At 38.5% G+C, this 72089-nt stretch overlaps 1 protein-coding gene and 2 long non-coding RNA genes across 4 annotated transcripts in view; 2 read left to right on the top strand and 1 right to left on the bottom strand.

Annotated features, from left to right (window-relative positions):
• Positions 1-34089: 34089 nt before the first annotated feature.
• LOC132640268 (uncharacterized) lies at positions 34090-36531 on the top strand. The gene is made up of 3 exons (XR_009582199.1): positions 34090-34381; positions 35244-35297; positions 36267-36531. It is a non-coding gene; the product is annotated as an uncharacterized LOC132640268 (long non-coding RNA).
• Positions 36532-41114: 4583 nt separating this feature from the next.
• On the top strand, positions 41115-43757 carry LOC132640218 (uncharacterized). Its single transcript, XR_009582184.1, has 3 exons — positions 41115-41395; positions 42258-42311; positions 43280-43757. It is a non-coding gene; the product is annotated as an uncharacterized LOC132640218 (long non-coding RNA).
• A 26327-nt stretch (positions 43758-70084) lies between these two features.
• The window catches only part of LOC132635976 (vesicle-associated protein 1-2-like), a 12368-nt gene continuing 10363 nt past the window's right edge, over positions 70085-72089 (bottom strand). Inside the window, exons 8-9 of one of the 2 annotated variants that reach the window (XR_009580879.1) lie at positions 71762-72089; positions 70407-70542 (exon numbers count right to left, since the gene is read on the bottom strand). The exon at positions 71762-72089 is cut by the window's right edge and continues 245 nt beyond it. Coding sequence is in view for 1 of the 2 variants with exons in the window: in XM_060352598.1 (XP_060208581.1) it covers positions 70396-70542 (147 nt within the window). In the remaining variant the exon portion in view is untranslated. Of the gene's footprint in view, positions 70543-71761 lie in introns of both variants that reach the window. The other variant, XM_060352598.1, reaches the window with a different exon arrangement.

The raw sequence follows: 72089 nt of genomic DNA, 5'->3' as shown, positions 1-72089 counted from the left end.
CAAGAAATATTTGCATTTTGAGGAGGAATTTTAGAGACAAAAAGCTGGCATCCAGTGGCAATCAGAAGGTGACAGAAACACTAGATACTTTCATAGCTTGGTGAAGGGCAGAAGAAAAAGATTACATTTGTCAAGAATTCAAAATGCAGAGGGAGAATGGAAAGAAGATGATGATCAAATTGCAGTAGCAGCAATTGACTTTTACCAGAGTCGATTTACACAAGAAGAGACATCTCAAGACTGTAGATTGTTAGATATTATTGCTCCTAAAGTGACACAGGAGCAGAATTCCATTCTATGTGCTATGCCAATCATGAAAGAAGCGAAAAATGTTGTTTTTGCATTATCAGCTGATAGTGCTTGTGGACCTGATGGATTTTTTGGTATCTTTTATTAGAAGTGTTGGAATATAGTAGGAGCGGATGTGTATAATGTAGTGAAATCTTTCTATGAGGGTCATACTCTTCCCAAATATGTCACTCATACAAACTTGGTTTTACTACCAAAGAAATCTTTCATTAACACTTTTTCTTATTTAAGGCCAATCAGTCTCAGTAACTTCATCAACAAGGTGATTTCTAGAGTGATTCATGATAATCTAGAATTAGTTTACCTTCCTTAATCTCTACTAATCAATCTGAATTCTTAAAAGGAAGAAACATCATTGAGAATGTGTTACTTACTCAAGAGTTGGTAGCTGATATTAAAAAGAAAGGAAAACCAGCTAATGTGATCATTAAACTGGATATGGCAAAGGCATATGATAGAGTTTCTTGGAGATTTCTTATTTAGGTCATGAGGAGAATGGGATTTGCAGATATGCATATAGATATGATTTGGAGGTTGATAGCAAATAATTGGTATTCCATACTTATTAATGGCTAGTCACATGGTTTTTTTCATTTTGTAAGAGGAGTTAAGCAGTGATCCCCTATTTCCATCTTTATTCATTTTGACAGTTGAGGTCCTGTTATTTCTCTTAACACATTGTTTGATAATAGCATGTTTGGAGGGTATGGGATGCCAAAGTGGAGTGCAAAGTTGAACCTTCTTTCTTATGCTGATGATACCATAATTTTTGCTTCTGCTGAAAAAGAATCTTTATAAATGATCATGGGGGTTTTGCATGATTATGAGAAGGGATCAGGGCAGAAAATTAATACAGACAAGAGTGCATTTTATATGCATGCAAAAGTGGCTACTGAGTTGATTCAGGATGTGCATCAGATATCTGGTTTTAATAGTGGTGAATTTCCTTTTGGGAAGTCCTATCTTTCATGCAAACAAACAAAAGTTATTTTATAAGGATATGTTGAAGAAAGTCAGAGAAAAATTACAAGCTTGAAAAGAAAAATTACTGTGATTTGGTCGAAAAGTAGCTTTGATCACTAGGGTATTATAAAGTATTCCTATATACAAGTTATCAACAATGGTTCCACCTAAATGTGTCATCAAAGAGCTGCACAAGTTATTGAACAGATTTTTTTAGCAAACAAAGGAGGATGGAAGAAGTAAACACTGGTCAGAATGGGAGAAGATGTGCTTTCCAAAGAAAGAAGGTGGAGTTTACTTCAGATCTTTGTTTGACATCTCCAAAGCTTTATTTGCTAAACTTTGGTAGGGGTTTAGAACAAGTAACACATGGTGGGCAAGTTTCATGTGGAATAAGTATTGCAAGAGATTTAGACCTACTGTGGTTCAATGGAAGGTTGGAGGATCACAAACTTGGAAAATGATGTTACAAGCAAGAGATGAAATGGAGCATAAAATTTGGTAGGAACCACAGAGTGGTTCTTCTTCTGTCTGGTTTGATAATTGGACTAAACTAGGGGCTTTGAGTGATTACTTACCATCTCAATATAAGTAAGATGAATATGTTGATGAAGTTGAAGAATTGATGATTAAAGGTCAATGGAATTATACTAAGCTGCAGGATTTATTTCCAAATGACATGGTTGAGCACATCAGACAGGAGTTAGGTCATATTGTGAGATCAGACGGTAAAGACAAATCCTGGTGGATGGAAACAAGTTCTAGGAAATTTACTGTTAAAAGTGCATGGGATCTTCTCAGACAAAGAGCAACAATTTCTCCTCATCATGAGAAACTCTGGATAAAAGAAGTGTCCTACAAGGTGTCATTTTTCTTATGGAGAATATGGTTTCAGAAATTGCCAATACATGATATGTTAAAGAGACTGAGGATATCAATAGTGTCAAGATGCTGCTGTTGACATATTCAGAAGAAACAATGGATCATTTATTCATATCAGGTCCTTTGGCTAGCAAGATATGGAAATACTTTGCAGCTGCAGTAGGTATCATAACTCCTTTGGTACAGATAAATCAGACTATCATGGTTTGGTAGAATGCTCATTGTGTTACAAGATTGAAACCATTATACCAAGAAGCTCCAAGATTAATCATGTGGCAGATATGGAAGAGCAGAATACACTGAGGCATGGTGGATCTATCTCATATAATAAGGTGATCATGAGATAACAAGGAGTTTATACTTCTTAGCTCAGAAGAGATATCTAATGACAGAATTTCCCAAAAATCTGGCCAAGTATGATTCAGTTCATGGAAAGTCATAAGGTGTCATTGGTGTGTAAGCAAGTCTGATGGAGGAAGCCAAGCATAGGATACAAATGAAATACAAATGGAGCATCAAGAGGGAATCCATGTCCTAGTTCAGCAGCTTTATGTATTAGAAATCATAACGGAGGTCTGATATATGCTAAAGCTAAGAGATTGACAAACACCACAAACCTGGTGGCAGAAGCAGTTGCTATAGAGGAAGGATTAGAATATTGTTTTGATCAGCAGCTCTTGCCAGTAATCTTGGAAACTGATTCATTAACAATGAAGAAAGTCTTGGATGGGATATGAGAGGTTCCTTGGAACAAATCATTGGTAGTTCATAGGATCCAACACATGAATAAAGACCAAGCAGTTCAAGTGGAGCATGTTTTGAGAGAAGGGAACTGCTTGGCAAATTATTTTATTAACTTAATTTTTGATTTTGCAGGTACATAAGTTATTCTATACAGATATTTTCATGAAGTTCCAAATCAAGGTAAAATATTCACTAATCTAGACAAAGCACAAGCTCCAAATCTCAGAATAAGATCAGTTACAAGATAATACATTTTTCTGGGAAGGGATCAAACTGATCAAAGACTCATCTTTAGTGTGTGGTATCAATCTTTGGATCCATTACACTAAAGGTGTTTTTATGATTGGTTTGGGGATGCAGTACAGATTAGTTTGGTTTTGGTGCATTCATGCATGCAGTGTCTATTGTAAACAGCACACCAGCTAATTTTGATCAAATACAAAAACTAGTTGCTTCTGATATTGGCATCATCTGTAGATTGATTCAACTTCATCCATAATAGTATGAAGATTTCTTCAAGAGATTTGATCCATTCCACCTGTGAGACTTGTTGGTGTGAAAGATGGATACAAATCAAGACATATGGAGTTTTAGTTGCTAGATTTTTGCTATTTTTGTCAAGTTTTGGTAGTTGACTAGTATTCAATTCCTCTTGTATAGTTATTTAGTTTTTTTCTGTTAGCTTATTTCTTTTTTACTGCAGTTTCTGCAGATTTTGTACAATACTTGTTTTGATTTTGAATAAATTCCCACCTCTTAGGTATCTTTAACCAAAAAAACATGCTAATAATAATAACTTAAGCCTTATGTGGTATCTTCACCTATTAGTCTCATTTTCAAGATCGGTGCCTACAAGTCTTGCTCTAAGATCTCACCAATTAAACAGTTAGCTAATTTTACTAGCACCCTGTTGGAAACAAATATAAGTCATTTTAGTAAACTGGATTTGTTTCGATACCATTGTCATCTTAACAACCATACCCGGTCCCACAAGTGGAATTTGGGGAGGGTAGAGTGTACACGGACCTTACTCCTACCTTGAGAGGTAGAGAGGTTGTTTTCGATAGACCCTCGGCTCAAAATAAATCAATAACAAAGCAAGACAAATAGGAAAAAGGAAACAGTAACTACAACAAAACAGTATGCTAGTGAAAAACATAAGACAGTAAATAATAACAGAAATCAAAGGACAAGAAACTACAGGAAAAAGTACTACAACAATAGTCATCTTAGATAAACAAAAAGTCATTTATGATCTTTAATTAGTGTTCCAATTAGTGGACTACTAATTAAGTGGGACATTAAGAAGACACAAAGAGAAAATAGATTAATGTACATGTACTTAATTATCTTGAAAGATAGATAACATGAATTCGAAGTAGTGTTTGTGAATGAATTTACATACTACTTATTGAGCTCCTCATTGTTCAGTTGGGCAGTGAACCTCTAAATTAACGAGTCCGCAACTTAAATGACCCAAAAAGTGGGTTCGGATACCAAAATAATCCAGTAAAAAAAAAGTAACCAAACTACCCCTTGCGCACTAAATTGCAATAGGACTAAACTACTAGTCCAATTGCGCACTAAATTAGTGCCCAATAGGGGTTTAATAAAAACCCTACCATCTTCATTTTTCCTTCTTCACCTCCTCCATTTTCACTCTTTCAGCATACTTTAGCCCACCACCCCCACCCCCCCCCCACCCCCACCCCCTAAAATCATGTCTCAAAGCTCTAAAACATCAAACTTTGCTATAGAACCCGATATTTGTAAATGTGGTCATTATTATAAGTTAAGAACATCGAGGATCCAAGATAATCTGGGGCGTCGTTTCTGGCGTTGTAAAGTGCCCGAAGTAAGTGTTTTTATAATTTTTAGAGTTTAAATTTTTTTCACATTATCTACATATTTTACTTTAAAAATTGATTTTCTTGTAATGTTTATAGGATATGGGCGGTTGCAAACATTTTCATTGGAAAGATAGCATTCCCGTGTATAAAATGGTGGCGGCGAAGTTTAAACAGCCTCCTGTTGATACATACCGCGACCTCACGTATCAGTAGAGATATCGTGAAGTTTTACTTACAGTTTAAGCTTATGGAAGCTCAAGAAAAAATTGACCTTTTGGAGCTGATGCTTAAAGAATCCAAAGTTTTCTCAAGGCTAACCTTAGAGACACTAGATAAGAGAAAAATGCTTTGAAAGAAAAACTTAAATTTTGGAAGATTATTTGTGCTATCTTGTTGTTGTTTATTATTTCTATGTAGTTTTTTTATTGAGTTTAATATTTCTATGTATTTTGTTTTTCTATGTATTTTCTATCTAGTTTGTTATTTTTATGTACTTTGTTTTTACTAGTTTCACGTTTTCATTTATTATGTAATCTTCACCCTTTATGTACTAATTAATAATAGACTATAAAAATCAAAGCAAATTAAAAACATACTAAAAATATTCAAATTGATGACTTCATCATAAACTAAAATATAAAATTAACCGCATGAGTCCAAAATTTAAATGACCCAAAATTTAAGATAGTGAACCAAAAAAACCCCTAATCATCATCAGACTAGAAGTCCTCAATATCATCCTCAGAACAATATTTTGGGTTTCTTAAGACATATATTCTTTCTATAGATTTTAATTCTCTACCTGTTGATGATGTTTGTTCTTGTAACGACCCGTTTGGTCATTATAGTTCTTTTGGCACTTTCGCCCACTCCCGAGAACTGATTAGATCCTTTTGACCCGATGAAACCATTGACACGCTTCCCGAGGTGTCTAGACTGGATTCGGGTAACTTTGGTGAAAATATAGGCTTAAAAGTGAAAGTGGTTGACCCGAAATTGACTTTTGGGCAAACGAAAATTTTTGGAATTCCGTCAATTCCGAGAGGTCCGGATAGTTATTTAGAATTTGGATGGGAAATGGGAATTAAGGCATCGGTGGTTGACTCGGTCAACGAGACCTCCGTTGGGAATTTCAAGGCCACAGACACGTTTGTAGCGCACTTTTATGTGGGACTAGATATCTTGTATATGAGCAGATGGCCTCGGTAGTTAGTCGAAAAATCGGATCGAAACGAAAAACTTAGGTCAAGTTCTGGTGTCTGGTGTCTGGTGTCCGCTTTGGTGGCACCAGCACCGCAGTAGCAGCACCGCTGGGGCGGTAGCCCTACCACTGAAGCGGTCCCAGCCATTTTGGCTTGACCGCTGAAGTGGTCAGGTGGCCGCTACAGCGGTCCAGTTACCGCTACAGCGGTGGTGACTGTTCATTTAATGAGTCTTAGCCCCTCATTATTTCATATCTTGATATTAGGGCTTGGGAAAGCTGTTCTTGGAGACAAATTGAAGGAAATCTTGGAAGTAAAACCTTGTCTAATCCTTTGCTTCTCTTTAATCACAATCATCTTAGCCTTTCTCCTTCCCTTTTCAACCTTAGAAATGGAATTTGAATGAGGGTTTGGGGAGATTTTTCTCTAAGAGTATACTTGATAAATTGGTGATGTTAATGTTAAAATGTGATGAATCTGAGCTTAGTAATCATATATCTTTCACTTATAACATTGAATTTCGGATTTAGACAATTAGGGTTCATACCCAATTTGGGGGTTGTTACTAGAAATCAGATTGGGAGATAATTCTTAAGCTAAATCAACAATTAATGATGGGGTTATGATTACCTACGATTCAATTTGGTATTTTACTCGCGAATTTCCCATTTCGCCCTTCTGGGCCCGTTTCCCCAATTTCTAGGGTTAAAATAGACCTAATTGATATCATAGCAATATTAGTATCACTATTCATGATTTCTAATTTAGAATTCGATTGTTCTTAGACTGCTCTGGTTCTGAGCTTCAGAGAAAGGGCAAGGCAATAGAGTGACTTATTGGTGTTGTAGTTCGGCAGTCTAGGTAGGTTATGGTTTACCTTTGGTGATACTTAGTATAGTGAATCACATAGTTAGATTATGAGGTCGGATACATCATGTGAACCTTCGGGTGTGAAGTTGGGATGGATATTACCTTAGGTTGGGCCCTGATGTGTTTTGGGACTAGCCACCCCATTATATGTGTTTGATTGTTTAATTGTGTTGGCTTGATGCCATGTGTAGTTGGTTGATAGCGAATGTCTCTTGTTGTCTTGATTTGGATAAGATTGACATACCCGTTGTTGGTATTTGTATTATGATACATTATTGGCGTACCCCTTATTGGTACTTGAGTTATTGATATTTGTTGGTATACCCACTGTTGGTATTGTGATGTGATACATTATTGGCATACCCGGTTAATGTACTTGTGATATTGAGCTTTCTTGTTGATGATTGACATATGCATTGCACACATTCTCTCACATTATCATGCATGGCCGATATCCGGTGATGATCCGGTATCGTCAATTGAGTGAAACTGATATTTGATAAACGCTTTTAGTTGAGTGATTATGAAAAAGGCCGATGTCTGAAGATCCATTCCGGAATCATTGTTTATATGAACTGATACTTGATAAACTCTTTTACTTGAGTCATTGTGAGGAGGCCGATGTTCGAGGTTCAATTTCGAAATCGTTGATTTATGAAACTGATATTTGACAACTTTTTTGAGTGATTGTGAGAAGGCCGATGTCCGATGGTTATATTCGGGCATCGTTGTTGCATGGCCGATTCTGATGTTATTCCAGAATTGATTATGGTGCGTGGGCTCTGCGAGTCCCCCAGAGTGGTGCCGGTGAGACTCCCCATGTGAACAATTAGCCAGGGTCCCGGCTGTCTGTTTGGCAAAGATCCGGGACGGGTGGTACTCAGTCACATTGGGTTGTTCTGCTGAGACGTCGATATTTCCTTCCGGAGTACATGTGTACATCTCATTTTCATAGCATGGCATGGCATCACATTCATACAATTATTGCATTGCATGGCATTAAGACTTGAGTAAGATGTCGTGATGATTGTATTATGACAATTGTGTTGTTGATTCTATTATGTTGATTGTTCCAAGATTAGATGTACTCAGACTTATTGTATTGGGGTTAGATACTTACATAGGTGTTGATGGATACTCGGTTACGATTATATTGTTTCATGCGTGATTGGTTCACTTGTTTATCTGCGTTATTTTCTTAATTGTGTTAACTATGCTTAGTCGGCCTATGATGCCTACCAGTATTGTTGTTTGTACTGACCTGCACTTGCCGCATTCTTTTGTGAATGCAGAGTATCAGGTCGGATCTATTTCTCTGACTCGTGGTTGATCGACTTCTCAGCTTCTACTTGTGTTTTCCAGGGTGAGCATTGTGTCTGTTGACCTCGAAGACTCTTCTATTGCTTATGTCTTACTTTTCACTCAAGACATGATTTGAGACATTTTATGTATTATTATTCAGACCTCAGTATTCGGATTTAGATGCTCTTGTATGACCAGACTAGATACTGGGGTGGATTCATTTACTTCCGCACTTATCTATATTATATTATATTATGAGACTTACGTCATTTACTTCTTCCGTTATTTTATTATATTTATTGATTGTGAACATTGAGTTAAGGGTTCGCCTACCGAGGTGGGAATGGTAGGTGCTTGCATGACCTAGGCTAAAATGGGTCGTGACAGTTCTTTGGCCAACTTTAGCATGTAAAATCTATAACGTCTTGCTAGCATTCAATTGTTTTCTTTTCTAATCCTTTGTACGGAAAGCTCGCATGTTTCTGGACCTACTCAAGGCATGGTCATTGAGTACGTTGTTGGGATTTGAGCGTTGAGATTTTCCAAGTCATGAAAAGGATGCTCTGATTCGACATGTCGATATGTCCATTCTCGGCGTAACCCGCAATAATATTCTCATTGATCTGAATATTTCCGCTGCAATAATCATCATTATGCTCTATAAGAAGGTGGGGTTTCAAATCGTCTAGTTTGAAATCATTGTTATCAAGAAAACTTGTTTCACCGGAATAGCTGCTATGATTTGAACTATCATCACCACCGATATTCGAATCATTTGGAAGGAGTAAAGACCAATCTCTATTTGTACAACTCGACATTGAATATGTTGTAGTCTAATAACAAATGAAAAGCTACTGATATAGTTGCAAACCCCCAACTACCCTCGGGGGGTGGTCATTATGACCCTGCCTACGTTTATTATAAAAAAATATTAATCTTCGTCGGACATCTCACAGTCCGATTCCCACTTGGATCTGAATCTTACGTAACCATGTTGACCATATTTTACCTTAAGGCAACATATTTTCATCCGATTGTTCTCTTCGCAAAAACAGTTAAAAGCAAAATTCAACTCCTTTGGAGTGCCACGAGGCATTGACCTAGCACGTTTTTTTGGGCGTTTAAGCTCTAATGACCTCAAGTTTTGTTCTAGTGTTGCAGTCTACCTAACACGTGAATCCCACTCCTCTCTCATTGTATTATTGTATTCTTGATTGAATCTATTGTTCGGGTAATTTTAGTATTTAAAATCATCATCTAGTTCCCATGTCCTACCCATTGCTTCGAATATGTCTGCTGGGTAAAACATATAATAGAACCAATATCAGCAAATTGGATATAGAATCACATGATAACTCGTTTTAATGTGAATGCTAGTTATTCGTCAATCATGTTATATATTACTCCTAGATTTGACAACATTATGCTTGATTTGACAACACAATGTTGCATTATTTGACCGCTTTGTATGACACTTAATTATATTGCGCAACATTTAAATGCGCAAAATTTGAGTTTTCAGAATAACATGCTTGATTTGACAACACTATGCTGCATAATTCGATTGCTTTTTATGACACTCATATTGCGCAACATTTAAATGCGCAAAATATGAGCTTTAGAACACTATGCTTGATTTGACAACACAATGCTCCATTATTTGACCGCTTTTATTGACACACCATTCTTGATTTGACAACACAATGCTGCATTATTTGACCGCTTTTTATGACACACTATGCTTGATTTGATAACATAATGCTGCATTATTTGACCGATTTTTATAAAATACTATGCTTGATTTGACAACACAATTCTGCATTAGTTGACCAGTTTTTAAGACACACTTATCTTGCGCAACATTTAAATGCGCAAAATATGAGTTTTGGAACACTATGCTCGATTTGACAACACAGTGCTGCATTATTTGACCATTTTTTATGACACACCATGCTTGATTTGACAACACAATGCTGCATTATTTGACCGCTTTTTATGACACACTATGCTTGATTTGATTACACAATACTGCATTATTTGACCAGTTTTTAAGACACTTATATTGTGCAACATTTAAATGCGCAAATTATGAGTTTTAGAACACTATGCTTGATTTGACAACACAATGCTGCATTATTTCACGAGTATTATCCTATTGCGCAGTGTTTTACTGCGCAGTAGGGCTTAATCCTATGTTTTTTAAATGTTCACTTTTGCGCTCAAATTTTTTCTATTTAATATGAATGTTAGATGAGGTAAAAACTCATCCATTTCATAAGTTTAAGTCTTTTAAGTTCTTGAAAAAAAATCAAACTTCAGAAAAAAAAATGTCTTCTCCTTCTTCTACTGTTAAGGTTTCTTTATTTTGGGATGGAAATATACTTGATGACAATAATATCGTTCGTTATAGTATCAAACTACAAGCCCATGTAAATTTTTCAACAACCTTGAATTACAAAACATTAGTCAATTACATACAGAAAAAAATGAAAACTAATCTCACTCAGTATAGAGTATCTGTAATAGGCAGATATCCACACACTGTTTCACAAGGTTTAGTGCTTTATGGTGTGTGGAATATCAATGATGATGACTCTTTGAGGGATTATTTGAGGGCGCCGGAAGAATATAGGGATTTACTCGCCATTAATGTTCTTGAAATGTATATCGAAAAGATACTTCAGGAAGTCCCTCAAATCCAGCCTACCCATGGTTACACTTATGGGGACTTTAGTTCTTATGAAGACATTTTGAGTGGTCAAGTGCCACTGGAAACTCTAAGCTAGCAATTTAATCAAACTTACACTAAAAATTGGTAAATATCCATTTTAAAATTATTATTTTGTGTAGTGGCCTGTGTTTATTTTATTTATTGGTAAATATCCATTTTTTGTATCTTAGTAGGGGTTATACACCTGATATGAGTAATATTGGGCAATCCTCTCAGTTCAGTGGAGTTGATCTTTCTCCAAAAACCAGCAATTTAATCAAACTTACAGTGAAAATTATTCACAAAACTTACCAGTGGTACCAAATGTTGATTTTGGGCAATCCTTTCAGTTCGGTAGAGTTGATCTTTCTCGAAACCATGACAATATTGATCAGTATAGGTAGGTTCATCATCTTGATATTAAATAATCCATATATATTTGATGTTGGTATTTAAAATATGTTACTTTTCGTGTAGGAAGAGGCCTTTCATAGATGGTGATGATTGTCCAAATTATTGTGATACATCATCAAGTGATAGCGAAGAATTACAGAATAATGCAGAAGTAACCGATGATGATGATGATAACGAAGAGGTCGAAGTTCAATCTGGTATGCAGCAAGAAAATTTAATAGAAATTATGCAAAGCCCGATGCCGGAAAACCCAACTCCCGAAAGCCCAATGCAGTGGCATTCTGACCATATTCCATATCTAGACAATCTTCAAGGTCGTGTAGATGCCTTTGTCTTCACTAGAGGAGATGATCAAAGTCGGCAAAAAATGTGGAAAGAACACCGGTCGATCTTATAAATGATGATTGGTACCTTGAAAAAGGCATGATGTTCGAATCAAAAAAGTTATTGCCAAGGGCAGTCAAAATTTATAGTTATAAGGGAATGAGGGAGTATAGGGTTGATAATTCAACCAGAAAGATATGGAGACTAGTTTTAGACGACAGTATCAAGGCTGTCAATGGATGCTTCGGGGAATTGTTAAGCCTGATGGTATGTGGGTTATCACAAAATTCTACCAACGTCACACTTATGATATAGGAGAGAATCGAGTAGATCATTTTAATTTAGATACAAATATGATTGCTCAACTGTTACTTAAAGACGTTGCCGAAACCCTCAGGTAACCTATTCGACCTAGTTCATTATAATTGTTACATCAATTACATTATCATTGCTAAATATTGTTTGTTTAAACTTGTGCAGGACCCCATCAAAGATTGCATTAGAAACGTTAAGACAGTATATCATAAAATGATAAGCAAGAGAAAGGGATATCTCAGGCGTAGGCGTGCTTTTGAGATGATTTATGGAAATTGGGAGAGCTCTTTCCAAACGTTGCCGAGGGATATGGAAGCTCTACAAAATTTCAATGTTGGTACTATTGTAGAGTGGACGCTTCTGCCTGGTAATATTTTCAACTTTGTGTTTTGGACATTCAAACCATGTATTGATGGTTTTTCTCACTGCCAGCTAGTCATATAAATAGATGGCACGCATGTATATGGTGTATACGATATCAGACTACTGATTGCAGTAGGAATGGATGCCAATGGGTTGATATTCCCTGTTGCTTTCGCAATCGCCACTAATGAGAGCAATGAGACATGAGGGATGTTTTTGACACATTTGAGGCGGTATATTATTAAGGATCATATGAGCATATATGTGCTATCTTATCGATATCAAAGCATATTGCACAATATGTCTACTTTGGAGGGGTGGCAGCCTGCCTTTGCTTACCCTCGCTATTGTTTAAGGCACATAAAGGTAAATTTTCAAATGAAGTTTAGAAATAGCACACTAAACAAATTGATGTGGGCGGCTGCGATGGAGCATCAACAAAAAAAATGTCTTCTGAGGATGGAGATGATCAAGGCAGTGAGTCCAGAAGCATATAAATGGTTGAAGATAATCGAAGTTGAAAAATGGACATTATATGCTGATGAAGGCAGGAGATGGGGGATGCTTACAACAAACAGCTCGGAGTCATTCAATGGTTTACTAAAATCTTCTCGGGGACTGCCCGTTACTGCATTTATGAGAATGACTTTCATGCAAGTTATGGACCAGTTTGTGACAAGAACAAAGCATGACAAAGCCATATTAGTAGAGGATGGGAGATGGATGCCAAAATAAATAAATAAAATGGAGCATAACAGGAAAAAATGTGAGTTGTACAAGATGAACGAATATAACTATACTGAACGTGTGTATAAAGTCAGGACAGGTTATTACGAAGGTCGTGGATAAAACTTACTTACCATTTATGAGGGCACGAGAACGTGTAGTTGTGGTAAGTGGCAAACATACCACATGTCGTGTTCTCATTCTATCAAGTGTTTCGAGGCAATGGGAAAAATGGTATCAAGTTATGTGTCATTGGAATACATCGTTAAAAGTTACCTTAAAGCATATGCCCACAACTTCTACCTATTTGGTGACCAAGCCGAACGAGCCGTTTTCAATGGTTGATAACAAGGAGTATATTCGTAAAATTTGTTTTAACGCACCTAGAGAGAATTTTCAAGCTAGGGCAAGATAACCTTGAGAGGTAAGTTCCATTGCTTTTCATTCTATCATTCTCTTCCCCTTCATTATTGTAATCATCTTCATGGGTCTTTAATGGTGAAAGTGAAGTAGAAACCCTAGAATGTCAATAAACCTTCTAAACTTGATAGGTTGGGGTTATTATCGCTTATTTATCATTTAAATGGATTGATTAGTTCCTATTTGTCATACATTGAACATTTAGAATCATAAACTAAGTGATTTGAGACCTAGGGTTCTATAAAAATGGTGTGTTTGCCATAGAAAGCTGTTTTGGGAATATTTGATAGAATGTTGTATAAATTGATGGTAAATGAATACTAGGGACCTTGATAGGTTGCCTATCACCTAGAAAATCATCCACCCATAGAATGGGGGAAGGGAAGGGTATTCTTGCTTTGGTGTTTGTGAATTGAATATGACTCATTGAGCCTTCAATTTTTAGACCGTGAACGTATTGAGGCTTTGAGGAAAGGAAAGGTTGTAGCAGAGTAACCTGCGTGTTCCAGTTCTACTTTGAGGTAGGTTACGATTTACTTAAGTTAGACTTTGGTTAGTTGATTGTATGTTTCGTGATCTCCTTAGGAGAAAGCATGTCGAGTTTTCATGCATGGTATTGTGTGGCTAAATTCCTAGGTGAATGTGATTGAGTGATTGTGTAGGATCCGTGCCATTACTCCTGTGTGATTTGAATCTACAGTGGATGTGTTGTGATGAGAAGCTAATATAATCTTCTCAAGGGTATTGTGACATGAACTGATGAGTTTATTGTTGATATTGGAAAGGTAAGAAACACTGTTCTATAATAGGAATGGAAAGGCACTTATGTGACCTAGATAATGGGCTCGTGGTCCGAGGATCGTTCCAAAAACGAGAGGTACTTTGATATGTCCCGCGATCAAGGTTCATTCCGGAGTGGAGGTTTGTGCTCGGGTCCGAGGAGTGGATCCAGACTGAGTGGTACATGGACACCATGGGTCCCCTGAAGGTCATGACTACTGAGGTAAGACATCAGCTAGCATGTATGTACAGCGAGTGAGGTTATTGTGTTAAATTTATTTCCGTTGTGGTTTATGTGATTGTGATTGCTTGATATTCTTGGTGATCTGATTGTGATTGTCCTTGGTTGACTTGCTGTGATTTAATGATATTCATTTTTGTTGACTGGCTTGTTTTATTCTATTGATTTTACGAAATATGCATGATACTAATCTACCGGTACATAATGCTTGTACTGATACTACCTTGCTACATTCTTTGAGTGCAGATGGTGATATAGAGATCGTTGCTCGTCCTCACATCTAGCGTGGAGGATAATGGTTGACAGATTTTAGGGTGAGCTTCTTCCCATGCCAGGCCGCCCGAAGATCTTCTTGCTATGATGTCTTTTCATACTCTGGACATTATGGATTACTTATTTGTTAGACTTCAGATTCTTAGACATGTTTTAGCTTAGAGTCCTGTACGAAGACTTTCGGATATTAGGGGTTGTAATAGTTAGAACCTTCGCACTTATTTCAGCATTTATGGCATGATTTACTTTGTTCTTTTGGTGTTAAATGAGTAATAATTGTTTAGCTTGGTTAATACAAAACCAAATTGAATGGATAGGTGTCTTGTATGTTGGTTCGCCCACTAGGATTTAGATGGGTGCCAGTCATAGTGGGTTGGGTCGTGATAGAGTTAGTATCAGAGCTTCAGGTTTGTCGATGTCATCGTACAAAGACATGTTTGGTAGAGTCTTATAGATCGGTACGGAGACGTCTGTACTTATCTTCGAGAGGTTGTCGGACACTAGGAAAACTCCCTTTTCTTTCTTCTTTCATGCTACTTGATTCCAATTGGTATCTATTGATTCAAATTGGTATCTGACTATCCTTCATTCTCTCACAGATGGCGAGAACACGCGTGGCAGCAGCTATAGGTAGAGGTGAGGGAAGAGGAGCTGGCAGAGGGGCGGCGTCCCAGTGGTTAACCCCGTGCCTCCAGTGGTTCCTAATGAGGCAGCGGGAGATGCAGCCGCACCAGCCCAGCCAGCAGCAGTACCAGTTCCACCTGGAGCTGCAGCTACTCAGGGTATACCAGATGCTATGGCGCAGGTGCTGCATTTGTTGCATGGGCTAGCACAGGCCGAAACTATACCAGCGGGTCCAGCAGGTAGGGGTGCAGGAGTAGTAGCCCCAGATCCGGACAGAGCACAGGCTCTGAGGGTTCAGCATGCAGCAGCGGTGGCACCTCGCTTGGATGAGGTTCTGTGTATTGAGGCCTTCCCGAGGCCAGTTGCAGGGCCAGTGATGACTGGTGAAGAACATGATCTATTTTGGAGGTTCACTAAAATGAAGCCTCCTGTGTTCTTTGGTACTGAGTCGAAGGACGCATATGAGTTCATCATCGACTGTCATGAGAGGATCCATTAGATGGGGGCCATGGATAAGTACGGGGTAGATTTTGTGACCTTCCAGTTCTTGGGTGATGCCAAGCTTTGATGGAGGGCTTATGTGGAGTGTAGGCCAGCTGGGTCTCCTCTATTGACTTGGGTTCAGTTTTACTCTGTGTTTCTGGACATCCCGCGTATTCTGAGGGACCGAAGGAAGGATTATTTCACTACTATTGGTCAGGGGGACTTATCGGTTGTTGTATATGAGTCCCGTTTTCACTCTCTTTCCCGTATGCTCTTCAGTTGCTGCCCACTGAAGGGGAGAGGATACGGCGGTTCGTAAAGGGGTTGAATACTGGACTTCAGTTGTCGGCTCTTCAGCTCGTAGCCACATGTGCTTCATTGCAGGAGAGAGTGGAGCATATCCGTATCGTTGAGGGGATTAAGCATGAGAGTTATACAAGGTAGGTTGAGAAGAAGGCTGTAAGGGTGGGATGTTCAGCAATTCCTTCTCGAGGGATCAGAATTCGCAGGTATATTCAGGGCATCTGATTTAGTCCGCGATACAGGTGTCAGCTGGGGGCCCATTAGGGGAAATTATCAGGCTTCCTGTCAGCATGGAGGCTACACCGCTTCATCAGCTTCTATTCAACGGCCTACGCTGGATCGTGCTTGCTTTGAGTATGGTGAGATAGGGCATATCAAGAGGTATTTCCCCAGATATAGACAGAGTGGGAAGGGTACTCAGTATCAGGCTCCCCAAGCTCGGTTTGCACCAGATCGTGGAGGAAAGGATCGCGCACCAGCAGGGCGGCCACATCGCGGGTAGAGGTGGTGCCCAGCCTAATCGAGGCGATCCTCAGGCAGGTAGATGCGGGCAGCAGCCCGGCAAAGGCAGGGCTCAGACTGGTAATGGTAATCGTGGTGGTTCACAGGTGACAGGGGGCGCGGTCATTTGTACGCTTTTCCAGGTAAACTCGAGGCTGAGGCCTCCGATGCAGTTATCACAGGTACTATCTCCATCTATGACTGTATGGCTTCTGTTTTGTTTGATCGAGGCTCTACGTTTCCCTATGTATCTACCTATTTTGCTATGGGTCTGGATATGATATGTGATACCCTTGACACTCATATTTATGTATCTACTTTTGTTGGGGATTCTATGGTGGTAAATAGCGTCTAGCCCTTCGTGTGCGATTTCTTTTATGGGATATAGTACTTGAGCAGATTTGATGATCTTAGACATGGTAGATTTCGATGTTATTTTGGGTATGAGTTGGTTATTCCCACATTATGATATTCTTGATTATCATGCTAAGACTGTTAAACTAGACATGCCCGAGGCACCTAGGCTCGAGTGGAGGGGTAACCTTAGTCCTCTCCCTAAGAAAGTAATATCCTTTGTTCGTGCTAGGAAGCTAGTAAAGAAGGGTTGGTCAGCGTATCTGGCACATATTCGTGATACCAGTGCAGATACTCTATCCCTTGATTCGGTTCCAGTGGTACGTGAGTTTGCGGATGTGTTCCCCGCGAACTTGCCTGGTATGCCACCGGATCATGATATTGACTTCAGAATTGACCTAGACCCAGGGACCCGTCCTATCTCCATCCCACTTTATAGGATTGTACCAGCAGAACTCGAGGAACTAAAAGAGCAGTTGCAAGATCTTCTGAGTAAGGAATCTATTCGTCTGAGTGCCTCTCCGTGGGGTGCTCCTGTGCTGTTTGTTAAGAAGAATCATGGGTCTATGCGTATGTGTATTGATTACCTTTAGCTGAATAAGGTAACTGTTCGAAACAAGTATCCCATTCCTCGTGTTAATGACTTTTTTGATCAGTTACAAGGAGCTTCTGTGTTCTCTAAAATCGATTTAAGATCAGGTTACCATCAGTTGAAGATTCGGGCAGAGGATGTTCCAAAAACTGCTTTTCAAACCAGGTATGGGCACTATGAGTTCTTGGTTATATCTTTTGGGCTTACAAACTCCCTAGCTGCGTTCATGGATTTGATAAACATTATGTTTAAGTCCTATTTAGACTCATTCATAATAGTGTTTATTGATGATATCCTGGTGTACTCTAGGAGTAAGGAAGAACATGAGAAACATTTGAGAATTGCTCTTGGGGTATTGCGAGACAAGGAGTTGTATGCTAAATTCTCCAAGTGTGAATTTTGGCTGTCTTCTGTGTCTTTCTTGGGGCATGTTATTTCGAAAGAGGGTATTATGGTAGATCCTCAGAAAATTCAGGCAGTCAAGGAATGGGCTAGGCCCACATCAGTGACCGAGATCCATAGTTTTGTGGGTCTGGCTAGCTACTATCGTCGGTTTGTGAAAGGGTTTGCCTCTATTGCTTCTCATTTGACCCGTTTGACTCAAAAAGAGGTACCGTTTCAGTAGTTCGACAAGTGTGAGGAGAGCTTTAGAAAGCTCAAAACATTATTGACTACAGCACCGTTTCTGGCATTGCCCGTTGAGGGCAAGGATTTTGTTGTTTATTATGATGCATCATGTTCTGGTTTGGGTGCTGTTTTGATGCAGGAAAATAAGGTGATTGCGTGTGCTTCTCGGCAGTTGAAGGTGCCCAAGAAGAACTATCCTACTCATGATCTAGAGTTGGCAGCGGTGGTGGTTGAATTGAAAAACTAGAGGCACTACTTTATGGTGTCCCGTGTGAGGTGTACACAGACCATCGCAGTTTGCAGCATGTGTTCTGTTACACCTTGGAAAATTCCCCGTTAACGTACAGTGAATAGGCTAGTGAAGAGCATAACATATACGATGTTTTGATAAGTAAGAAATATCATTTGATGATTTTAAATAAGATTTCAGAGACATTTGAGATAGGAGATGAAAGTTGTTAAGGAAAGCAAGATATATGTTGCGTACCGGACAGAATTTATGAATATCAAATTAATGATGGCTTAGTAATGTTTTGAAGAAGAGTATAATATCCTTTAGATTATTAACGAGGTTTTAAACAAGTATCAAGAAGGCTTCATAAGGAATTGGGGTCAAACGAAGTGACGAGAACCAAAATCAGAGAAGAGGTAGATTATACGACCGATTATACGGTCCTTATAATATTATACGATCCGTATAACCTGTCGTATAATGGTCACAGAATGAAGTTGTTGGGGGGTGATTTCACGGTCACTTATACGGGCTGTATAAATTTATACGGACCGTATAATGTGCTGTCAAATTGACACAGAATGGGATGGTTACTGGAGCAGTTTCACGGTCACTTATACGGACCGTATAAGTGTCCGTATAATGATGTCGGGACAGCTTTTTCAATTATAAAAGAATATCCCAAGTTCATTTAATTCATTTTATTTTCTCTCTCCACGACCCAATAGCTCTCTAGAACCTTCCAAACTCCTCATATACAAGAATCCAAGTGAAATGGATGATCAACTTCATCAAATAAAGGGAAACAAGTGCAAGAAACTCACTAGGGTTCACCTAAGGCAAGAAAATTTCATAGGCAGTGAACGAGGGTTTTGGTGAAAGAGAAATATTTCAACTCAAGGCTTATTCCTACACTATCTAATGTGAGTTTTATGGTATTTACATGTTATTTAAGGTATTGAAAGGTTGAAACACTTGGATTGTAGAGGGAGGTAGAAAATGGGTCATGAATGTGTGAATAGTGTCGTTGTTGAGTAGTAGTTTGGGGAGAATTATGAATATTGGTATGTTGCGATTGTAAGTATGTTGTGAACGACATTTAGAACATGAAATAAGTATTATATGTGAGAAAATTGTTATATCTCGTATTTCGTACATTCGGATATTTCAAGGAAGTCGTGGTAAGTTAAGGGCAAGACTGTTTTCCAAAATTATTTTAATGAACAAGTTGTTTATTAGTATGGAAATATTGAGAAAGTCTAAGGGTAAAAAGGGAAATTCACAAAGTGGTTCATGGTAATATTGTGGAAGGCTAGGGGCAAAATGGAAATTTCACAAAATATTCAAGAAGGGTCTTGAAGGGGCCATGTTGGCCGTGTGGCATATAATCACATGTCCACAATTTATTTAATGGGGACTAATTATATATATGTGTGTGTGTGTGTGTGTGTGTGGACCAAAGCTTACATAACAAGATAATTAGTCTTCTTTGTTTATTTTAAGAAAGTTCAAGAAAAAGGGAAAAGGGGACATGTGTCCACCTTGTGTTGGTAGAAGCCATATATATATATATATATATATATATATATATATATATATATATATATATATATATATACAATTGATGACCAAAATAAGGCATATTTATCTTCTAAATCAAGAAGCTTGGAGAGAAAAGAAAAATAAGAAGAGAGAGGGGGGTTCGGCCATGGTTGGCCGAACTTGGAGCTATGGAAATTAATCACAAAAAAAATATTTCTTCTAGTATTCCAACCAAATGGAACGTCCTCTTTAACATGGAGTGGTCGTTGGAGCAATAAAACCATTCATTAGTGCAATCTACACCCTAGCCGAGTAAAGAGATGTGTGGAGAAAGGTATGTGTTCAATCTTCTTTCACTTGTGTTAGGGGTGATTTATGCATGTTGTTGGGTGTAGAAATGGATGAAATTCTTGAAACTAGGTGTGTTGATGTTGTAGCCGTGAGTGGGTTGTTTTGTGTAGAAGGAATGAATTAAATTTACTTAGTATCTTGGTTGTTGTGTTGTGGATTCTATGATGTTAAATGAAGATTTAATGGTTTGAAATGAAGTGGAAATCGTTTGTGGAGTATTGAAGAAGTTAATGTGATATTAGCATGATTCCTTATATTTGTATGAATGAATTTGTTAATGTGTGGGTTGTGGATATAACTCATGAATTTGGAAACAAGAGATGTGTTCGGAAGATTGTAAGTTGGGTTGTGTGTTTGTATTGAATATAAGAAAAATGTCGTTGGATTATGTAAAAGAAGTTACCAACGTTAGAATGTATTTTGGATTAATTGATGGAGTTGTTAGTGTGTAGATTGTTGGTGTAGTTCATGAACTTGGAAGAGAAGAAATGTGTTGTTATTGTTCTTGTTGAATTCGGAAGGTTTCGGGTGAAGTGGTATGTTAGTTGGGTTGTTTGAACATTATGTGAATTGTTTGAAATTTCTTGAGCCATGTTAAAATATATTTTGGATTGATTGTTGGAGTTGTTAGTATGATTGTTGGTATTGTTGTTGATAATTTGGCCAAGTTGAATTCTCGGGTTGTTGTTGATAAATTGGCCGAGTTAGATTCTCGGGGATGGTGTATTTACAGGGGAAATGTTGCCGAAATTTCGGCAGATTAAAAATGAATTCATTTGAAGGACTAAGGAAAGTATATGATGATGAATTTAATGATTGTGTCAATCTTCTTGAATGTAGATTAGCGAGCTTGGACAAATAAGCGTAGCTAATAGGAGGTGGAACAGGTATGTTAAGGCTCGTCCCTTCTTTCAAAGGCATGATTCCGATGTTATGACTTCATAAATGTTTTCATATCTTCCTTGTTTTCAAAAGTTAGATGCTTATGATTCCAAGGCATGATTCCCTTTCCGATAACTCGTAAATGTTTTTCCAAAGTGTCCGCATTCTCCCAAAATAAAGGTTTATGATTTTGTAAGCCCATATGACAACAACGATGGATATGTTTTACAATGACAATGATGATGTCGAGGATGAGGATATTTCTATGATGACTATGACGAGAATGATTTCATGTTTAAAGGTTCCAAGTTTACGATTTGAAAGACGGTATAAGAATGTTGAGCTATCTCTTGATTTCCCAATTTTATTCACGGATGACGACTATTTTCAAAGATTCTAAAGTATATGATTTGACGCCTTATGAGATTTGTGATCTTATTCTACGTTCTCTTAAAGTTATCCTTCGTTGATAGTCTCACCTTATAATAATTGTTCCTTCAAGGTGAGACAAGGCCACGATGACTATTCCATAATATATAATCGGAGGTACCGACCTTACGTCACTCCGATAGGTACATGACTTTCTTTGGGCTCTCCTACATGCTGCTTATATGATATATGTATATGTATATGTATATGTATACGGGGAAGATGGGAAAAAGGGCCAGAGCGCTATAGACGTTGGGATATGCACACGATACATGTATCTGTAAATGACATGATATTATCCCGGACGCGGGATGCCCGAACGCGGGATATATGTGGTTAAATGGATCGGCTGCCGACGTCTCGGCAACATGATATGTTCTATTTTCTATATATATGAACAAGAAATGTTTTTCAAAGAAAGCTACGCATGCATGGCATCCGCCTAAAAGGCACTCAGATGTACAGGTTACTTTTTACCCCATGATATGCTCTATATTTCCATTCTGTTATTATTCATATTTACATCCCTTACTATGTTACTATTCATGCCTTACATACTCAGTACATTGCTCGTACTAACGTCTCTTCTTGTGGACGTTGCGTTTCATGCCGCGCAGGTGGATACAGATGAGTAGAGGATATTGCTAGAAGATGGTCCAGCTGGATTGGCGAGCTCCATTTCCTTCCGGAGTGTTGCCGAGTGTCCACGAGTTGCAGGCCAGGGGTCTGATTGCTCTAGTCATCCCGGACCAGATCAGAGTTTCTCAGAGTCAGGTTCTCGGTATAGGAGTGATTCAAGCCAGATGAGATCATCTATACCACAATGTACCCAGTGTGGTAAGCTACATTGGGGACCGTTTGGGTTTGGATGTTTGTTATGTTTGCGGCCAGTCAGGTCATATTATGAGAGAGTGCCCATTTTGAGGCGGTAGGCGTGCGGTTCAGCCCGCAGGATCAGTGGCTGGTTCTTCTTCGGTGCGCCCGGGAGGGCAGACTCCCCCGGTTCCAGCAGGTCGAGGTAGAGGCAGAGGGGGAGCATCTACTTCAGGTGCCACTCAGCCCCGTATGTATGCTTTAGCTGAGCGACAGGATCTAGAGCCATTCCCCGATGTCGTCCTAGGTATATCTGCACCTTTGATAATGTGTTAAAGGAGAAATAAATATTTGTAATATTAATCAAGTATGAATTAAGAGGTTTTATGCTATGTGGCGACGGTAATCGGTAAAGTATGATATGTGATATTAACAATGTTTATACATCCTTGAGGACAGTATTGATCCATCACCTGTAATCTTTATGAAATACCTTTTTAAAGGTACTACCGATGAGACTTAAGGGGGGATTGTAAGGAAGATGGTACTTAAGTTTTGAGAAAGTAAGATATGAAGAGTAGAACTTCCAAGATAGTAGTTGCTAAATGATAGAGAAAAGATAGGGTCAGTTAGAAAAAGTAAGAGAGTGAAGAACACTACCGAGTAAGTTAGTTATTAATGAAAGATTCCTTATCGTGCAGACTATATCGTCAATATGTTTTATGAAGATGTGAGTGTAAATAAAATATAGAAGACATGAGTTATAGCACCTTAGAATTTTACCGTTACATGATTATTAAGTTAGTAGTATGAGGCTGCATAATCAATGAAGGACATGATAGAAAGGGAATTGGAGAGATATAGGCAGATATAAAAATTCCCTCCCAAATAGCCCCCAGCCTATGAGTTAAGAATTAGAAATGTAAACTTGATAAAGGTATGTACGTTTTCTTTTATGCTTTTGGGTCGTGTGTGGCCAAACTCTATTGATATTATGTTGTGGCCCTGTGAGGCAATGTTATTATGGGTTGTTGTGACAGGATGATAGTGTCATATTACGGGGGAATCTCTGGCGAAATTTTCGTAGAATTCCCGAGTGTTTAACATTCTAGGATGAATGTTCCAAAAGGGGGGAAGAATGTTACACCTTGGAAAATTCCCCGTTAACGTACAGTGAATAGGCTAGCGAAGAGCACGACGTATACGATGTTTTGATAAGTAAGAAATACCATTCGATGATTTTAAATAAGATTTCAGAGACATTTGAGATAGGAGATGAAAGTTGTTAAGGAAAGCAAGATATATGTTGCGTACCGGATAGAATTTATGAATATCGAATTAATGATGGTTTAGTAATGTTTTGAAGAAAAGTATAATATCCTTTAGATTGTTAACGAGGTGTTAAACAAGTATTAAGAAGGATTCATAAGGAATTGGGGTCAAACGAAGTGACGAGAACCAAAATCAGAGAAGAGGTAGATTATACGACCGATTATACGGTCCGTATACTATTATACGGTTCGTATAACCTGTCGTACAATGGTCACATAATGAAGTTGTTGGGGGTGATTTCACGGTCACTTATACGGGCCGTATAAATTTATACGGACCCTATAATGTGCCGTCAAATTGACACAGAATGGGATGGTTACTGGAGCAGTTTCACGGTCACTTATACGGACCGTATAAGTGTCCGTATAATGATGTCGGGACAGCTTTTTCAATTATAAAAGAATATCCCAAGTTCATTTAATTCATTTTATTTTCTCTCTCCACGACCCAATAGCTCTCTAGAACCTTCCAAACTCCTCATATACAAGAATCCAAGTGAAATTGATGATCAACTTCATCAAATCAAGGGAAACAAGTGCAAGAAACTCACTAGGGTTCACCTAAGGCAAGAAAATTTCATGGGAAGTGAACAAGGGTTTTGATGAAAGAGAAATATTTCAACTCAAGGCTTATTCCTACACTATCTAAGGTGAGTTTTATGGTATTTACATGTTATTTAAGGTATTGAAAGGTTGAAACACTTGGATTGTAGAGGGAGGTAGAAAATGGGTCATGAATGTGTGATAGTGTCATTGTTGAGTAGTAGTTTGGGGTGAATTATGAATATTGGTATGTTGCGATTGTAAGTATGTTGTGAATGACATTTAGAACATGGAATAAGTATTATATGTGAGAAAATGCAATAATGAACTATGATCATGATTATGGAGAAATTGGAGTGAAACTACAAAATGTGGGTAATGCAGATGAATGATGATTGTTGCTTGTGATATTGTGAATGTTTTTATGAATGTTTGGGAGTTGATATAGAATATGGGGAAAGTAGTATAAACAAACGAAATGCTGCCCAATTTTCTTTAGCTTTAGTAAGCACGTTTAAGTAATCGATTAGCTAATGTTAATGTGAATTCTCTTGAAGGTAAAAACGTGGGCAATGAAGGAAAACAAGCAGGCGATAGATTAGTTAAACGGAAAAGGTATGTAAGGCTAGTCCCTTCTTTCTAAGGCATGAATCCTGTGATATGATATTCCCTCTTTCTTCATGATTTTCCTACGTATCGAAAACTATGAGTCTACGATTACAAAGAGCATCACACAAGATAAAGAAAAGAGATATGTTACGAGCATGACGATACCGATGATGAATATAAGTCTAGAAGTCCTAAAGCTCAGGATACGACATTCTTACGAAACTAATGATCCGTATGTGACTTCAATGATATTATGTTCCCTACTTCTCCATGGCTTTCTTATATTCCGGAACTAAGATTCTATGTTCATAAATAGCCACGTGAGATAAAGATAAGAGACACATTATGAGCACGATAATGAAGATGACGAGCTTAAGTCTAAAGATTCTAGAGTTCATGGTATAATGTTTCTACAAAGCTAACGATATTGACTATGGTCTATTGATGTTTGTTATTGTATACACTCACCTTTTATGCTAATTCCTTCAAGGTGAGGCAGAATACTTATGAATTATCCATAATATAATCGGGGGTTCTCGACCTTATGCCACCCCGATATTTTTATAGATTGTTTATAAGCCCTAATGCATGTCTTATGACCAATGTTCCGAAAAGATTTCGAGTCTACCTTCATAGAGGATTTCCTATGAGATAAAAGGTAAGAGATATGCCATAGAAGCGAGGATGGTAATGATGAGCCTAAGTCTAAAAGACTATAAAGTCTATCATACGATAGTTATACGAAGTTCATGCTACGAATATGATATGATTTTCATAAATTGTTTTTAAATTCAAATGTATGCTTTAATGAAAGGTTACGATAAGCTTATGAGATGTATGTGATGACAATGATGATGATGAGATATACCGAGCCTTGTTATGATGTATGTGATACTGTCGAGCCACTATGTGGCCGAATACGGAAGACATGTATGTGATATTGTCGAGCCACTATGTGGCCGAATACAGATAATGATTTATGTGTATGAGTAGATACGGTACTACGATGATGAATTATGTGGCACAGTGATGCATGCGCTATGATGATTCATGTACTACGATTATATATATATGATATATGTATGAAATGTATTCATCCTTAAGGGTCACGCAGGTTTGGTCTTCACCTTATGACTTATGATTTCCCTATCATGTTTATTGTTTCATTCCTTACACACTCAGTACAATATTCGTACTGACGTCCATTTTCTTTAGACGCTGTGTTCATGCCCACAGGTAAACAGGGAGACGGCGCAGACCTATAGGAGCTATCAGCAGATTTACAGGAGCACTCCATTATTCCGGAGGTGATAATTGGGTTTATCCTTTTGTGTATATATATGTATATGTATTTTGGGCACGACGGGGTCTTGTCCCGTCCATATGTCTAGTACTCTAGTAGAGGATCGTAGATACGTATATGTGGGTAGTATGGTCTCACGATGCTACTATGGTGTATGTATTATTATTTTGATAGCCGAAGGGCTTATGTGTAAATATATATATATATATATATATATATAAAGTAATTATGTTTCCAACGAAAAATGATTTTTCTGTGTTTTGAGTATGCATTTGATAAGAGAACGCTTAATGAGTATGATGAGTAGTGGAATAAGTGGTGCTCGGTAATTAGCCCCGGGTACCCGTCACGGCCCCTAGTCGGGTCGTGACATGTTCACTCAGAAGGATCTGAACTCTAGACAGTGTAGATGGATGGAATTGTTGAAAGACTATGACATCACCATTTTGTACCACCCTAGTAAGGCAAATGTGGCAGCTGATGCATTGAGTAGGAAGTCGGCTAGTATGGGAAGTCTAGCTCGTTTGATTTCTTCTGAGAGTCCGTTGGCTAGGGAAGTTCGGACTCTGGCGAACAGTTTTATGAGACTAGATATTTCTAACACGGGCAAGGTGTTGGCTTGTGCTGAGGCTTGGTCATCATTTTTAGAGAAGATTAAATCTAAGCAGTTTGAAGATGCTAAGCTATGTAAAATACATGATAAGGTGTTGTGTAGTGAGGCCAAAGAGGCCGTGATTGATGAGAAGGGCATGCTGCGAATCAAAGGGCGAGTGTGTTTGCCGCGGGTGGGAAATTTCATCAAGACCATTCTGACAGAGGCTCATAGTTCGAGGTATTCTATCCATCCTGGTGCAACTAAGATGTATCATGATTTGAGGCAACATTACTGGTGGACTAGGATGAAGCATGATATAGTAGAGTTCATTACTCAGTGTCTGAATTGGCAACGGATGAAGTATGAACATCAGAAACTTGGGGGTACATAGCGGAGGATGCCCATTCCTAAGTGGAAGTGAGAAAGAATAGCCATGGATTTCGTGGTGGGTCTTCCGAAGACGCTAGGGAAGTTTGACCCTATCTGGGTTATTGTTGACAGGTTGACTAAGTCTTCCCACTTTATTCCGGTGAAGATAACTTATGATGTGGAAAAATTGGCTAAGGTTTACATTCGGGAGGTGCTTAGACTCCAGAGGGTTCCTATCTCCATCGTGTCCGACAGGGGCACCACGTTCACATCCAAGTTTTGGGAGTGTTTGCATGAGGAGTTGGGTACGAAGTTAGATCTTATCAGAGCCTTCCATCCTCAGACTGACGGGTAGTATGAGCGGACTATTCAGGTTCTTGAGGATATGTTTCGTGCGTGTGTGCTAGATTTCGGTGGGCATTGGGATCAGTTCTTGCCCTTAGCCAAATTTTCTTACAATAATAGCTATCACTCAAGTATATAGCTATCACCAAGTATTGATATGGCCCATTTGAGGCATTGTATGGAAGGAGGTGTAGGTCTCCTATTGGATGGTTTGATGCGTTCGAGGTGAGGTCATGGGATACTGACCTTCTGAAAGAGTCCTTAGAGAAGTTAAAGGTGATTCAAGCCAAGCTTGTGGCAGCGCAGAGTAGGCAGAAGTAGTATGCGGACCGCAAGGTCCGAGATCTTGAGTTTGTGGAAGGAGAGCAAGTGTTATTGAAGGTCTCACCAATGAAGGGTGTGATGAGGTTTGGGAAGAAGGGCAAGATTAGCCCGAGGTACATTGGTCCGTTTGAGATTCTCAAACGTGTCGGAGAAGTGGCTTACAAGTTGGCTTTACCTCTGGTTCTATCAAGCGTTCATCCAGTGTTTCATCTGTCGATGTTGAAAAGGTACCACGGCGATGGTTCCTATATCATCCGTTGGGATTCAGTTTTGTTAGATGAAAATTTATCGCATGAGGAAGAGCCCGTTGCTATCTTAGACAGGGATGTTCACAAGTTGAGGTCCAAGGAAATAGCTTCTGTGAAATTTCAGTGGAAGAATCGATCAGTGGAAGAAGCCACTGGGGAAACAGAATCCAATATACGCAACAAATACCCTCAGTTTTTCACTGAGTCAAGTAACTCCTCCCTAGATTCTCATCTTTGTCTGTTCGGGGACGAACGGTGTTTTAATTGGTATCTGGTATAACGACCCTTCCGGTTGTTATGGGAAAATAGCACTCTATTGGGAATTCCGAGGCCGCGAGTGGATTCGTAGGGCATCTTTTTGGATGTAAGGCCTTGGAAATGTGGGGTGATAGGGGAAAAACTAGAAACAATCGAGCTCACTGCCCAAAACGAGCTATCGTGCCAGTAGGAGTACCGCTAGGGCGTCTTTTTGGATATGTGTGTGTTTTGTGTTGTGTTTTTGAGGCCTTGGAGATGTGGGGTGATAGGGGGAAAACTGGAAAAAATCGAGCTCACTACCCAAAACGAGCTGCCGTGGCGGTAGGAGTACCGCTACGGCGGTACCGCTACGGCGGTACCGCTATGGCGGTACTCGGACTGCTGCCAGCAGCCATCCATTTTCCTTGGTGGCCGCTGTAGCGAGCAATGTACCGCTATGGCGGTACCGCTACAGCGGTAGATGGATCGCCATAGCGGTCACAGCGACCTTATGGTAGGCCGCTATAGCGGTCACTTGACTGCTATAGCGGTACCGCTGTAGCGGCCTGATGACCGTCATAGCGGTCAAAGTAAAATAGTAGCCCGAATTTTATATACACAGGATTATTTTCTCTTTTCACAAAACCCCAACACACTTCCCAACAAGCACCTAGAGAGAATTTTCAAGCTAGGGAAAGATAACCTTGAGAGCTAAGTTCCATTGCTTTTCATTCTATCATTCCCTTCCCCTTCATTATTGTAATTATCGTCGTGGGTCTTTAATTGTCACGACCCTAATTATCGATCGTGCGGGCACCTACCTTATTATCACTAGTAGGGAAACCCTTATCCGTTAACCCATTAATCATAGGCAATTTTACTTCTTTAATCATTTATACTAAAACAATAAATGAACATGTAAATGAGTATATAGTCTGCCAAGTCATAATTAATAAATGATACAAGTGCGGAAGTCTAACTATTACACCCCCAAAATCTGAAAGTCATCGTACAAGGACTCTAACTAACAATGTAAAAAGATTGAAGTATATCTCAAATATAGTAACACTTAATGTTTGGAATAAAGTAGACATCTGGAAAGAGAGATCTTCAGGTGGCATGGCATGGATAGAAGCTCACCCTCGAATCTGATCGAGCAAAACCAGCTTCAAGCTAGAGATGTAATCTAGATGAAATCTCTGGAACACAATCTGCACTCAAAAAGGGTGCAGTAAAGTAGTATCAGTACAAACACTATGTATCGGTAAGCATCATAGACCGACTAACAATAGTTCACGCATATAAGTATAAAATCAACAGAATAAACAGATAGGCACTTAATATTCAAATCCAAGTCACAGAATATCCCATAATAGAGTCACAACCTAAGCTGAAGCTGCTAACCCACAAGTTTGTCAAGTTTCAATGATCCCACCTGATAATCACAAGTCCAAGTTCCTTCCTTAGGTAGAGTCATTAATCCATAATTTAACTCAGTCAATGATCATATCAATACCACAACAGCCGTTTCAGCAATCACACCAAAAGCAGAACTAAACGAGCTATATATAATACATAATAAAATGTAATGATGTGCAATGGAAAATATGATAATGTGCAATACAATGCAATGCAATGCACTGGCCAATCACTCGAACTGTACACACATGCTAACTGATGTCATTGCTCAGTAGTCATGACCTGCAGGGGACCCATGGTGTCCATGTACCACTCGTTCCGGAACACTCTTCGGACCCGAGCCATAAATCCTCCGCCCCGGAAAGAACCTCGGTCACGGATCCACATCATGTATCACTCGTTCCGGAACACTCCTCGGACCCGAGTCACTTATTGCCCTCCGCCCGAAATTTACCTTGGACTCGAGCTTATACACCCTCCGTTCCGGAAAGAGCCTCGGACCCTGAGCCATTCGATTATACAAGAAACACTGTTACATCCATCTTAATGAGCAATTATCAAGTAGTATATTATTTTCATCGAGAAGATCATATTAGCTTCTCACCACAATTGTCATTAATTTGTATCACAAGTTCATTAAGAAGATTATATTAACTTCTACACAATTTCACATCACAATTTATGTTTCAATGTATTTCAGTTCATTAATATGTATGGACTATAAACAATCAGCAATATCAATGTTAAACACGAGGCATCATGCCACAAGTCTTCCAAACCATTTCCATCATGCATATGCATAAATGAATGTAAACGTGGTAAATCAATACAAGCCAAATAAGCAACAGTGAAGGTACAAGTCACAAAGCCACAAGTTATATCAAGGCTTGGATCAACTCAGCCATGAAATGAATCATGCAATCATCTCAACCAACATAATAGTCTATGTCTCTCTTTACTTCCACATGTAGCAAGTACGCCTCACAACTAAGTCTTGTATCACCAAGAAGCTCCACTTTTCTATATTATCATCAACAGCAACCATACATCAAGTTTTCATCTACATGCTGTCATCAGTTTATATCACAATGCAAGCCTAAACTCATTATCCTTCCTTTCCCTGATAATACATGTCACAACAAGAGAGAACTGAGTACAACACGACAATTTAGGCAATAGGTCTAATCACAATAATAGGGCAACAAGCCACCATCAACAACAATCAACTGAATAGACATCCATCTCGAATCGCCACAGTATGAATACAACTACACCTCATATTTCAATACATAAAGTAATGGCTACGAGCCCATAAAATCAGAAGTCATACCAACCTAGATAATATCAAGACAAAACACCATGTTTGAAGACCTAATCATGCTTTCTCCCGTCAATTCTATAGAACACATACATTTCGCTAATCAAAGTCTAACTAAAGTAAGTCATAAACCAACCTCGAATGCAGAATAGGAGACACGAACTACTCCACACGAGCTTTCTATTTCTGAAGCGCCTCATAATGGTCAAAGTCTACAAATATGATGCTAAGTAAGCAACAAACCATGCATTTAAATAAGAACAACAATTTAGGGAAGAAGACCCCCTTACTTCTACCCTTTTCAATTGGATGAAGCCATTCTTCAATGGTGAATTGATCACAACTTTTATCTCTACAATCATTAGACTTCAATTCATGGGTTTCTAATCAATTTTACCCTTAAAACAAATTTTAGGACAAAGCTTCCATTTTTATTAGAACCCTAAGTCTCAACATGCAATTTCAACTATAAGAAATCAAATTCCTTTCCTAGAAAGTGATAATATATCATCCTAGATGATTAATCAACAATAAAATAAACAACCCACCAATTATTTAAGGGTTTACTAATTCTAGGATTTTCACCCACCATTGATGGACCTCTTAAAATAATCATGAAACTTGAAGAAGAAAGAAAAAGGAACAAATAAAGATGGGAACTTACCCTCCAAGATGTTTCAACCAAAGAATGGGATGAATTTTGCCTCTTTCTCTCTTGAAAACTGACTTTTGGATCTTGGGAATAAGGGTTCGAAGTTGGGAATTAAAATAGAAGATTCTGGCCCGGCTGGCCGCTGTGGCGGTCTCCAGACCGCTGCAGCGGTCCCGCTATAGTGGCCACTTGGTCGCTATAGCGGCCCTGCTGAATAGGTCCGCACTAAAATGGTCATAACTCCCTCATCCGGAGGCCAAACGCCTCGATTCATTTTCCTATAGCTTCGTAATTTTGATACGGATCTAATAGTTTAGACTTCACACAAGAAAAAGGTATGATGCTCAATTTGGATCCATTTCTATCCACAAACCTCCGGCGAATACACCGAATACGAGCGCGACAAAACCCAAACCCATGCGAAACTCTTCGGAACCTCACCAAAACTATTGGATAAGTTCAAAATAATCATATTAACAATTTGTAACTTCCAAATCATTGACACATGGTCGTCCTAACCCGGCGTTGACCGTGGTCAACTCTAACTCATCGACTTAACTAGTTTCTCCAACAATGCCTCAATTACACTCGAACCTTGCGGAAACAAACTCAATGAATCCATTAATTCATAGATCATTCTAATGGGACTTGGGGAAAGGGTCAATAAGGTTAAATGGGTCAAAACACTATAACGACTAAACGGGTCGTTACATTAATGGTGAAAGTGAAGTAGAAACCCCAGAATGTCAATAAACCTTCTAAACTTGATGGGTTGGGGTTATTATCACTTATTTATCATTTAAATGGATTGATAAGTTTCTATTTATCATAAATTTAACATTTAGAATCATAACCTAAGTGATTTAAGACCTAGGGTTCTATAAAAATGGTGTATTTGCCATAGAAAGTTGTTTGTAATGGGAATATTTGATAGAATGTTGTATAAATTGATGGTAAATGAATACTAGGGGCCTTGATAGGTTGCCTATCACCTAGAAAATCATCCACCCTTAGAATGGGAGAAGGGAAGGGTATTCTTGCTATGGTGTTTGTGAACTTAATGTGACTCATTTTGCCTTCTATTTTTAGACCGTGAACGTATTAAGGCTTTCAGGAAACGAAAGGTTGTAGCAGAGTAACCTGCGTGTTCCAACTCTACTTTGAGGTAGGTTACGGTTTACTTAAGTTAGACTTTGGTTAGTTGATTGTATGTTTTGCGATCTCCTTAGGAGAAAGCATGTCTAGTTTTCATGCATGGTATTGTGTGGCTATGTTACATCTCGTACTTTTATATGATGGATTTGTCATCAGTGAATCGATATGAGTTCGAGGAAAAGATGATGTTTGAAGTTATAAGTAGTTGTTCTATGTTTAACAAGTGTGACTTTATTTCTTGTACCAATAGACATTATATTTTTCTTTTCCTCATAAGACAAAAATATAAATATATCTCTTTCCCCTTTTGACAAGTTTTAGTACGAAAATTTATGCTCTTGATATAAAGTTGAAAAATCAGAATTTGGTAAAAATTATACAGGAGTCAATAAGTAGTCATGGGTATTATTTTATCACTGAGTCAAAAATTTTAATTTACTTATCTCTTCAACGTTGGATATATATATGCACTGGAGTATTTCTGCAAAAAGTAATTTGGTTAGTACTTTAGGACACGTGCCAAACTTTTTAATAAAATTCATTCATCCTAATGATTATGTTCCACCACCTCATACAAAGTTATCCGACTATATGTCAACATTACCTTTAAATTAAAAAATGTCTCTTCTATCAATTGCTTTTCATCATGAATGCCATATGGTACGTGACTAACTTTTCCTATAAGCCTACTGGATAAATTCCTTCAAATAGTAAGAAGTAGATTTTGAGTGGAATACGGTCCAAGCTATAATACCCCGTATTTTTGGACTAGTAAATTGGACAGTCCAACATGAGCGATTTATCCGAGCCCGGAGGATTTAGTCATATTCAAGTATGAGAATCAAGAGATCAATGTGAAAAAGGAATGAAGTCCCGAAATTATTTAAGATTCGAAAATAAATGACGGTGATTGGAAATAATATTTTGCGTGTACAAAAATGGGCTATGGACTACTGCTATGTCACATGATTACGACAATGAATATGGAGTGCATTAAAAAAGATTACACTTTTAAATTAATTGAGATCACTGGATAGCTATTAGTGGGCATAGTCCACGTGTCTTATTTAAATTGGGCTGCAAGCTTGCAAAGCATATACATACACGTTATGCCTTTGTGTCAAATAGTTGATGACTATTAAAAGAGTGAGGCCAGCCAAGTACACGTGTAAAAATAGTCATATTGCATGAAATTTTAATTCATTGTTGGCATTATTGCATAACGGAGGAGGCTATACATTATCCTTTCTAGTTTTAGGTTCTTTATCACCTTTAACTTGAAGGAAAACGTTCCAGCCTATTCATTCAAATTATAGAATAGTTCTTTCATTTTTGAAAATTGATTCATGACCTTGGAGTTCTCTTGGAGCAAAAGAAAAGTTGGGAAAGAAAGAAGCCTCTCGGCCAAGGTGGTTCTAGCCGAGCAATGGAGGATTGAGGGGGAGAAATCATGCCTCAAAGTGTTGAAATTATTCAAGTGATTAGCAAGGTTAAGAAGCTGAGTTTATGGAGGTAAGATTTAATCCTTTTTACATGTTTTAGAGGTGATTTGGACTTGTTATAAATTGGTAGATATGAATTGAATACATGGAATTATATATGTTGATGTTGAAGTGTTGTTGAGCCGTGTAAGGGGGGCGGTTGTAGTTGGAATTGATGAATTAATTTTAAGTAGTATTTTGGTTGTTATCATGAATTATGTAATGGGAGTGGAGGAATTAAATGGTTAAAGTTGAGGTTGAATTTGTTTTGTGGGCTGTTGTAGAATTTGTGGTGCTATGAACATAGTTTTCTTGTATATGAATGAATGACGTTGTTGTCGTGTGTGGACTGGTATAAATCACGAATTTGGATGAAAAGATTGTATGAAATAACGTATAAGAATCGTATGTGGTTTTCTTGGTGTGTTCGTAGGTGTTCGCAAGATTTTCGAGCATCTTTTTACGTTGTTAGTTAGGGGCTGTTTTAAGTATGTTGTTGTTCTTGTTGAGATGAAAGATCAAGTATAGTTAAAATTATACACTATGGTGTTATGTTGGTTGGGCTGTTAGAAGATCATCTGATGAAAACGTTAAGACTATGGATCATTACGGATAACATGAATATGTAGTAGTCGTATGTGGATTGTTATCGGGTGCTGTGAATGTGGGCTAGATGGAATATTGTGCTGGCTGTCTGGGTGTTTTCGATTCTTGTCTTGAATAGCCTCGATATAGTACATGAACGTGTGGGTATTGATGTTGGCTTAGTTGTTATGAAGTTGATTTGAATATAAGGGAAACGTCATCTAATTTTCTAGAAAAGAGTTACTAATGTTAGGATACGTTTTGAATCTTCTCGTAACTCAACCATAATTCTTGACGTCTTAATATAGGTTGAGATATTATTGGGCAGCGTATACGTGTTGTGTGGCGAATAAACGCTAAAGGTATGTAAAGTTGTTCCTTCTTCCTTTTGGCATGTCCTAGACTTAAGTGATGAATGATATGAACCTTGGGGTAACTCTATTCATAAGTTCCGAATGTGATTCATGATTCTTATTCACTTCTTGATGTTAGAATTCTCATGTGATTGAGCCTCCCTATGCAGTTTTCCGTACGTTGGATAGTAGTCGGTATATATCCGTTCCTATTCTCAGGAACTCTATGATAACTAATGCTCGGACTTCTATAAGATGTTTGACATATGACTATGATTCCTAAGGCTCTTTGATATACTTTATGATGACATTCGAAGGACGTTTGATATGGTACCGAGTGACATTGAAAAGGTATTTGATACGACTATTGTCTTGATTTTCAAATAGTATGTCGTGTTGACTATTCTGTTGAGTCTTTGAAAATGTTTTAAAATTGCATATAGTTTCTCACTACTCTACTCGTGCATGCCTCAATATGTCTTTCACTGAGTCCCGGGCCAGGACATGTTTTCGTGCACAGATCCATTGCATTATTCACCGAGTCCCTCACTAGAGGGCCGGGACACGTTATATATATGTATATGATGATATGATGATATGGGATGGCGGCCAGGATGGCACATGATGATCTTATTCACCGAGTCCCTCACTAGAGGGCCGGGACACGTTATATATATACATGATGATGATATGATTTTATTTACCGAGTCCCTCACTAGAGGGCCGGGACACGTTATACATATGCATATGAACAGGATGATTCTCTAATGGTGACATTAAGTTTCATAACGAGTTAAGTCTGATATTGACACCATTATTTATGATTCAAAGGTAAGCCTTGTGGTTTTCTGGTTATTGTACTGGTTTTATGTACTCCTCACTTCAGTATGATCCTGTTTATTGTATTTATGCTTTACATGCTCAGTACATATTCCGTACTGACCCCCTTTCTTCGGGGGGCTGCGTTCATGCCCGCAGATACAGGTGCTCACGTTGGTAACCCGCCAGCTTAGGAGTCCTATTCAGCTATCTTGGAGAGCTCCCTTGTCCCGGAGACTAGATTTTGGTACAGAATCTCTGTGGTGTATATGTATTTTATCCAGGGGTACGGCGGGGCCCTATCCCGTCATATGATACTGTTGTTACTCTTAGAGGTCTGTAGACATATGTGTGGGTTGTGTATCGATGTTGTTCAGTTGTGTCTATATGGCTTGTGTTTTGGGACGTTCCCATTCGTAGTGGCAGCCTTGTCGGCTTGCGTAGATATATATATATATATATATATATATATATATATGTTTTGAGAAGTAATGTGTTTTAGTATTGATAAGTCTGTATTATGCTAGTTGTGGATGATTATAGTTAACGGGTACATACGAGTGTCCAGCTCGGGCACTAGTCACGGCCTACGGGGTTGGGTCGTGACAAAAGTGGTATTAGAGCAGTTCGTCCTCGGAGTGTCTACAGACCGTGTCTAGTAGAGTCTTGTTTATCGGTGTGTTGTGCACCACATCTATAAACAGGAAGCTACAGCACATTTAGGATGTTACCTTTCTTTCATATCTAAGATCGTGCGATAGAGCCCAGCCATAGGAAATGAAATTCCCTTTACTAACATTTGATTTCAGCTGAAGAACGACATTGACAGAAGAAAACGACTGAAGATATTGGAGGTTACACAGTATATAGGTAAGAATATTGAAATATGATTGAAATGTAAAGTTGGAAAAATGAAAGAAGGTAGATAGGAAGGTATAGCAGGATGGATCGTTAAGGAATCAGGTACGTCTCGAGATGTGATATGACAAGTAAGTCCCGACACCTTTATACCTCTTATTTGAAATTGGGGGCCCTGTGTGGCTACGATACGATATAATATATGTGTATATATGTTGGCCCTGTGAGGCATTGTTGGTATTTCCTGCGTGCAGGTTCTGGGATAGTAAGAAGTACAGAGGAAACTCTGCCCAAATTTTCTCAGGAATAGGAAAAAGAAGGGAATGAGATAAATTCATAATATGTTTGGAGGGCTGATACCGACAAGGTAAATTTATTATGTTGGACTAAAGCTTTAAGAAATACCCCCACATCATCCATCAGAGGTATCATTCTTATTTGGGAGACCTTGTTTTGAAGAAGCGTATACGAGCAACAGAGTTTGGAATTCATTTGAATGGACCAGAATACCTTTCAGCCATATCTTTGCCCTAGAAAAAGGCCCACGTTGAAGGGCGAAAATGTCCAGCAATCAAGTTTCACTTTATTGGAAGAGTACAAAGCGTACAACAAGTAGTTGTAAACTAAATAGTTCGTTCATGGCCCAAAAAAAAATTGAGGGTAAACTATGTGAGCTAAGCACTAGAAGTCCCGTGGTGCTCGGTAGATTCTAGTCTTCTTTGGATGGGGGTTTGAAAATGCTTCATGGTGACATTTTATTAGCTCTTAGTCGACTAATCGGAGATGAAATTCATGAAGGGAAAACTCAACTTATGAGCTGCCATGAATCATGTGTTCCACGTATTGTTGATGAAATGCTAGGACGACTCGGAAGAGCTTGCGATCCTAAGGGATAACTTACGACGAGTTTACAGTTAAAGGAAGTAATGGTATGATTGAGATAGAAGTACAAGAAAGAAGAATTATGACAAGCTATGAAGATAGTAGTAAGACAGCTTGTGAGATACTAAGGGAAAGGATACGACATGATTACCGTGAAACGGAAAAGCAAATGTAGAACGAATAAGAAATACTTACAAAGTCCTGTAGGGAAGGTTCAGAGTCAAAGTCAAATGGTAACGAAAGTGAAACCGAGTACAAGAAGAAGAGGACTTGAAAGGAAGAGGGAGATTGGGAGAAAGCTAGTAGCATTACAACATAGCGATACATTATGACATATACAACTTGGAAAATGAGTAATACACGTGGTAGAACTCTGAAAGACCCACCTAAAGAAAGATGAGCAACGCGACAAGGATGGATACCAGAAATGACTGGTATGGTAAGGACAAATAGAAATAAACAGAATAGGTCTTGAAAATGAAAGAGAGGGATTATGTAAAAGTAGTGTTTTCCGAAGGATACAGGAGTAGCATGAGATTCCTCGTGCACAACATAAAAAAATGAACATAGACTGGAGAAATGAAAGGAATACTAAAGAAAGCACCCAAGATAGACATGATTAATTGAGTGCGAGTATAAGATAGAAAGGAAAATGTATAGTTGCAAAATTAAGGGTGCAGTACGACGACAAGGTGGTAAGATAAGACCATTATTAAGATGAATTTGATATGACTTTGAATAAATAGGAAGTCAGTTAGCATTGGGTACCCGAAAAAGGTGAAAGAGCATAAGGCATAAAGGAGTACTATGTATATGTGACTTCACCTCAGAAATGGTGAAATTCTTAAGGGACAAGGACTGTAGGCCTGAGGAACAAATAATGCAGGGTAAATCTATTAAAGGAAACAGATGATACAGGTTGGGATAAAGATAATTTTACAAGAGGACTTTGGACACTTATCATCAGAATATAAGTGCTACCTAATTGAGAATTTGGAATGACAACAAGTACTAATTCATTATTGATTGGAATAAGTGGAATGTGGCCTTGGGTGAATTGCTATATTGATTACATTACTCGAGTACCAATCATCAGATAAGATTTTGTATTATACATAGAAGGGTTCTCGTCGCTTTGAGATTTTGTCAAGATTTCGTACCCGAGTAATCTAAGTTATAGATGAAAAAAAAAAAGACATGGATATGGTGCAGTATACCAAATGTATTGGAAAAGAATCATATGAATTTAAAAATTGGAAATGGGGACATAGAGCAAAATACAAATAGATAATGAGGTAGGTACACCCAAAAGGGGGGAAGCGGATGAGAGAAATGCAAGTGTAAGATGAAAACAACTGGCACTGCAATACATTTAAGGTGAATACTCAAAACTTCAAGTGAGATCCCATGCTGAAACAAGTTGGTAAGATCTGAAGGCCCGCGATAAATGAATAGTAGTCAAGATGGTATTTGAGACAGTGCTGGGAATTATTGTAAGGACCTTGGATAATATGACATTAGGAAGTATATGCTTATAAAAAGCGAGAATGCGACAAGAAAATGGATTGAAACAGCAGAGCGATGTAAGGTTATTGAGGTAAAATAATGTAACACCTTGGAAAAAAAATCGTTTTATTCGTAGGAATCTGCGAAGGGTCTACAGGTTACCAGAGGCATGAAATAATCTAGGGATCGTAAAGTCTAGTAAATCAACGAGTGACGCCTACGCGTTACAATATCTCAGGTAAAGATTAAGAGGTAAGACGAAGTGAACGATACGTTTTAAGGGAGTAACTTATAGAAGAAGAAAGAGTCGAGTTATAACTAAGTGCACCATGAGTACAAGTCCGAATCAATCAGTGACAATATGCAGACAAGAGAAAGAGTAACACTTTGACAGAAGAGCTCGCAATACAACCAACTGCGAAATAAAGAGGAGAGTAAAGACAACAATGTGAAATTACTACCTCGAGAGGCAAGGGAAAAAGGAAATATTACGGGAATGATTACTTGGAGATCTGGAATGTGTCATAATAAATTGAAGGGAATCGACCAACGAAAAGGGCATGTGAAGGGCATAATTCAATAAAAGGACACTTGAGGAAGTATTGAGAGTACAGGACTAGTTTAACATTCGAGGACGAATGTTCTAAAGGTGGGAAGGATGTTATATGATGGATTTGTCATCAGTGAATCGATATGAGTTCGAGGAAAAGATGATGTTTGAAGTTATAAGTAGTTATTCTATGTTTAACAAGTGTGACTTTATTTCTTGTAACAATAGACATTATATTTTTCTTTTCCTCATAAGACAAAAATATAAATATATCTCTTTCCCCTTTTGACAAGTTATAGTACGAAAATTTATGCTCTTGATATAAAGTTGAAAAATCAGAATTTGGTAAAAATTATACAGGAGTCAATAAGTAGTCATGGGTATTATTTTATCACTGAGTCAAAATTTTTAATTTACTTATCTCTTCAACGTTGGATATATATATATGCACTGGAGTATTTCTGCAAAAAGTAATTTGGTTAGTACTTTAGGACACGTGCCAAACTTTTTAATAAAATTCATTCATCCTAATGATTATGTTCCACCACCTCATACAAAGTTATCCGACTATATGTCAACATTATCTTTAAATTAAACAATGTCTCTTCTATCAATTGCTTTTCATCATTAATGTCATATGGTACGTGACTAACTTTTCCTATAAGCCAACTGGATAAATTCCTTCAAATAGTAAGAAGTAGATTTTGAGTGGAATACGGTCCAAGCTATAATATCCCGTATTTTTGGACTAGTAAATTGGACAGTCCAACATGAGCGATTTATCCGAGCCCGGAGGATTTAGTCATATTCAAGTATGAGAATCAAGAGATCAATGTGAAAAAGGAATGAAGTCCCGAAATTATTTAAGACTCAAATATAAATGACGGTGATTGGAAAAAATATTTTGCGTGTACAAAAAGGGGCTATGGACTACTGCTATGTCACATGATCACGACAATGAATATGGAGTGGATTAAAAATGATTACACTTTTAAATTAATTGATATCACTGGATAGCTATTAGTGGGCATAGTCCACGTGTCTTATTTAAATTGGGCTGCAAGCTTGCAAAGCATATACATACACGTTATGCCTTTGTGTCAAATAGTTGATGACTATTAAAAGAGTGAGGCCAGCCAAGTACACGTGTAAAGATAGTCATATTGCATGAAATTTTAATTCATTGTTGGCATTATTGCATAACAGAGGAGGCTATACATTATCCTTTCTAGTTTTAGGTTCTTTATCACCTTTAACTTGAAGGAAAACGTTCCAGCCTATTCATTCAAATTATAGAATAGTTCTTTCATTTTTGAAAATTGATTCATGACCTTGGAGTTCTCTTGGAGCAAAAGAAAAGTTGGGAAAGAAAGAAGCCTCTCGGCCAAGGTGGTTCTAGCCGAGCAATGGAGGATTGAGGGGGAGAAATCATGCCTCAAAGTGTTGAAATTATTCAAGTGATTAGCAAGGTTAAGAAGCTGAGTTTATGGAGGTAAGATTTAATCCTTTTTACATGTTTTAGAGGTGATTTGGACTTGTTATAAATTGGTAGATATGAATTGAATACATGGAATTATATATGTTGATGTTGAAGTGTTGTTGAGCCGTGTAAGGGGGGCGGTTGTAGTTGGAATTGATGAATTAATTTTAAGTAGTATTTTGGTTGTTATCATGAATTATGTAATGGGAGTGGAGGAATTAAATGGTTAAAGTTGAGGTTGAATTTGTTTTGTGGGCTGTTGTAGAATTTGTGGTGCTATGAACATAGTTTTCTTGTATATGAATGAATGACGTTGTTGTCGTGTGTGGGCTGGTATAAATCACGAATTTGGATGAAAAGATTGTATGAAATAACGTATAAGAATCGTATGTGGTTTTCTTGGTGTGTTCGTAGGTGTTCGCAAGATTTTCGAGCATCTTTTTACGTTGTTAGTTAGGGGCTGTTTTAAGTATGTTGTTGTTCTTGTTGAGATGAAAGATCAAGTATAGTTAAAATTATACACTATGGTGTTATGTTGGTTGGGCTGTTAGAAGATCATCTGATGAAAACGTTAAGACTATGGATCATTACGGATAACATGAATATGTAGTAGTCGTATGTGGATTGTTATCGGGTGCTGTGAATGTGGGCTAGATGGAATATTGTGCTGGCTGTCTGGGTGTTTTCGATTCTTGTCTTGAATAGCCTCGATATAGTACATGAACGTGTGGGTATTGATGTTGGCTTAGTTGTTATGAAGTTGATTTGAATATAAGGGAAACATCATCTAATTTTCTAGAAAAGAGTTACTAATGTTAGGATACGTTTTGAATCTTCTCGTAACTCAACCATAATTCTTGACGTCTTAATATAGGTTGAGATATTATTGGGCAGCGTATACGTGTTGTGTGGCGAATAAACGCTAAAGGTATGTAAAGTTGTTCCTTCTTCCTTTTGGCATGTCCTAGACTTAAGTGATGAATGATATGAACCTTGGGGTAACTCTATTCATAAGTTCCGAATGTGATTCATGATTCTTATTCACTTCTTGATGTTAGAATTCTCATGTGATTGAGCCTCCCTATGCAGTTTTCCGTACGTTGGATAGTAGTCGGTATATATCCGTTCCTATTCTCAGGAACTCTATGATAACTAATGCTCGGACTTCTATAAGATGTTTGACATATGACTATGATTCCTAAGGCTCTTTGATATACTTTATGATGACATTCGAAGGACGTTTGATATGGTACCGAGTGACATTGAAAAGGTATTTGATACGACTATTGTCTTGATTTTCAAATAGTATGTCGTGTTGACTATTCTGTTGAGTCTTTGAAAATGTTTTAAAATTGCATATAGTTTCTCACTACTCTACTCGTGCATGCCTCAATATGTCTTTCACTGAGTCCCGGGCCAGGACATGTTTTCGTGCACAGATCCATTGCATTATTCACCGAGTCCCTCACTAGAGGGCCGGGACACGTTATATATATGTATATGATGATATGATGATATGGGATGGCGGCCAGGATGGCACATGATGATCTTATTCACCGAGTCCCTCACTAGAGGGCCGGGACACGTTATATATATACATGATGATGATATGATTTTATTTACCGAGTCCCTCACTAGAGGGCCGGGACACGTTATACATATGCATATGAACAGGATGATTCTCTAATGGTGACATTAAGTTTCATAACGAGTTAAGTCTGATATTGACACCATTATTTATGATTCAAAGGTAAGCCTTGTGGTTTTCTGGTTATTGTACTGGTTTTATGTACTCCTCACTTCAGTATGATCCTGTTTATTGTATTTATGATTACATGCTCAGTTCATATTCCGTACTAACCCCCTTTCTTCGGGGGGCTGCGTTCATGCCCGCAGATACAGGTGCTCACGTTGGTAACCCGCCAGCTTAGGAGTCCTATTCAGCTATCTTGGAGAGCTCCCTTGTCCCGAAGCCTAGATTTTGGTACAGAATCTCTGTGGTGTATATGTATTTTATCCAGGGGTACGGCGGGGCCTTGTCCCGTCATACGATACTGTTGTTACTCTTAGAGGTCTGTAGACATATGTGTGGGTTGTGTATCGATATTGTTCAGTTGTGTCTATATGGCTTATGTTTTGGGACGTTCCCATTCGTAGTGGCAACCTTGTCGGCTTGCGTAGATATATATATATATATATATATATATATATATATATATATATGTTTTGAGAAGTAATGTGTTACGATAGCCTTGTCGGCTCGTTTATGGCGGGGATGTTCCCTTATATATTATGAAAGCCTTGTCGGCTTATGTACTATGATGTCTGTTGAAAGTTGTACCTCCCCAGGAGACAGGTTGTTGTGATACGTCTAAATAATGCGACAGTTTTGAGACGACATCTCGCCTTAGTATTGATAAGTCTGTATTATGCTAGTTGTGGATGATTATAGTTAACGGGTACATACGAGTGTCCAGCTCGGGCACTAGTCATGGCCTACGGGGTTGGGTCGTGATAGGCTAAATTCCTATGTGAATGTTATTGAGTGATTGTGTAGGCTCCGTGCCATTATTCCTGTGTGATTTGAATCTACAGTGGATGTGTTGTGATGAGAAGCTAATATAATCTTCTAAAGGGTATTGTGACATGAAATGCTGAGTTGATTGTTGATATTGGAAAGGTAAGAAACACTGTTCTGTAATAGGTATGGAAATGCACTTATGTGACCTAGATTATAAGCTCGTGGTCCGAGGATCGTTCCGAAAATGAGAGGCACTTTGATATGTCCCGCGATCGAGGTTCGTTCCGGAGCGGAGGTTTGTGCTCGGGTCCGAGGAGTGGATCCAGACTGAGTGGTACATGGACACCATGCACACCATGGATCCCCTGAAGGCCATGACTACTGGGCTAAGGCATCAGGTAGCATGTATGCACAGCGAGTGAGGTTATTGTGTTAAATTTATTTTCGTTGTGGTTTATGTGATTGTGATTGCTTGACATTCTTGGTGATCTGATTGTGATTGTCCTTGGTTGACTTGCTGTGATTTAATGATATTCATTTTTGTTGACTGGCTTGTTTTATTCTATTGATTTTACAAAATATGCATGATACTAATCTTAGTCGGCCTATGGTATCTACCGGTACATAGTGCTTGTACTGATACTGCCTTGCTGCATTCTTTGAGTGCAGATTGTGATATAGAGATCGTTGCTCGTCCTCACATCTAGCGTGGAGGATAATGGTTGACAGATTTTAGGGTGAGCTTCTTCCCATGCCAGGTCGCCCGAAGATCTTCTTGCTATGATGTCCTTTCGTACTCTGGACATTATGGATTACTTATTTGTTAGACTTCAGATTCTTAGACATGTTTTAGCTTAGAGTCCTGTACGATGACTTTCGGATTTTGGGGGTTGTAATAGTTAGAACCTTCGCACTTATTTCAGCATTTATGGCATGATTTACTTTGTTCTTTTGGTGTTAAATGAGTAATAATTGTTTAGCTTGGTTAATATAAAACTGAATTGAATGGATAGGTGTCTTGTATGTTGGTTCGCCCACTAGGATTTAGATGGGTGCCAGTCATGGCGGGTTGGGTCGTGACTCGCGAAGTCCATGTGCCACTCATTCCGGATCTTTGCCCAGTGGTCAAACAAGACTCTGAATCTTTGCCCATGAAGGATTTTCATCAGCACAACCTGTGGGGGACCCGTGGCGTCCATGTACCTCACAGTCCGGCGACAACCTGGATACTGCTACTACTCAACCCCGATTTCGAAACAACCATCAGATATTAGGCCTCACGTCACTCTCATCCAAACTGAGCCCAACTCATCACAGTGTTTCCTCAAGTATCATTAATGTATCAATAGTATATCATGAAGGATTAGAATGCGTGCAATGTATGAGTCAACATCAATAATCAGATCAACATCACAAGTACCAGGCATGGGTACGCCAATAATATCATAAAAAGCTACACAAGCCATATAGAACACTATCTTCGTATCAAATGTCAACAAGCAAGATACTACAATATCATGATCAAGACACATCCTATAACGACCCGTTTGGTTGTTATAGTATTTTGACTCATTTAACCTTGTTGACCCTTTCCCCGAGTCCCGTTAGTACGACCTATGACGTAGTGGAGTCATTAGTTTAGGTCCCAAGGCGTGCGGGATGTTTTGAGTCTCAAATGAAGGCTTAGTTTCATAGTGTTGGGGTTGACTTGGTCAACACCGGGTTTAAATGATTTCATTTAGGAATTTCGAGGTCACAGGTAAGTTCGTAACGTGGTTTACAATCAAAACACATATATGGTTTGTGTTCGGGAGTTTCTGGATCAGTTTCGGGGGCTAAAACGAAGCTTTGAACATTTCAGAATTTTGGACACCTACTATAGCGAAGAGTGCACCCGCTACAACGAAAATCTAGGGCAGAATGTCCGTTTTAAAGTGCAATTTTCAAGTCTTTTCCCTCATAAACCCAAAAACACTTCCCTAGAAAGTGAGAAGCTATTTGCTTAGGGCTAGGGTAGATTTCCTCCTTCAAGGTAAGTGCAAACCCTTACATGATTCATTATCTTCCCTTCCTCAAATCCCATGACAAGCTTAAGCTTCATTAATGGTGGGTGCAAGATTAGAACCCAAGAATTATTGAAACCTTCAATAGTTGAAGAGTTGGGAGATAACAATGGAAAAGCATTCACAAACACTTTGGGGTAAGATTCTAACCTAGTATTCATTGTTTATTTGTCAATTATCATCATCTCATAGTCATCTTACACACTAATTATGAAGAACTAATGGGTTAAGAAGCTTAGAGCTAAAAATAGAAAAGATGAATTTGGATATCTTGTGGTGAATAGAATTTCATGAAATTAATATTGAAGGTTAACTAGATAATGGGTAACATAATTATACACTAAGTTTCCCGTTTTACCCTCATGAACCCGGATTCACATTGTAGGGATATTTTGGGTATTTTTATAAAAGTATAGCACTATGGGTATCGTTGGACTCCTTTAGACTCATAGAGTACTATTTTCACTATATTATATCTGAATTTTTGATAAAATTATAGGTTTGTCCTTGTGGCTAAGGTTTGGCTATTTTGGGTCTATTTTTGAATTTTGGGTAAACTATGGCAATATGGGTATCCTTGGAATCGTATTCTGACGTAGAATTCATACTTGATAGACATTAACCATTTCAAAGTTCTCCAAAAATGAAGGCAAGGCTAAGGTCTGGCGATTCGAGACTATTGCTCGGCATTCCATGTAGGTTAAGGCTTACTTTAGTTAGACTTTGATTAGCGAAACGCGTATATTATGTAGAATTGACCGGAGAAAGCATGATTAGGTCTTCGGACAAGACATTTTGGTCAGAAATTAGCTAGGTTGGTATGACTTCTAATTATGTGGGCTTGTCGCCATTATTTAAGCAATAGTTGAAGGTGTACTTGTATTCATACTATGGTGATTCGGGATGGATTTCTATTAGGTTGATTTTTGTTAATGGTGGCATGTTTCCTTGTAATTGTGATTAGACTTATTGCCTAAATTGTTGTGTTGTAGCACGTGTTGTACCCAATTCTCTCATATTGTGACACATATCACCGAAGAAAGGAAAGATAATGAGTTTAGACTTGAATTGTGATATAAACTTATGATAGTACGTTGATGAAAACTTGATGTATGATTTACTGTTGATGATAATATATAGAAAAATGTAGCATCTTGGTGATACAAGACTTAGTTAAGCGGCGTACTTGCTATCTGTGGAAGTAAAGAGGGACATAGACTCTTATGTTGGGTGAGACGGTTTGTATGATTCATTTCATAGTGGATTTGATCCAGGTCTCGATATGAATTGTGGCTTGCGAATTGTATCTTCACTGTTGCTTTATTGGTTCGCATTGATTTACCATATTTACACTCATTTATGTATTCATACACTCATACATAATGGAAATGGTTCGGTAAGGATTCATGAAAGACTTTTGGCATGATGCCTTGTGTTTGACATTGATATTGCTAATTTTTCATAGTCCATACATATTAATGAACTGGAATACATGGAGACATACATTGTGATGTGAAATTAGTGAAGAAGTTAATATAATCTTCTTGTTGAACTTGTGATACTTTTTGATGCTAGTTGTGAGCTCGTGGTCCGAGGTTCGTTCTGGAACGAGTGGTATATACATATATGAACAGGCACATTTGACCGGGGGTGAGGATGTGGCCTAGTTGTAAGCTCGGGTCCGAGGAGTGAATTCGGAACGAATGGTACATGGACACCATGGGTCCCCTGCAGGTCATGACTTTTGGGCAATGACACCAGTGAGCATGTGTGTATAGTGTGTATTTGGCCAGTGCATTGCCTGTACTTCATCATATTTTGCATTGTACATCATTACATTTTATTCTACATTATGATATGCTCGTTTAGTTCTGATTTTAGTATGGATGTCGAATGCCGATTGTGATATAAATATGATCATTGACTGAGTCAAATTGTGGATTTGTGGCTCTACATAGGGGTGAAACTTGGACTAGTGATTATCAGGTGAGATTATTGAGACTTGATGGACTTGGCGTTTAGAAGCTTCATCTTAGGTTGTGACTCTGTTATGGGATATTCTGTGACTTGAATTTGAGTATTAAGTGCCCTTCTGTTTATCTTGTTGATTTTATATTTATATGCGTGAAACTAATCTAAGTCGGCCTATGATTCTTATCGGTACATAGTGTTTGTACTGATACTACCTTGTTGCACCCCTTTGGAGTGCAGATTGTATTCCAAAGATTTCATCATGACCACATCTCTAGCTTGAAGCTAGTTAGCTTGATTGGATCTGAGGGTGAGCTTCTATCCATTCCATGCCACTTGAAGATCTCTATTTCCGGATGTCTACTTTCATTCCAGACGTTATTTGTTATTATATTTGAGAATACTTCATTCTTTAGACATTGTTGGTTAGAGTCCTTGTACGATGACTTTCAGATTTTGGGGGTGTAATAGTTAAGACTTCCGCACTTATATTAATTATTATTTATGACTTGGTCAGACTATTTATTCTTTTACTTTTTTATTGATAGTTAGAGTATAAATGATTAAAGGAGTTGAAATTAGCTAGTGATTAATGGGTTAACGGGTAAGGATTCGCCTACTAGTGATAACAAGGTAGGTGCCCGCACGATCAGTAATTTGGGTCGTGACAGTTGGTATCAGAGCTAGGGTTCGTGAATCTCATTGTACAAGGACGTGTCTAGTAGAGTCTTGCGGATCGGTACAAAGAGCTCCATACCTATCTGTGAGATGCTATAGGACATTTAAGAAACTTGGACTTCTTTCATTCTTTCATGCTACTTCATTCAAATTGGTATCTAGTCAATTCCAATTGGTATCTGCACTTCCTTGTCTTATTCTTCCACGGATAGTGGAAACTCATTTCCTAAACTCTCATGCGAGCGATTTTGTTACGACATGATTTGATATGGTGCTATATGTGTCTTCCTGATTCAAACGGATGATCCAAGTTCAGTTTCTAGTTGTGACTTGAAGTTTAGTTGTATGGGTTGTAATTTAGACGCGATTATTTTGTTTCAATAATCTTATAAAAAGGAGAACATTAGATAGAATAATCTCCACTATTAGGAAGGGAATAATTGGTATCTGACTGTAACGACCCTCTCGGTCGTTGTAGAAATCTTGACCACCTTAGCCGGTAACGCCTCTCCGAAAGTAGAATGAGCTAATAGAAACCCAAATGTAGAAGTTAAAAACACTAAGATTTGGCTTATTGTGTTGTGCGTTTTGTGGTGTATAAGTAAATGTGTGTTGTGTTTGTTTTACTTACTGTAATTTTGAGTTGTGTTCTTGAGGATTAGAGATGCCTTGCAGAAACTAAGTATGGAACTCAGCTAATTACATGGGTTACTGCCTAAAAAGTCCCGCTGCGGCGAGTGAATTCTCGCGGTAGCGGACCCACTATAGCAGATGTGTCGTTGCTATAGCGGGGAGTTAAAGGTCACAGGGTCCGCTATAGGGGAGCCACTGTCGCTATAGTGGATGCACTACAGCAGATTGGTCGGCCGCCACAGCGATCGACAGACAGTTTCATTGTTTTAAAGGCCCGCACTTAGATATTTATTCACTTAACTCCAACACAGTTCCCAACGAGAACTTAGGGCGATTTTCTAAGACTAGGGCAAAGAGACTCTTGAAAGGTAAGTTTCAAACCTTTACTTTGTTCATTCCATTGTCATCCTAAGATTATACCTCATCTAAAGGGGTCTCTAATGGTGAATTGGGGACTAGAAAACCCTAGAACGTAAGAACCCATGTGATAATTGATGGGTTATGAATATTATTGTTAGTTTATCAACCAGAAGCATGGATTATTACTTGTTAGTTGAGAATTCAACCTTTAGATACATGAGAATGGTGATTTGAGACTTAGGGTAACTTGAAGAGTTCTTGAATTTGTTTTTTCTGCGGGTGAGTTCCCTTGCCTTATCTTATGAGTATCTATCATCTTAGGCTTGAGTTAATGGTGCAAATGTATGGGGACTAGTTGGAGAAGATGAGTTTCTACCTTAGCATTGAGAATTGAATAATAGGCTTTAAATATTAGTTTAATTGGTGAGTCTTGCCAACAATAAGATAGGATCTCATGAAGTAGAAAATCATAAGCTTGAATCTCTAATCTAGACTAAGAACAATTAAGGATAAAAAGGGGGACCGTTCGAAGCAAGAGCTAATAATTTGATATTTATGCTGAGGTTGTACAATGTGAAGTCGACTCGAGGATTATGTATGAATTGGTAGGTTCGAGTATGTCATGGGCTATAGGGGACATTGGTTGGAAAACAAAAACGAAGACTTTAGTGGTTATTGTGTTACTTACGGCTGGTGAGAGATGATTTTATTTATTGTACTATATTTTCGTAATTACCTGTGTGGTTATTGAGCTTACATATATGTTTGTTGGTTGGTGTTCCCGAGTTGTACGGCATCTTGCTAAGGTAAGGCTTATTTTTGAGATCTATGAGTTAAATTTCGTCTTATTAAAGTAATGGTGATCTTAGTCAAATTAGTTGTCTAGGTCAAAAAAGGGTTAAGTATGAACTTAGTGAAGCAAGTGTGTGAGTCCTGGTTTGTTGAGATAGATATGAGGAATGATTAATAAATTAATGGTAGTTAAGATTTGTCTAAGAAATGATATACTGTTGTGACTTCTTGATAAATAGTAAATTTTTCATAATGTGACAAATATAGGGATGTTAAACAGTTCTGATAGGACGAGATATTATGAAGAGCGTGAATTAGTCTCGAGGAAAAAGGGTAAATGAGTTGGTTGAATAGACAAAGCGTATTGAGATATGAAATCTTAGTTTATGGATCTATGAAAGATTTATTGATTGCATTGGTGATCATAACGGTCTAGAGAAGTTGTAATCATTAGAGGTATACATTGGGATTGTTATGACCAACTTCGATATATTAGATGACGCATATGTGTTGTAGCAATTCCAGTGGTAGGTTCGAGTACAGAAATATGGAAACTGGGTCTTTTAGCTAAGTTATCAGAGGCGTTTACTGATAAGATGAACGGATAGTGGCTAGGGCGCACTTGGTGCTGTGGAGGCTTCCGTGTGGTTATAATGCATGTCTATAGGTTATCGTCAACATTCGTACTCCCCTTCTTCGTTCGAGGACGAACGATGGGTAAATTGATATCTGATGTAACGACCCATTTGGTCATTATAGTGTTTTGACCCATTTAACCTTGTTTACCCTTTTCCCAAATCCCATTAGTACAACCTATGACTTAGTGGACTCATTGGTTTGGATCCCAAGGCAGTCGGGGATGCTTTGAGTCTCGAATGAAGGCTTAGTTTCATAGTGTTTGGGTTGACTTGGTCAACACCGGGTTAAAATGATCTCTTTTGGGAATTTCGAGGTCATGGGTGAGTCCGTAACATGGTTTACAATCAAAACTCATATATAGTTTGTGTTCGGGAGGTCCCGGATCAATTTCGGGGGCTAAAACGAAGTTTTGAACATTTCAAAATTTTGGCCACCCGCTATAGCGAAAATCTAGGGCAGAATGTCCGTTTTTAAGTGCAATTTTCAAGTCGTTTCCCTCATAAACCCAAAAACACTTCCCTAGAAAGTGAGAGGCTATTTTCCAAGGTCTAGGGTGGAGTTCCTCCTTAAAGGTAAGTGCAAACCCTTGCGTGATTCATTATCTTCCCTTCCTCAAATCTCATGACAAGCTTAAGCTCCATTAATGGAGTGCAAGAGTAGAACCCAAGAATTGATGAAACCTTCAATAGTTGAAGGGTTGGAAGATAACAATGGAAAATCATTCACAAGCACTTTAGGGTAAGATTCTAACCTAGTATTCATTATTTATTTGTCGATTATCATCATCTCATAGTCATCTTACACACTAATTGTGAAGAACTAATGGGTTAAGAACCCTAGGGCTAAAAATAGAAAAAATGGATTTGGATATCTTGTAGTGAATATAATTCCATGAAATTAAGATTGAAGGTTAACTAGATAATGGGTAACATAATTGAACACTAAGCTTCCCGTTTTACCCTCACGAACCCGAATTCACATTGTAGGGATATTTTGGGTATTTTTCTAAAAGTATAGCAATATGGGTATCGTTGGACTTGTTTAGACTCGTAGAGTAATATTTTGACTATATTGTATCTGAATTTTAATAAAATTATAATTTTACCCTTGTGGCTCGGGTTTGGTTATTTTGAGTCCATTTTTGAATTTTGGGTAAAACTATGGCAATATAGGTATCCTTAGATTTGTATCCTGACATAGAATTCATATTTGATAGACGTTAATCATTTTAAGGTTCTCCAAAGAGGAAGGAAAGGCTAAGGTCTGGCAATTCGAGACTGTTGCTCGGCATTCAAGGTAGGTTACGGCTTACTTTAGTTAGACTTTGAATAGCGAAACATATATGTTGTGTAGAATTGACGGGAAAAAGCATGATTAGGTCTTCTGACATAGAGTTTTGATCGGATATTATCCAGGTTGGTATGACTTCTGATTATGTGGGCTTGTCACCTAATTTAAGCAATAGTTGAAGGTGTAGTTGTATTCATACTGTGGTGAATCAGGATGGATTTCTTTTAGGTTGATTATTGTTGATGGTGGCTTGTTTCCCTGTTATTGTGATTAGACTTATTACCTGAATTGTTGTGTTGTAATACGTGTAGTACCCAATTCTCTCTTATTGTGCCACATATCATCGGAGAAAGGAAGGATAATGAGTTTAGACTTGAATTGTGATATAAACTTATGATAGTACGTAGATGAAAACTTCATGTATGGTTTATTATTGATGATAATATATAGAAAAATGTAGCATCTTGGTGATACAAGACTTAGTTGTGAGGTGTACTTGCTATGTGTGGAAGTAAAGAGGGACATAGACTCTTATGTTGGGTGAGACGGTTTGTATGATTCATTTCATGGTGGAGTTGATCTAAGTCTTGATATGACTTATGGCTTGTGACTTGTACCTTCACTGTTGCTTTATTGGTTTGCATTGATTTACCATGTTTACACTCATTTATGCATCCATACACTCATACATGATGGAAATGGTTCGGTAAGGATTCATGAAAGACTTGTGGCAGATGCCTTGTGTTTGATATTGATATTGCTAATTGTTCATAGTCCATACATACTAATGAACTGGAATACGTGGAGACATACATTGTGATGTGAAATTAGTGAAGAAGTTAATATAATCTTCTTGTTGAACTTGTGATACTATTTGATGCGAGTTGTGAGCTCGTGGTTCGAGGTTCATTCCGGAACGAGTGGTGTGTGTGTGTGTGTGTGTGTGTGTATATATATATATATATATATATATATATATATATATATATATATATATATGAATAGGCACATTTGACCGGGGGCGAGGATGTGGCCTAGCTGTGAGCTCGGGTCCGAGGAGTGGATCCGGAATGAGTGATACATGGACACCATGGGTCCCCTGCAGGTCATGACTTTTGGGCAATGACACCAGTGAGCATGTGTGTAGTGTACAGTGTGTATTTGGCCAGTGCATTGCATGTACTTCATCATATTTTTCATTGCACATTTTATTCTGCATTATGATATGCTCATTTGGTTCTGATTTTGGTATGGATGTCGAATGCCTATTGTGATATAAATATGATCATTGACTGAGTTAAATTGTGGATTTGTGACGCAACTAGGGTCGGAACTTGGACTTGTGATTATCAGGTGAGATTATTGAGACTTGACAGACTTGGGGTTTAGAAGCTTCATCTAAGGCTGTGACTCTGTTATGGGATATTCTGTGGCTTGGATTTGAGTATTAAGTGTCTATCTGTTTATCTTTTTGATTTTATACTTATATGCGTGAACTAATCTGAGTCGGCCTATGATGCTTACCGGTACATAGTGTTTGCACTGATACTACCTTGTTGCACCCCTTTTGAGTGCAGATTGTGTTCCAAAGATTTCATCTGGACCACATCTCTTGCTTTAAGCTAGTTAGCTTGATCAGATCTGAGGGTGAGCTTCTGTCCATGCCATGCCACTTGAAGATCTATCTTTCTGAATGTCTACTTTCATTCCAGACATTATTTGTTATTATATTTGAGAATACTTCATTCTTTAGACATTGTTGGTTAGAGTCCTTGTAGGATGACTTTCAGATTTTGGGGGTGTAATAGTTAAGACTTCCGCACTTATGTTAATTATTATTTACGACTTGGTCAAACTATTTATTCTTTTGCTTATTTATTGATCGTTGGAGTATAAATGATTAAAGAAGTTGAAATTGGCTAGTGATTAATGGGTTAACGGGTAAGGGTTCGCCTACTAATGATAATAAGGTAGGTGCCCGCACGATCAGTAATTTAGGTCGTGACATATCAATAGTCTCCAATATTGCTATCATTATGTGGCATCAAGTAAAAAAGCAATAGAACAAATCAAGTCACAACACAACGGGGTGGCTAGCCCCAATCACACAACAGGGCCCAACCTAAGACAATGTCCAACCCAACTTCATACCCGAAGGTTTACATGCTTTCTTCGATAATATCATCTAAATATATGCTTCGCTAAACAAGTCTCACCATAGGGTAAACCCTAACCTACCGGGAAGGCCGAACAGCAATAACACCAACAATCACTCCATATCCTTTCCTTTCCGCTGAGCCTAGAAATCAAGAAAGTCTAAGCATATTCGAATCATGGAATCAAAATCGAAAAGAACATCAAAACCAACCCTATTTCTATCAAGACCCAAATCCCCAACCTATGGAATAGGGTTTATGAATTAGAAGGGTGAAATTAGGGATCTAAAGTTTCCAACATGAAATTAAACCTCTAGAAGATCAATTCCCATCATTAGCAAGCTAGAATAATCAACAATTTACTTTAATTCGAATTCAAGACAAAACCCCCAAATTTTGGTATAAACCCTAACTTCTAAATCCACAAATTAGCCTCTAATTAGGAAGAAGTTATGAAATAAGGGTTCTAATCATCAATTCAATGTTTATTGAAGCTAACCCAACCAACAATTCATGATTTAGAAGCCTAGATAAAATATCCATTACATCCCATTTAATCTTTCATTACTTAATGAACTAACATGGGAAAGGAATTCTAAGATAATTAGGAATAATGGAATAAGGAATAATGGAATAACAAAGAGATTAGAAGGACTTACCACCAAGAATCCTCTAGAATTGTTTCCAAGAGCTCAATTTTCGGAATGGTAATAAATGAGGGACTTAAGGCATTTAACATTTCATTTAATGAACTAACTGCCCGTCACCCGCTTCCGCGACAAGATTGCCGCTCCAGCGGCGCCGCCCCAGCAATCCTATGAACGCTACAGCGGTCATGCCCAAAAGGCACAGACCGCTTCAGCGGCACGGTGACCGCTATAGCTGTACTCCTGCCGCTGTGCTAGTGCCGTCAAAGCGGGCACCTGACACCAGAAAATTTCCCAAGTTTCACAACTCAATCTGAATTTCCGACTACTCCTGAATCCATCTGCTCACAAACCAGATATACAGACATACACAAAAACACGCTACGAATGCACTCGTGGCCTCAAAATTCCCAACAGGGGTATTGTTGACCGAGTCAACCCCTAATACCTCAATTCCAACTTCCTAACTCAAGTCCCAAAATGCACCCGAGTGCATTGTGAACCAAACTAGATATACACACCAGTTCTAAATGACCATCCGAACCTCTCGGAATCAACGGATTTTCGAAAAAGGTCCATTTACCCAAAAGTTAACTTTGAGTCAAAAAAAATTCGCTTTAAGCCCAAATTTCACAAAAAGTCGCCCGAATCAAATCTAAACACCTCGGGAAGCATGTCAATAGGTCCTCGGGTCAAAAGTGAGCTAACCAAGCTCGGGAAAGGGGTGAAAGTGCCGGAAAGATTATAACGACCAAGCGGATCATTACAGTACAGCCTACAAGGCTGTGGTGGTGCAAGTACGTCTCGTAGTGGGAGAACTTCTCATAGTGGAAGAGTGTCTCGTACTTAAAGTATTATTTTAAATATTTTGCTATTGTAAAGAATGATGTATTATTTTGTTATTGTAATGAATTATTTTTGAATTATTTTGAACCTCTCGTATTGGATGAATTATTATTTAATATAATATTTATTTTTGTACATTCGAAATAAAGTAATGCCTTGACTAAATAATAAAACAAATCAACACCTTATAAAAAAATATTTAAACCTAAAGATAACAAGATTCAAACAAACAAAACTTACTTCGAGACACTTTACAACTCCCAAAACGACGATCCAAATGTTTAGGTATACTTGATGTAATGAGCCAACATTATTGTCCGCAAAACAAAAAATCAAGTTCTATATAAAATATTGATATTTCGGAATTTTGAAACATGACAAATCTTTGATCAAAGTATGGAAAAAACGTGAATTTGAGAACTTTAAAATTGTACAAAAAAAATAACCTCTATTGCGCACTAATTTAGTGCGCAATTGGACTAACCTGTAAAAGTGCAGTTTAGTCCTATTTCGCACTAATTTAGAGCGCAAAGGGTAGTTTGGTTACTTTTTTTTTTACTGGGTTATTTTGGTATCCGAACTCACTTTTTGGGTCATTTAAGTTGCGGACTCCTAAATATCACCCAGTTAATTCTACTTTGGTGTTGCGAAGGATATTCGGTAAGCAAATGCCAAATCATATTGTAGCCACATGAATTTTTTGGAATTAAAATCCATATAAAATTCGGATAAATTCGTAACTTGAAGAAATATCAAGCCCAAGCCAAAATCAAATTATTTGTCCAAGACATGGATTTAAAGTAAAGTCCAATTTCACCGGGCTAGTCCATTGAGTTGGTCTTCACATGATGAGCCCACTCTATTAGCCCAAGGTCCATGTCATGTATCAAGTGACGTGACACGCCAAGTCTAGTCGAGGACCAATAAAATCGTGCCACGTGCATAAGTGACACAGCATGTCAAGTCAATAGAAGAACCAATCAAATGTCGTCAAGTATTCAAATGACATGGTTCAACCAATCATATACAAACCCTAGCTATTCCCTCCAACTATAAATAAGGGTCTTCACAAAGCCAAAAGGGCATCAAGAAAAATACATAGAGAAGCTCTCATCCGAATGTCTTCCGCATACTAAAAAGTCTTCGCTCCTAGTGGTGAGCCGCAGGTTTCCATTCCTCTACGTTTGTGATTAAAGCTCGGCTCTGCATTCGTAGTGAAATCTCAACAACAAGTAATCCGTCCATTCAAGAACAAGCAAAGCCCCTGCACAAATTCTTGAAATCAAATATTATTCTTTGTCGCTATTTGTCTTGTCTTGATTATTATTTTCAGGAACGAAAGATTAGTCGTAAAATTTGGCACGCCCAGCGGGACAATCTTTACCTCTCATCGAACTTCAAAAACACTAAGATGGCTTCTAAGAAGGTCAACTCGAAATCCGCATCCGCAAAAACTCTCGGATCCAAATACTCCGTTGCTGTTGAAAACATCCTAGATGTTACTGAAGGGAGCATCGGACTTGTCACAAGGAACCAAGCCAAATTGCTAGGGCAACGAGCTCCGCACGCACAACCTGAATCTGTTGTCGTCTTTTTTTCGTCTTCAAAAGGCGTGAGATCTTCCGCAAATACCGCAAAAGAAGGGGAAAATGTCGCCAAAATAGTCGAGAGGGTTCTTGCCCAACTTAGTTTATCTAAGTCCAAGAAATCCTTCAGGCAAGCTGACGATGAAGTCTTGAGCATTGGATCTACTCCGCATAACATGTCTACATCCTATGTTCGCAAAAATTTGTGTTATTCTTCTTCATCTATGATAGTGATGCATGCGATGATGACCAATGCTTCAACTATTGAAGAACAACTCGTGAGCTTGACGAAGGCAATTGGAGACTTGACCAAATATGTGCAAGATCAAGATAATCGAATTATCAAGTTGTCAGACAGGTTTGGTAGTGTGATGGAGGAGGATTCGAGTCATGCCACTAGAAAATGACCGCAAGCACAAGAAAGGATTGATTCTCCCACAAAACAAGTGGAACATGTTTCAGAAATCCAAGTTTCCTCTGAAGGGAGGATTCCAATCGATCAAATAAAGGAGTTCATCATGGGTACCATCAAGGATAAATATGATGTTTTCGCAAAACCATCCCTTACATACGTGAAGCTGTACACTGCAAGGATTGATAGCTTTAAGATGCCTACCGGTTATCAACCCCCAAAATTTTAGCGGTTTGATGGCAAGGGAAATCCGAAGCAATATGTGGCACACTTCATTAAAACATGGAACAACGCTGGAACATATGGTGATTACCTTGCCAAACATTTTGTTCGTTCCCTTAAAGGTTATGCTTTTGATTGGTACCCAGACCTTGAGTCTGGTTCCATTGATAGTTGGGAGCAAATAGAGCAAGAGTTTCTTAACCGCTTCTATAGCACAACACGCACCGTAAGTATGGTGGAACTTACAAACACTTGCCAGTGGAAGGAAGAACCAGTTATTAACTTAGCAAGTCTAAACTGCAAAGATAGACTTAGCAAAGCTTCAGGAATAGAGATGTGCATTCAAGGTATGCACTGGGGTCTCACCTATATCTTGCAAGGCATAAAGCCTAAGCCTTTTGAATAATTGGCCACTCGTGCTCATGACATGGAGTTAAGCATGGCGTCAGTCGAAAGTGAAGTGTCGTTGGTCTACGAATCCCGCAAAGGCAAACACAAGCAAGAAGTAAATAAAGTGGGGAGATATTTTCCCAAGACCGAAAAAAAAGAATCCATGAACGTTAATGTTGCGCCTGTGAATTTAACCACTAAAGTAAGCAAGAAACAGAGCGTAAAGACAACTTCTTTGGAGGATAGAGCGAAAAAAAAAACTTTGAAGGAGATGCAAGAGAAGGATTAGCCATTCCTTGATTCAGACGTTTCCGCAATCTTTGATGAACTTCTTGGGCTGAAACTTTTTGAGTTACCCGAGATGAAACGGCCGAATGAAGCAGGGAGAACTGATGAATGGAATTATTTCAAGTACCACCAGTTGATCGGCCACCCTATCGAGAAATGCTTTGTCTTTAAGGATAAAGTTATGGAGCTGGCCCACGAAGGAAAGATTTCACTTGAAGATGAGAAAGAAAGTGCAAACCAAGTTGGTGTCACAATTGGCTCGCTCAATCCAGTCATGACCAGCAACTTTGATAAAGGATATGGAGAGGAAGACATCCCAAACATATGTCTAGCAGGAATGATTAAGTTTGGAGACTTCGAACCAGTTAATGTGAAAGAAATGTTTTCTCTTCTTACACCGAGTGATGTTGTGTCAGTGGACGGAGGATCGTCTAAAGAAGACGATGACCAAATTGCTTATCCTGATGAAGGGGGCTGGACTTTCGTGACTCATCCCAAGCGCCGCAAAACAGCTTCGCGAAAGGAGTCAGTGAAACAACAAACTAAGGGAAAGATGGTGAGTAAACCCGAAACAAAAAATTCAATTGCGCACCCAAAGACCGAGAAAATAGAAGGGCACTACTACCAAGAACCACGTCGGCCAATAACATTAGGAGAATACTTAACAAGTTGGTTTCACACCAAATTCGTCATTGATGATGTAAAAGCTTTATGTTGTACCGTTGATGAGAAGGAAGCGAAAAACGTGATCTCGTTATGTCCACCATCAGAAGACTCTGTAAAGTCATCTCCGGAAGTTATAGATGCGTGCATGTCCAAAATCACATTCACCAATCATGACCTTCTACTCGGCGACACATCTCATAATCTCCCTTTATTAATGATTGGGTTTGCACGTGAGCAAAAGGTGAATAGAATTCTAATCGATGGCGGATCTGGAGTTAACATCCTTCTTATTCACACAATGAAGGAGCTTGGAATCGCAAAGGAGGATATTTTCGCAAGTCGTTTGATGATCCAAGGATTCAACCAAGGGGGCAAAGAGCCATAGGAGCTATCAAAGTAGACCTCACCATCAGCGAGCTGCAATCCAGCACGTGGTTACATGTGATTGATGCAAGGATTTCGTATAACATCTTGCTCGGTAGGCCTTGGGTACATGAGAACAAGGTGATCCCCTCTACCTACCACCAGTGTTTGAAGTATTATGAGGACGGAGTTGAAAAGAAGATTATGGCCAATGATAATCCCTTCACTGAAGCTGAAGCACACTTCGCCGACGCCAAGTTCTACTTAAGAAATATGTCGTAAAAGTTGATGATATTGCGACAATCGAGAATGCTGAGTTCATGAACAAAAATGCAAAGATGGTTGTTTGTAAGGAAAATGTAGCAGTTAAGGAAGATCAAAGGTCCTCCGATGTGAGTAAGTTGTTGAACACAAATGGCGCTTCTTCGAGTAAGAAAGTGACTTCTGTTCTTTGTTATATTCCAAAGGCCAAAAAGGACGAGGGAAACACGTTGAAAGGATTGACCCTTCCTATCAAGCAGATTGACACAATAAAGACGTCCACGAAATTACTTGGAAGATTTGTGGCTAGTAGTTCGCCACAAAATGAAGCACTCCCTACGAAGCGTACAGATGAAGGTTTCTATCCAAATGCTTACAAACTACTTGCAAAGGCTGGATTCAATCCTAGCGAACTATAAAAATTAGGGAAGCTTCCGATGGAACCTGCCGCGAGGCAAAAACGTGAAGGTTTAGGATATTAACAACCCCCACCAGTTCGCATCTCCATAAAAAGGGTAAGCAACAACTACATCACTGCGGAAGAGGAACCTCTCGCTTCTAACAAAAGGTCGTCTGTTTTTGACCGACTTGGAAAGTTGGCCGCGAGAGTTTCTGTATTTGAGATGTTAGAACCAATGAAGAATGAAGGAAAGATTCGAAGAAACCACAAGGGTATGAAATCATCCGCTTTTCCCAAATCTCAAAATATCTCCAAAGACTAAGACTTTCGAAGTCTGATCCCTTCTAGAATGAGGCGGCAAACGGATATTTTGGTCTCATGTGGAGAAGTACTAAAAGAAAATTCGCATATTGTGGTCTACACGAAGGAGCGGGATGAAGACGAAGAAAGTATTGGCTCTTCATATCACGTTATTGTACAAGATGAAAGGGATACTTTATCTCCAATAAAGGTTGACGAAGAGTTGAAGGATATTTCTTAGTGTTACCATATATCTATCAACGATGGCGAACCTCAAGAAGATGAAGACACTAAAGATGCTCGGCTCGAATTTGAAGAAGGGGTTAAAATGACAGTCGACGCATTGAAAGAAGTCAACCTTGGCACTGATGAAGATCCAAGGCCCACTTATGTAAATTCTTTACTTGCAGTCGATGAAAAGAGTGCTTATGTCGAATTACTTAAAGAGTATAAGGATGTATTTGCCTAGAGTTACAAAGATATGCCTAGCTTAGACCCTAAAGTTATGGTCCATCATCACGCTGTCAAGAACGGCGCATGTCCTATCAAACAAGCACAGCGACGTTTCAGGCCAAAATTGGTTTTGATTGAAAATGAAGTTAACGAGCTTATTAAGGCTGGTTTCATTCAAGAAGTTAAGTTCCCCACATGGATTTAGAGCATTGTCCCTGTGAGAAAGAAGAATGGACAAATTCGAATATGTGTTGGCTTCAGGGATATCAACAATGCATGCCCTAAGGATGAATTTCCACTCCCCATTGCTGAGCTTATGATTGATGCCACTACTAGATACGAGGCGTTGTCCTTCATGGATGGCTCATCCGGCTACAACCAGATCCGCATGTCACCAAAGGATGAAGAGCTTATCGCATTGCGCATTCCTAAAGGTATTTATTGCTATAAATTAATGCCTTTTGGCTTGAAGAACACTGGAGAAACGTACCGAAGAGCTATGCAAAATATCTTTGATATCATCCGTCACAAAAATGTTGAATGTTATGTTGACGATCTGGTGGTGAAATCAAGAAAAAAGAGTGATCACTTGCAAGACCTGAGAATCGTGTTCGACCTACTACGAAGGTACCAACTCAAAATGAATCCTCTAAAATGTGCATTTGAGGTGACCTCTGGAAAATTCCTTGGTCTTTTCGTTCGACATCGAGGGATAGAAATTGATCAAGCCAAAGTAGATTCAATCGTGAAGATGACCGAGCCAAGAAACATCTATGAGTTAAAAGGTTTCCAAGGGAAGCTGGCATATCTTAGGAGATTCATCCCAAATCTAGCAGGGAAGTGTCAGCCGTTCAGTCGTCTCATGAAGAAAGGTGCTCCTTTCGAATGGGATCAAGCTTGTGCCAACGCCTTCGAAAGCATCAAATCTTACTTAACAAAGCCTCCAGTTCTAGCAGCTCTTGTGCTTGGAAAGACATTGATACTATACATATCGGCACAAGAAAGGTCAGTTGGAGCACTCTTAGCCCAAGATAATAGTGAAGGGAAAGAAAATGCCATTTACTACTTGAGTAGGATGATGACACCAAATGAGTTGAAGTATTCGCCAATTGAAAAGTTGTGTTTGGCCTTAGTCTTCTCAATTTAGAAAATGAAACACTACTTTCAAGCTCATGTTGTTCGTCTTATTTCCAAAGCAAACCCCATCAAATTTGTGATGTCAAAATATGTCCTTATCGATCGACTTGCAAGGTGGTATCTCCAATTTCAACAATTTGAGATCGTGTACGTTCCTCAAAAAGCTGTGAAAGGGCAAGCATTGGCAGACTAAGCAGACCATCCTATCCTCGATGACTGGGAGTTAACTGATGAACTACCCGATGAGGATGCAATGGTTATTAAAATTCAACCACCTTGGACGATGTATTTTGATGGTGTTGTACATCGCGAAGGAGCTGGTGCTGGTGTGATATTCGTCACTTCTCAAAAGGAGGTCTTACAGTATTCCTTCACCTTAACACAATATTGCTCCAATAATATTTCAGAGTATCAAGCACTCATACTTGGGCTTGAAATGGCTGTTGATATGAAGCAGTTACAATTGCAGGTCTTTGGACATTCTGAATTGGTGATCAATCAATTGTTGGGTACCTACGAGGTCAAAAAGCCAGAATTGCATCCCCATCATGACTATGCACAAAAATTGATTGGGTGGCTCGGCAACGTAACTCTCCAGCACGTGCCAAGGAAGGAAAATAAGAAGGCTGATGCTTTAGCTGCTTTGGCTTCAATATTTACTTTGCCTGACCAAGCGCAAATCACTATCTGCCAGAAATGGATAATACTGCGGGAGGACGATGAGAATGAAGAAAGCAAACTCAAGCATCTTATGGTCGTTTCTGAAGTTGAGAAAGTCAATTGGTGACAAACTATGATTGATTACTTGTGTTATGGCATTCTTCCAGAAGATCCAAAAAGAAAGATCGAAATTCACCGTCGTTCCCCTTGTTTCCTTAACTACAAAGATACGTTGTATCGTAAATCATTAGAGGGAGTTCTCTTGCGTTGTCTGGGGGAAGAAGAAGCAACTCAAGCTATTCAAGAAGCACACTCTGGAGTTTATGGATCACATCAATCTGGTCCAAAATTGCACTTTCATATAAAAAGGATATTGGCCAACAATGGTGAAAGAGTGTTTGGACTATGCAAGAAGATGCAAAGCATGCCAATTTCATGCAAATTTTATACACCAACCTCCTAAAGTGTTACATCCAACTGTTACATCTTGGACATTTGACGCTTGGGGGCTAGACGTGGTTGGACCGCTACCGAAATCTTCTGATGGCTACTTGTACATCTTAGCTGCAACGGATTACTTCTCAAAATGGGCTGAGGCTGTCTCCCTCAAAGAAGTAAAAAAGGAGAATGTGTCAAACTTCATTCGAGTAAACATCATCAATCATTTTGGCATTCCTAGTTATATCATAATAGATAATGGCAAGTCGTTCTCCAACAAATTGATGACTAAGATTTGCGAGCTTTTTGGCTTCACGCAACGAAACTCGTCTATGTATTATGATGCTGCAAATGGACTAGCTAAAGCATTTAACAAGACCTTGTGCAACTTGTTAAAGAAGGTCGTGTCCAAGTCTAAAAGATATTGGCACGATAGAATGGAAGAATCTCTTTGGGCATACAGGACGACTCATCGCACACCGACTCAAGCAACTCCTTATTCTCTTGTTATGGAGCTGAAGCGGTCCTTCCACTTGAAAGCCAAATACCTTCGTTGCAGCTCGCTATCCAAGAAGGGCTCACTGAAGAAGAAACTGCTCATCTACGCCTTGAAGAGTTAGAGGCCCTTAATGAGAAAAGGCTGGAAGCTCATCAAAGCCTTGAATGTTATCAAGCTCGTCTTTCCCGTGCTTTTAATAAAAAGGTTCGCCTGATGTCCTTCCAAGTTAGTGATCAAGTCCTGGCGGTAAGAAGACATATTATCATATCTTATAAATCTGGAAGCAAGTTCACTTCAAAGTGGGATGGGCCATACGTTGTCCAAGAAGCCTATTCAAGTGGTGCTTACAAGCTCGTAGATGCAGATGGCTTGCAAATCAGTCCCATCAACGGGAAATTCTTAAAGATGTACTATCCTTGAAGCAAGATGCCTCTCCTCGACACAAGAGCCTACACTGCAAGTTGAAATGCTCCTTGACACATGAGCCTAAACTGCAAGTTGAAACGCTCCTTGACGCACGAGCCTAAACTGCAAGTTGAAATTCTCCTTAATACAAGAGTCTAAACTGCATGTCACAAGCTCTTCAAATCGGGCTAAATCCTCAAGTCATTAAGCTCTTCAAATTAGAGCAAAATGTTCAAGTCACGAAGCTTTTCAAATTTGAGCTAAATCTTCAAGTTACAATGCTCCTTGATACACGATCCTAAACTGTATGTCATGACGCTTCCTAAATTCAAGCCAAATCCTCAAGTTATGAAGATCCTCAAATTCAAGCAAAATCTTCAAGTTGCGAAGCTCTTCAAATACGAAGCGAATCTTCAAGTTGCAAAGCTCTTCAAATTTGAGCTAAATTGTCAAGTTACAAAGCTCTTCAAAATCGAGTAGAGTCTTGAAGTTACAAAAGCTCCATCTTCAAGTTGAATACTCCTGGCCTACCTGAGTTTAAACTGTGTATGAATCAAGCAGAAGAAAATATCTGCTACATTGAAGACCTTATGTGAGGCAGCCTAAAAAAAAAAAAGTTAGGATGTCAAAACAAAAAAAGTCACTTTTTCGGAACTACGTTATGACTTGATCCTCTTCACCGAGGTACGTAGGCGCTTAGAGTTACATTCTAAGTTCAGTCGCATAAGTTTAACAAAAAGAAGGCATGACATGATGTGGTCACCAAAATAAGTTAGGGGCATCACATTAATTCTTTCAAATACAAAGACATACTCCCTCTGTTTCAATTTATGTGAACCTATTTCCTTTTTAGTCCATGCCAAAATGAATGACCTCTTTCCTAATTTGGAAACAAATTCACTTTATGAAATGATTTATAGCCACACAAATATTCAAGACTTATTTTGAACCACAAGTTTCAAAAGTCTTCACTCTTTCTTAAATATCGTGCCCAGTCAAATGGGTTCACATAAATTGAAACGGAGGGAGTATATTGCAAAAGAAAAGAAACAAATTGCATTGAAGTGTAAAATATATTTTATTGCCTCAATTCCAATGGATTTTGGTACATCAATGATTCAAAAAAAGGGGATGAAACTCTATGCACATCATCATATACAAAGAATCTATGATGAAAGCAATTAAAGCCAAGGATTGTGGTCAACTCGTCTTCAGTGCCTTTATCAAGCGTGCATTATTTCTTCAAATGGTGACGTCACTACAAAAAGTCTGTGAAGTCAAATCTAACGTGAATTATGTCTTCATCATCCGCATAGTTGTAGCACTTGTATTTTGAGCTATGGAGGATCAGGAGGTGCATACTTCAAAATATCCAAACTCAAGTTATGAATTTTACGGAACAAGTGCACAAAGCTGAAAAGCAAGAGATACGGATTTCTACCACGAAACATGTATGTGTTGCAGGTATCCAAGTTTAATTTTTGATAGTGCAGATGGGTTGTGATTTGGATGCTCCTAGCACGAGGTATGAATTTTTCAATGAGAGCACGCAAAGCTGTGAAACCGAAAGTTAGAAATCAAATTTTAGAATTTAGTTCTAATTAATCTGGAAGGAATTCCGATTTGAAATCTTGACATGTTACAAATCGTTGAGTTCTGATTATGTACCATCAAGCGACATGCTATTCGGACACTCCTAACTCTGGATATGGATTTTTTCAGTGAGACTGGGCGAAGCTGTGGGGGCAACGTGTGAGACTAGTACGTCAGATTCGTGAATTTATTCTGGCCATCACTAAAGCTTGTGATTTCATCGCTCCTACATCAAGAAACAAATATTTTTGCGGAGATGCGCCACATGCTTGCTCGCAAAGGATGGAATACGGTCGATGTGTCGACAATGATGGAATACGGCTGTTGTGTCGCTTATGATGGAATATGGTTGTTGTGCCGCTAATGAAGGAGTACGGTCACTATGTCACGAAACAATGGAAGACGGCCGTCATGTCTCCAATGGAACAAGCTTCTTAGTTATATATGGATCGACACCCACGGTGCCAACTGCACGAAGCTTTTTGGTTCTATACGGATCGATGTCCAAGGTGCCAACTGCACGAAGCTTCTTGGTTATATATGTATCGGCGTACATGGTGCCAACTGCACGAAGCTTCTTGGTTCTATACGGATTGACGTCCACGGTGCTAACTGCACGAAGCTTCTTGGTTCAATACGAATCGACACCCACGGTGCTAACTGCATGAAGCTTCTTGGTTCTATATGGATCGACGCTCACGATGCTAACTACACGAAGCTCCTTGGTTCCATGCAGATCGGTGCTATACGACATGATGGACATAAAGGCCCACAACACGACAGTTGAAGCCGACATATAGAATATTGTGTCTTACTCTTCAATTTGTCAGGGTGAATATCGGTGTCAACAACACGAAGTTTTGAGCCCTCCCGCATTTGGAAATTAATACTTTGTAGTTCTTGAGTTGTTTCTGGTTCTCCTTAAATCTGCCGAGGTCAATAAGATGCAGTGCTGCAAGCAAATAAAATAAAATAAAGATGCAAGTTAAGGACAAGAGAAGCGGAATCTGAGAAAGCGAGCAAAAGTGAGAAAGTTTATGTAAGCCGTATATGTCTGCAAGTCACTTTTCTTCAATCTAATTTGTGAACTCAGCAAAGTAAATAATTGATGCTTGTGATGTGGAGCACAGCCTTGTAAAAAAAATCATGCTTTAAGTTTCTTATATAGACCAGCTAAGGTGGCGGAGTTGATGGATACTAGAAGGACTTAAATTACCATAATTAAGAGTGCAAGAGGCAACTAGGGTTTGTGTCTTTTTCAAATAAGGACACTACATGTTTCAACTATTATTGTGGTAAAGTCAAAGAAGATTGATGCTAAATGCCTCTCAACCGTGCGACTAGAATTTTATAGTTGCTATAGAGATGAAATTGTTGTTCGATGGAAGCCAAAGTAAACTAGGAACACAATGGTTATAACCTGCAAATTCTTGAATTGAAAATTGCTATACCAAATATACCACGCCTTGGTTTAAGACTCTTGGCTTTGGTCGTTCTTTTTCTATAATACTTCAAGCCTCGACTCACTTTTGACACATCTACGCCCCGGCAAGTTTTGAAGTAGGAGGCATTTGTAGACACATGAATTTTGTGGAAGTAAAATCCATATAAAATTCGGATAAATTCCTAAATTGAAGAAATATCAAGCCCAAGCCAAGATCAAATTATTTGTCCAAGACATGGATTTAAAGAAAGTCCAATTTCACCAGGCTAGTCCATTGAGTTGGTCTTCACATGATGAGCCCACTCTATTAGCCCAAGGTTCATGACACGTATCAAGTGACGTGGCACGCCAAGTCAAGTTGAGGACCAATAAAATCGTGCCACGTGCATAAGTGACACAGCATGTCAAGTCAATAGAAGAATCAATCAAATGTCGCCAAGTATTCAAATGACATGGTTCAACCAATCATATACAAACCCTAGCTCTTCCCTGCAACTATAAATAAGGGTCTTCACAAAGCCAAAAGGGCATCAAGAAAAATACATAGAGAAGCTCTCATCCGCAAGTCTTCCACATACTAAGAAGTCTTCGCTCCTAGTGGTGAGCCGCAAGTTTCCATGCCTCTACATTTGTGATTAAAGCTCGGCTATGCATTCGTAGTGAAATCTCAACAACAAGTAATCCGTCCATTCAAGAACAAGCAAAGCCCTTGATTGATGGCCGTATCGTGAGGAAAAGAATAAGAGGATTACATCTTCTATTTAAGATTTCATAAAGAATGTAACCCCCGCATAAATTCTTGAAATCAAATATTGTTCTTTGTCGCTATTTTTCTCGTCTTGATTATTATTTTCAGGAACGAAAGATTAGTCGTTACACATATATTATTTGCTCAAATCACTTTTTAAACAAGTGTACCTATTTGAGAAATTTTAATACAAAAGATGATGATACGTTCTCACTGTACATAATTAATTTGTTTTACTCTATCTTTTAGTGGGGAGTAGAGGGAAATAAATAAGACTATCTGCATCATCTAGTAGAAGTTTAAGACAGTTGCATGGAAGAATAAAATACATTAATTTCAAAATTTATCCAACACAATATATTGAAATTTCACAAATAAAAAGTTTCGAATGCCAACACACTCTGCTAAAATCTCACATGTACGAATTTCAAACTCCAGTATTGTATCCGAAAGTTTGAAAAGAGCAAAGATAACGAAGAAGCACTTTTTAAAGTTGTGGCCATCTTATAAATACTTTACAAACGCAAACTATATCCTAATGGGTCCTTTGCATTTTTTCCGCGGATTGCCCTTCTTTTGAGGTGATCTTTAATTTTTGGCCCTCAAATTGCTGGTTTTTAATTTCTGTCCTTCGCTTAAAAAAATGACCGAAAAGACCCCGAGATTCTGGGTTTGAATCCCCGCTCAGTCAAAAAAGTAATAATTAAACAAGGCAAGGCTTTGGAAAAAGTCTGTCCTATGCGACATAGGTTGCCTTAAGACATAACTAAAAGTCTGCCTTATAAGGCAACTTCTGCCGAATCCGGCAGAACTTTAATTATGCCTTAAGGCAACCTATACCGCATAAGGCAGACTTTTTCAAAAAGCCTTGCCTTGCGAATTTTTTTTTATTTTTATGCCTGAGCCGGAGTTCGAACCCAAAACCTTAGGGTATTCTAGGCAAAAGACAAAAATTAAAGACCAGCAATTTGAAGGACAAAAATTAAAGACCACCCCGAATAAGGGGCATTCATGCGAATTGCCCGTTTATTTGCACGATTGGCCTTCAAAGGCATTGGTCTTTAGTTTTTGTCCTTCGCTAAAAATCCTTTGGTTTCGAATTCGAACACTCGCTCAGTCAAAAATTTAAAATAACAAAAAAATCGTAAGGTAGAGTTTGAATTCGCAAGACAGAGTTTTGCCTTCAGACATAAGGCAAAGGTTTGCATTCATGCAAATTTTTTTTTTTTACTTAATTGAAATTTTATAAACCTCTGCCTTAAGGAAGTTAATCCTATTCAGGCTGGCAAACTTCTGCCTGAATAGGCCTAACTTTGCCCGAGTAGGCCTAACTCTGTTACAAACTTCTGTCTTGCGAATGTTTTTTTAATATTTGACTAAACGGGAGTTTGAACCCAAAACCCATGAGTTAAAGTCAAACTTCTACCTAAATAGGCCTAACTTCGCCTAACTTTGTTACAAACTTCTGCCTTGCAAATGTTTTTTAATATTTGACTGAACGAGAATTCGAACCCAGAACTCATGGATTAAAGTCGAAGGGCAAAAATTAAAGATTTCAAATTTGAGGGACAAAAATTAAAGACCAATGCCTTTTGAAGGACATGCCGCACAAAAATAAATATTCTAATTAGCAGTCCTAAAGGTGGGCTACGTTGCATCACTTTTACGAGTTTCCTGAGCCAGAGCCCCAAAATATACTAGCATGGACTTCCGGATTTTTCACTTAAGAAAAGGGCTGATCGGTGAACAAATAGGTCCAAATCTTTCACTTAAAGGTGGGGAAAAAACGCTTTAGCAATACAAACTTAATACTGAGATTATTTCCATATGGACAGAGATAGACGAGATGAAAACACTAAAAATAAAAAATGAAATGTTGTGAAAGTTAACCAAGCAAAATAATTAAAGTCAATCCAAGTAACTCTTCCTTGCCAATAAGATCACTCAACCACACTATCACTATTTTCCAACACTTGGTTGCATTCATAAGTTAGGAAATACACTTGATCAATAAACGAATGGTCTTTTCGAGTTGCAAAAAGGCGGATGTCAAATCAGTGGGTCATATGATGATCGCTCTCCGAGCTTAAGGCTGACTTGTACACGTTTAAGTCAACCAGACAACTAATCGACTTAAGGTTCTGAATTTTTTCAAACAGCTCTAGATTTAGCAAGAATGTCTAAAGACTGTGTCTTTTTGAGAAGATAGCCCACAAGGATTCCCAGCATTGCAATGATGAGAACATACATAGTTGGGATGCCGCCACGACTTCTGCTACGTTCCCGTCTCAAGAGCTCCTGCATAGGGCAAAGCTCATGAAGTGCAAAGATAAAATTCAGAAGGCAATATTTTAGCTTCTTGCAGAGCCAAAGTAGGCAAATTAAAGGCCACTCTTTTATGTTCCATTCATTTCAATGCAAATCAAGAAACTTCAAAACACAACCCAGTCTGACCCTTCTTTGTTTGACACATGGGAAAGATCTTGGGTATATAAGATATAAGGCCTTGGACCCTGGCGACGTGTTTTAAGGTCGTGGTTTATAGGCCTAAAGTAGACAATATAACTAGTAGGACGAGATGTTACACTGATAGCACTGTAAAAAAGATTTTATTAGAAAAATTAATATTCTTAATTTGTCATTGTCATGATTTTAATTTCTGAATGTATACAATAAGTACTAATTAGATATCAAAAACTATGACTTGCCAGATAGCTTGCATTGACGTAACTTTTTATCACTTGAGAAATGAAGATAACAAGTTGCTCAATGAACAATCACCAAAAAGTATGCAAGTGCTGATACCTGATAAATCATTAGAAAACTAAAACAGGTTCATCAAAAGCCTAACTCTGAATATGCGAATGTGCTGAGTTCATTTTACCTATGCAAACAGAAATGCACTGCATTTCTAATTGTCTCCTTTTCTCTAACCAAAAGCATATCAGGCTAATCATGGCCCTTTGTTCCTATCCTTGTTCCAGGTGAAGATAGAAGGTTGGGTCTCATAGTTACCAACAACTAGGGGTGTTAAATATAGCCCAAAAGATGATGGCCCACCCAAAAATTTATGGGTTGGGCTCAAGATAATTTCGCATTGGGCTGACTTTAGCCCAACCCAACATAACCCATTTTAAAGTGATTTCCAACTTAGCCCAATACCAGCCCAATTCTAGCCCATTATTAAGATTTACATAAATTGGGTTTATTGCTTGAGATTTAATTTATCTTTTTCTATGTATTCACTTTTCTTGTATCATGTATCTTATAATTTGTGGTGTGTTTGATAGGAAGGAAATATTTTCCACGAAAAATCCGCGAAAATATTTTTCAGGAAAAATATTTTTCGCGAAAAATGTATTTCTAGAAAAGAGACCCTTCAAAAAAACTGGGTCAAGTTGGGTGGGTCATGGCCTGGCCCATTTTTAGCCCATTTTGATTGGGCCATTTGACACCCCTACCAACAACATACCCAGTGAAATCCCACAAGTGGGGTCTGGATGTGTCTCATACTTACCGTAAGAAAAAGTTAAGTTTGTGCTTTCATATAGCAAGCATCACTTTCTACCGCCTCAATCAATGAAATCACATGTGGAGTTGACAACCATTCTTGAAGAAATGGATATCACCACAGAACTCATTTGAATTCAAAAAGGAAAAGTCAGTTAAGAGATGGGAGGCTAGTCAAGAAAAATGACATCAATGTAAAGCAGATAGCAGAAGTGTTTAACTGACAACACATAGTTTCTATGCACTCGCCTGACCTTTGGAATTACTTAGGTACTTACAGTACTCTGACAACATTAACAGAAAGAGGCATATTCCAGAGAACAAGCCTCCCTCAT

Source organism: Lycium barbarum, chromosome 1 (genome assembly GCF_019175385.1).
Source record: "Lycium barbarum isolate Lr01 chromosome 1, ASM1917538v2, whole genome shotgun sequence".
Taxonomy (NCBI): Eukaryota; Viridiplantae; Streptophyta; class Magnoliopsida; order Solanales; family Solanaceae; genus Lycium; species Lycium barbarum.
This window is presented reverse-complemented; position numbering and strand designations above follow the sequence as displayed.